Here is a 72,089-nt window from a genome sequence, read left to right as displayed (position 1 = left end):
AGCTCTCCATCTTCTCCTCTCTTCTTCTCTTCTCTTCTCTTTTCTTATCTTGCTCGAGGCAATGGAGCTTGGAGCGTGGAGCTTGAGGATGGAGCTTGCTTGAAGCTTGCACTTGGATCGTGGAGCTATCGGAATGCGCGGGAGAGGAGGTAACTCGAATGGCATGGAGGTAAGCTCACTACACCCGTAGATATGGATGGCGCATCGACTATGTGAGAGGTAGCCATTAGTGCTCGGCTTGTAACTCTTGAAACAATAAGCGGTCCAGTGGTCTTGACGGTTGAGTGAAAGCTCCCACATTTTGGTTCCATTGTCGAGACCAACAGATTCAAGCCTTGAGCGCTTGCGTGCTTCGAATCGAGCATTGAAGTAGGGTTTTCCCCGAACCGGTGTTTGAGGTAGATAGGTAGGAAGCGAGGGAGTTTGAAGAGATATTCGATCTCCTTAGCAAGTAGGTTTTTGATTTATTGTTGAATATTAGAGTAGGACCATCCATCTCCATATCTGGTTTTAATTCTTGTTGCATTAGGTTAAGGTTAGGATAGGAAAAAAGAAGGAAAACAGTAGGGTTTTCTATTGCTGTATAACAGGCTGAAACAGGGAAATAGGGGCATAGATTCAGATTTCTGGTTGGAAGAGTATGAGGGACTAACCTCTCAGTTTACAACAGGCTGGGATGGGGCAATAAGAGGCCCAGGGAACCAGGAAAGGTCACATTTGACATCCTGCCCTCTGAGAAGAGAGTGTGCTTGAGAGCCATGGAGAGAGAGAAGAGAGAGAGAGCTGCGGGGAGATCGTCAACGTGCTGATCGATTCGAGTGCCACACCATTTTTAGGTATGCCATGCATTTCCCTCTATGGCTTTGCATCTAATTAGGCAGCACGGCACAATTCGGTGAAGTAGACGTCAGCCTAGAGGCATCACGTGTAACTCGCGAGCCGTCGACCACGCAATCAGACTAGTTCATCTGAGTCCCAGAATAGGATTGCCCTATCTCTGGAATCAGACCATTCGACTCCAAAAATCGGACCTCTCCGAAAATCGAACCACTTTTTCCATCCGATTTCCAAAATCGAACCAGTCCCAGAATTGGACCACTCCCAGAATCGGACCAGTCCAGAATCGGACCACCCTTGTCCGACTGATTGGACACTCGCCCGTCCGATTTTGAAAATTAGACACTCGGACCCTAGAAATCGAACATAAGGAATCAGACCACTCAGAATCGGACACCTATCAAAATCGAACGTGACCAAAATCGGACCACTGGGCCGATCAGACCAACCTAAAATTGGACGTTTGATTCTGATAATCGAACTCCTGAAAATCAGACATCTGAGAATTGGACAAAAAACTCAGACAAACATCTAGAACACAAATTTTGATGCATCTAAACCCCGAGATTGATCCCAAAGGCTATGTAGAGCTAAAGGCACATCACAGATCCATCACTGGGCTGAAATTTAGAGCAAGTATCAAAATTTGGCTATAAATGGTCCTCCAAATTGCACATGGTATTTATCGTAACGGCCCTGCGGGCCGGAGGGGACTGCCCCCCGAACCCCCGTAGAGGGGGGTTCTACCCCCTCCACACCTCCCCCAAGTAGGTTGGAGAGAAAATGCGTGCCGTGACAGGTCCTCCAAATTAGACCCTAGTGTAGTAATGGCTCTACACGAGCATGGATTCTCACTTGCAAAAGAGCAACCAAAAGCCCATACCCGAATAGAGATAAACAGAGACCCTAGAACCTCAATGGGCCAATCTAGCAAACAAGGGCAAAAAGGCCACACTGCAAAAACACATACGTGTTGCATTCAGACTGCATCTAGTCAAAGTGAAAAGCAACAACATCAAGCTACAACAGCTATAATGACTAGATATGATAGTCATGATGATAGATGCTCCTTGAATAGCACTGCACTGACGATCCAAGACATCAGTGGAGAATCCACATCCGGTCGTGCAGTTGGAGACTCAAGGGCATTTGTCAGAAGGCTTAAATTTACAAGCCAAGGCCCAGAAGACGAAGACATAGTACCACCTGCTTATCTTAGGGTCAAACTTACCGCGAAAAGAGAGCATACTATCGATGCTCTGATTGATAAAGGAGCAGATTTTAATATCTTGACCTATGAAGCATGGACCCTATTAGGCCAACCAGAGCTCACACCGACTAATGCAACTCTTAGCCCTTACGGGGGACGCCCACAAGCACTCATAGGGAAGTGCAAAATCCTTGCGACAATTGAAACGGAAAGCTTGCCTATCCTATTTCATGTTCCTTTAAATAGTGCTAGTTGCGGGAAAGAAACCCTCCTAGGAAAACCCTTCAAAAGGATGACTAAGTGTGAGGTCGACTATGTAGCACGGAGGATACACCTGACACTACTGGGTGTGAGGATAGTCACAACCTTTAGCAAGGGTGACCTCATCAAACCTCGAGGGAAAGGCAAGGAGGGTGCTAACATAACAGTCAAGCCTGCTAACGAGAGCAAGGACTTGGTGGAAGAGTTGATACAAGCACAGGTCAAACAACGAGAACCAATGAGTGACACCATGCCTGAAACAAGAAGGTCAAGAGACGATGCCAAGGACGGGCTTTGGACTTACAAATATCATAGAAGACCCCAAAAGAAGCCCAAGCCTTATAGACGAAGGCACCGATGAAGGGTTAGCACAATGCCGCGATGGATATCCAAAGCCTTACTACGTGTTCAAGGGTATTACGCAGGTATTCAATGGATTTGGATACCAAAACCCCCTGCTAAACCACCTCTATCAGCTGAAGGCCAAATTGCACCAAAAGCAATGAGGCACAAGAGGAAACCTAAGAGAAACTCCAGGTCTCGAGACAAGAAAGCAAACATGAGTGTTCGAAAGAAAGAGCCTTAGCCTAGCATGCTTAATAAGCAGATGTCATATGTAACCATTGAGCATGCACAAAAGCCATTAGTGCCCAAAGAGCCTTTAATTTCCCAAGAGGATAACAGGCATCATAGGCACAACATTGCTCATGGTAAGGCTGATCGCTCAACAAAGAAAATGGCACAATCGTCTAACAACCTCGAGCAAATCATTCAGCCAATGCCAGGTCCACCTAAGAGTCCTAGATCTCCTACACCCTCTTTTTCCAAACGGATACAGGAAGCATAACAGCGGTCGTCAATGGCGGCTGCTCACTCCCAATCTCTATCTCCATCAAAGCTTCCAAATGTCCAAGAGGTGGGACATGACACTAGCCGTAGCTCTCGGCCCAAGGATATGCCTATGCAACTTAATGCGACTAGATCAACTCATGCTCGATCTACACAAATGAATGCTCAAAGGGCAACAAAAGACATGACCACTTCCGATCACCCTAGGGACCTGACACCGCAATTCACCAAGAGTAGCCAACCCACTGGGCTAGCCGCTACTACTTCCAATCAAGGATCACAGCAGTCACAGCCCTTGGCGGTGACAATGCCCCTTGCGGAACGTGTTCTTAGTAGTTTACCTATAGAGGAGGTGTTGTAACCAACTTCCTTGACAACTCCAGCACTTCCAAAGTGCCTAAAGCCTAGGCTGGAGAAGTTAAACACAAGGGATTTGGCTGAAGAGATAGACTCTCCAAAAAGGGAGGCAGTTGTATCCCCACAACCTAGCGAGGCTATTCAGTAGGCCTTGGCTATGTCCCATGAGGACACACTAGAGAAAGAGAATGCTGAGGCCCAACCAAGCACATCAACGGTTGACCTAGTCCAGGGTCCTGAGTCGTTGAGAGATGTACCTTCACTGACCAAGAAAAAGAGGAGAAAACAACGAAGACAACAGCAGTCACAGGTGGTTGGGGATCCCAAGAACATTAACACCAAGAGCGCTGGAGAGCTCAGGAATAAAGTATCGAGCCCATCCACCAATGACCCCATTGATGCCTCTCCTAATAGCGGTGAAACCTCAGACACATCCGTGTGCTCTGAAAAATCAAAGCAGTCATTACCATCAACGACTGCTTGCAACACTCAATCCACCGACAATAGAACTCGCATTGACCAATCAAGAGTGGATACAATGTTGTCACAACAGGGTGACAAATTTATACCAGTCACATCCAAGGAGAACCATGATGCAATAATGAAGCCTCAGGAGAAGCATGGAAACCCCAAGAGCATAAGAAATCCTAGCGTTGGCCAAACTTGCTCATCTAGGCCTGAGCCCCCAGCAATGCTGAAGCCCAGGTAAACTCCTAGAACCTTGCATGAGATAGCAACCGAACAAGCCCTCGTTGAACATAGAAGTGTCATAGAATGCTTAACCGGGTTGGATGCTAAGCTCAAAGTGTTCGCACGTGTCTACATCCTGGCAGACATGGGCGCATTCCCTAAAGAGTAGCTTGAATACTTGCCATTTCCCTTATCTTGGGAAGAGCAAGAACATCTTGACGAGCACTATAACAGGCTCCTGTATGAACGCATGCGACTCATCTCTGACGAGGAAGCCGACGAACTACGCTTAACTGTAACATTCAATGATGTGCTCTGCCAACCAAATCTCTTAGAGATAGAGCAGCTAAAGCGACTATCAGAGGGTCAAAGTCAATTTGAACAACATTGGTGTGAAAACCGCATTGCAATGACCGAACTAGGAACCCAGATCATGACAATCTCAGAGGAGCGATTGGCCAAATGGCGGTCTCAAAGAGACCCAACCTATGTGGCACCAACTTCCTTTCGAGTGCTGACTGCCATTCAAGGTACGGACTTAGCTAAAACTAGACAAGAGAACTCTCTATCTGATAAGGTTCTCACTGAGGAGGAGTTACATGTTGCCAGTAGACTCGGACAAGGTTCCATGCTACTCGATGTTGCAAAATATCTATCAGTATTGAGTAAGCTGCCACAAGTACTAGATGCGTGTGCCACGCTCCAATACAATCCGGAGTTCTACAATTGGCTTTTATCCTCGTGAAGTGACATGGATTCATGGATATGTATATAAATAAACAATGACTTTTGTGACCTTGTATAGGCACTATCAACACACATAAGCAATAATAGTCAAGCGCAGGGAGAAGAGTCGGGTTCAACAGGCTAAGCTCCTCAGGTTCTCCTCTCACCACACATTTAGAAGTTGTGTGACCATTCCCACCTCTAGGTGGAGGGCATGCAACCCTCATTACCACCATAGAAAGCCCTAACCAACATCTCTGATGGTGTAGACAAGGTACCATCCCTTTCTATACACCTTTCTCCCTTTCCGGTCTATCCTTCCGAGGATGATCCCTGCCCCACTCCATGACAACCAATCCACGTAACTTAACACGAGCCAAGATCTGCTAATGGCTGGAGGCCAAATGAACATAATCATGGGGGCCATCCCTCTACAACAAACACTGCATGCCTCACCCCTCCCCTTCTCATCATATGCGCTTGATAACCCACACTGTAATCCCTTTCATGCGAATGGTTTTATCATGTATCAAGGCCTAATCCTTGGTTCGCATTTCGCAGGTCCCCCTACATGGAAGTCATGGAGCACCCAGGGCAACTGGCTTGCAAAGACGCTCTCTGTCGTCGAAGGGAACATGCAGCACAAGCTCCTCCACCGGTGCGCTACGTGCCTAGCCTCAAAAGGTATGCAAAGAAACGAGGTCCCAAGCGACACCGCCCCGGACATAGATCGAAAAATCCCCAGGCCGGAGCACACAGGGCATGGCAACACCGGATGTGTGGGTCCCCAACAAACGCTCGGGCACCATGTGCTCGAAAGCGGAGAGGGTAGCTCGAGACAAGGAAGAATTCGATGCATTGTTCAAAAGCATTTTGGAAACGGTTGCAGCCAGAGACTATACCATTCAGGTCCCGGTCGACATCTTCCCTGCCCAACCTCAAAGGAGCCCCTCACTAGCAGAGCCTCAATTGCCTGACCACCCAGACTCACTCCGCTTGTGCAAATAGAGTAGCTCCCAACTTAGCAAAGGCCATCCTGCCATAACTTTTTGTCTTTTGATGGTTAAAGGGGTAGGCTCCCCACTTGTACACACTTTCCTCACCTATTGCTAATATATGCCAAGTCTTTAACAAGCACCGGAATAGGCATCGCAGTCAACATCATAGGATTTTGATAAAGTAATATCTTGACATGATTGCATTTGTTCGTTGTACTTGACGCATGCGACTTGCATATACTCTCATGAAGTGACAAATAGATGCAGGATGACGCAGGTCTTTGTGCGAACATGTTCAATGCCCAAGTCACTGCAAGACCACCAACCTCACAAAGAACTACGACAAAACCACGCTGCCGAACGCGAAAAATCACCCTTACGAGTGCCCACATCGCATGACCCAAAGCATAGTCATGGGCTACACTCTTTTTCTAGGTCAAGCTCTACAGTTGGCTCATGACAATTGTTACCTCAATTATACCGACATCGCATGTCGCAAAGAGGTTTGTAATATCTCAAGTGTATCTCCCCATCTCAACAACTGCTTCTCTAACAACGAGGCTAGGACACAATCATCACTGTAGTATCCATTTCCTGAGCCTTCAAAGATTAACATTTCCCAATCCATTGAAAGGCTGATAGCCTCAACATATTGCAATGGTTGTACTCAAGCAAGTCCAAAAAAAAAGAAAAAAAAAGATAATAAAGAAAGAAAGAAAGAAAAGAAAAAAAAGAACAAGAAAAAGGAAAGAAAAAGAAAAAAAACAAAAAAAAGGAAAAGAAAAGAAAAGAAAAAAACATACGAAACACCCACGATCACAGCACAGCACCTAGGGGTCCTCAAATTAGGTACGACCAATGACCTTGGTCGGTTGTCTCCGTCCCTAGTCCCCTAGCCCTTTAGCATCACCCACAATTGTTCAGGGCACATCAAGGGTAGGACATACCTAGGGAGCTTGTCTCGCCTATGGTTAGACCTGTCACCCTAACCCATTTGCACAACTCCCTCTTGCACTCTACCTTAATACCATTGCAATCACTTGTGGTAAGCACTGCACGAATGGCCATGAAAAGTACACCATCCTCATCAAGCAAGTCCAATAGCTCCCAACTACCGAAAGTGCAGTGTCCTTGTGTTCAATTATGCTACGTCGTGCGGTCACAATGCAAATGATGTCTCATACACCTTCACGTGTACTTCTTCTCACCATGGACAACTTTGCTTCATCCACATATTGTTACGAGAAACCAGCCCGTGGTCTTCTAACTATGTAATATCTAAGTATGCACGAGCACTCACATAATATCTGCACCAAAATATATACACAGTTTGGGTCCTCAAGTGCAGGACAATACTCTCAGCTTGCTTAGAGTTTGACATGTCTCCCAAACTAATTGAACTATGTCTTGTGCACGATAGAGAAGGCTAGCACTACCCCTAGGGAGAGACCACCTATGAGAGGTTTTCAATTGCAGGTATTGAAGACTCCAACGAATGTGTCGTTCGCTCTTCATCGACACTCAACTCTGAATTCCTATCCTTTATCATCCTATAAGGCTTGCCAAAAATCGTCATGTGCAAAATCCCCAACAAACCGTCACTTGTACTCCATCAGTGCAATTCCCATAAAGAACGGCCCTACCACCAACTCCAATAGCCCTACCACCAGCCACCTAGGCCACCAACGTGCCCCAAATGACTTTCCTCCACATCACCACCAACACTCCTCTACGGCAACCACCGATGTCCCTTCACATCCACGTCTTTAGTGTAGGCCAAAGCCTGCTATCTACGATGGTGAGTGCCATGGGACTGGCACTCATTTAGGAGGGGGGTAATGTTAACCCTCAAACGAACAAAGATGGAAAATCCGAAAAAGCTAAAGCAGAAGACAAAGGCCAAGGCAAAGTGAAACGGAAGACAAAGACACACAAGGAGAAAAGTCCTAAATAAGGGAGAAAGGCGCACAAGGAAAAGCGCAAGTCAATACTTTTGTAAAAGAGCGCAAGTGCATCATGATTTAATTTAAGGAGCGCCGGGCTCTCACCCGTGCAATTTGTAAATGTAGATGGGCGGTGGAAAGGAAGCTAGGAAGATAGAAGGACAATGGGGAAAAGGGCCTAGGCCACGGCCGGCCATGTAAAAAAGGGGATAAGGGGATGACCGCCCAAAAGGGATTTAGGGTTTTGTATATAAAGTTGAAAAGTGAATGAGAAGCTCATTCTTGTGTGTGGCCAAAAGTGGCTCTCCTCTTCTTCTTCTTCTTCTTCTTCTTGTTCTTGCTTGCTTGAGCTTGTGCTTGAGAGAGGGAGTGTGAGAGTGTGAGGGAGTGAGTGTGTGACGGTGAGGGACCAGGGAGGAGAAGCTCTCCATCTTCTCCTCTCTTCTTCTCTTCTCTTCTCTTCTCTTCTCTTACTCGCGGTAATGGAGCTTGGAGCATGGAGCTTGAGGATGGAGCTTGCTTGAAGCTTGCACTTGGATCGTGGAGCTATCGAAATGCACAGGAGAGGAGGTAACTCGAATGGCATGGAGGTAAGCTCACTACACCCATAGATATGGATGGCGCATCGGCTATGTGAGAGATAGCCATTAGTGCTCGCCTTGGAACGCTTGAAACGATAAGCGGTCCGGGGGTCTTGGTGGTTGAGCGAAAGCTCCCACAATATCTACTTCATTACCTCCTAAGAGAGCAGTAGATCACCCCATTGACTTGGAGCCCAACTCAAAGATAATCAATAAGCCACCTTACAGATTATCAAAGTGTAAACGAGAAGAAGTAGCCAAGCAAATCAAGGAACTTCTTGAGATGGGATTCATTGAACCAAGTTCTTCACCTTATGCATCTCCAGTCCTGTTAGTCAAAAAGAAAGATGGATCTTTCAAAATGTGCATTAACTACAGGGATCTTAATAAGATCACAGTAAAGAACAAGTATCCAATACCCAGGATTGATAATCTGCTTGATGAGATTAAGGACACTCGATTTTTTACGAAGATTGACTTGAGGTCAGGGTATCATCAGATTCGCATGCGAGAGGGTGATGAAGTCAAGACTGCTTTCAGGACTGATCGTGGGCTCTATCATTTCTTAGTGATTCCATTTGGGCTTACAAATGCTCCAGCTACCTTCCAAAGCTTGATGAATAAGATTTTACAACCTTTCCTCTTTCAGTTTGTCTTAGTATTCTTTGATGACATTCTGATCTACAGCAAGACTTTACAGGATCATTTAGCACTATGAGGAGGGTTTTTTATGTATTGAGACATCATAGACTTTTTGCTAAGGAGAAGAAGTGTTCTTTCATGCAAACTGAAGTGGAATACTTGGGACATATTGTTAGTGAGAAAGGAATAGAGGCTGATCCTAAGAAGGTGCAATGTATAAAAGATTGGCCAACACCTACTACTACTACCTCCTCTTAGAGGATTTCTTGGTTTATCTTCATTCTATCACCGATTCATCAAGCATTATGCGGCCATTACAGCTCCTTTGACTGATAGGTTAAAGAATGAGGCTTTCTTTTGGGATGCTCTTGCAGATAGCAGCTTCAACCAGTTAAAGGAACTCCTCACCTCTGCTCCTATCTTAGTATGCCTGGACTTTTCCAAAGAATTTACTATACAGTGTGATGCTAGTGGCCATGGCATTGGGGCTGTTTTGCTACAGGAGCATGGAGTAATTGCATTTGAGAGCCGTAAGCTTACAGATAAAGAAATGGCCATGAATGTCTATGACCAGGAGATGTTGGCTATCTTGCATGCAATTAAGAAGTGACACCATTACTTATATGGCAGCCGATTCAGAGTACATAGTGATCACAGGGTACTTAAGTATTTCCTTACTCAGTCCAATCTTACTCCAAAGCAATGTCGTTGGGTAGCTACATTACAAAATTATGATTTTGACATCACTCATACAAGGGGCAAAGATAACATAGTGGCCGATTCTCTTTCTCGTATGTGGGCTTGCAAAGTTTCAGCTATGACAGAATTGCATAATGACCGGATTGAAGAATTACAGGAGGCTTATCTTCTAGATGAAGAATTCACCCATATTTTTCAAAAATTACAGCAAGGTCTTATGGAAGAAAACTTGCATTACCAGCTTAAAAATGGCCTTATTTGGTTGAAAGGCAAGATTGTTATTCCTTCTACTTCTTCTTTTACGCAGAAAATTATGGAGGAACTACATTCTTCGCCTCTAGCTGGAACATTTAGGAGTTTTCAAGACCTATGATAGGATCAATAAAAGTTTCTATTGAAAAGGACTGTGGAAAGATGTCAAGGACTTTGTTATGAAGTGTATGCCTTGTCAGCAGAATAAGGACAGCACCCATAAGCCAGGAGGTTTGTTACAGCCATTACCTATTCCTACAAGTAAATGGACTCATATTACTATGGATTTCATTATTGGCTTACCTACTACCAAGAAGGGATGGAATAGTATATATGTGGTGGTAGACAAACTCACCAAGGCAACCCATTTTATTCCAACCAAGATTTAACAAGTGGCCAGTCAGTTTATGGAGCAGATTCTTAGACTACATGGATTACCGCAGGTGATTGTCCATGATAGAGACTCAAAGTTTATGAGTAACTTTTGGCAGGCGGTAATTACATCTATGGGCACTAAATTGGCTCCATCTACGGCTTATCATCCTCAAACTGATGGGCAGACAGAAAGAGTCAATAAATGATTGGAGACTTATCTTCGCCATTTTTGCTATGATGTCCAAACTTCATGGGATTCTTGGTTACATTTGGCTGAGTTTGCTTATAACAATTCTACTCATGCTAGTATAGGAGTTTCACCCTTTGAGGCTTTGTATGGTTACAAGGTGCCCTTACCCACAGTCATCTTTAATAAAAAGATCAATCCTCATGGGAAGGAAGAGTTAGAAAGAATGCAGACCCTTCTTCAGCAATTTAAGGTGAATTTAAGGAAGGCTCAAGATCAAATGAAGATGTATGCTGATGAGAAGAGGAGGCCTTTAGAGTTTCAAGAAGGAGAGTTAGTTTTATTAAAGGTGCCCAAGTCCAAGTACTCTACATTAAAAGATGGATCTAGTAATAAGCTTGCCCACAGGATTTATGGCCCTTACCAGATCCTTAAGCGAATTGTAGATTTGGCATATAGACTAGAGCTTCCCTCTTCCACAAAGATTCATAATGTCTTCCATGTTAGTTAGCTCAAACCTTTTTATGGTGATCCAATGGATATAGTTGATGAGCTGCTACCTATTGATGAAGACGGTCTTATTTAGTATGTCCCAGAGGCTGTTATAGGTCAGCGTGAGAAGAAGCTTCGATCTCGTTCTATTGTGGAATATTTGATCAAATGGAGAGCTTTACCACCTGAAGAAGCTTCTTCGAGACTTGATTCTATATTGGATGAGTTTCCTTTCTTAAGGGATACATTGGTGGCTGAAGCCTATTGCTTATGGAGCTAGTGATGATGCAGACAAGTTCAAGACAGCACACTATTTTAGAATAATTTTTATCGTGCCTAATTTTTAGAATTAAGCTATCTACATGCCTTAAAGTACTCTTCAAGAGCTTCGTTTTGATATATGGTACGTCTCATTTGGACACTTCTACTAGAAGCTATGGCAGATTTGGTCCAGAAGGGTCTGTTTACACAGCAAGCCATCTACTTTGTTTTGAGATTATTTGTTGAAGACTTTATGGCTCTATATACTTTTGAAGTACTCCAGATTATGTATATAGCTGAGGCTTACTTCCGTTCTTCAATCTTAGTCCATATAGTTGGTCATGCTTCATTCATTTCCCATTTGTAAAGCTGTAAAAAACAGAGTAGTACTCTGTTCTATCCATCTTTTTCTAGTTTTTCCAAGTTTGTTTTTTAGGACAAAAACTTTTAGGAAGGGATGGATTGTAAGAAGCTGGGAATAAGGATTTAGTGTACCCAAAGAAAGGAAAAATCAAAGAAAAACTCAGTCTTTCTCTCCCATCTTGCTCACAACTTCTATGGCTTCTCTCTCTTTCCTGTCTTTCTCTCTCCAAATCTAGTCTTTCTCTCTCCTCGTCACTCTTCTTTCTCTCTCTTCTGCAGTCTTCTCTCTCCCTAGTTCTCTCTCTCACAGTTATTAGCTCCTAGATTTTGTCTACTCAATTAATCCTTAGATTCATTTCTTGCATGCAATCCAAATCAATTGCTTTGTGTGTAGATTCATAGGATTTGAATGCATGTCAAGGTAAACTAACCATATCTACATACATCTTATCCTCCTTATTATCTTAATCTCATTTTATTGTAACATACCCGTCTTTATTATTCCAGTCGTCACCATCCGTACTCTAACCAAAATGATCTCTGATTTTGTCTCTTTATAACCCTAGGTCTACCCCGCAGGGGAAGCGTCCTGTCATTACCCACGGAGGACCAACCTCAAGGTTCCTAATTGACCTAATAGTCACCTATCAACAACTAGCTCACATACGGAAGTGTCCTTCAAGAGGCTTCTTGTTCGAAAGGAGTGACTACCATTACCCTTGGTTCATGGAGTATAATACTTTTTTCCAGTAGGCAGACTAAGGATTTATGAAATCCCTCGCAATGCTCTGGTGCACAGTTGTCGTACATTTCCCCTAAGATAATTTAGAGTTCGGGTTCTGAGACCAAACCCTAGGTAAGTCAGCAAATCGACCCTTGCTAGAATTTCTTCCTAGCATTTGTTTTTGGGGAAACCTCTTGGCTAACCGAGACCACCCTGCAATAGGACTAGATTTGTCGAGAATCCATCCACCTGCTTTCCTCTATGGAAGTTCTTACTTATCTAATTACCTACCACATTACGTAAAATATATAAAAACAACTTCATTAATTAAAAAGAATCCTTTTATGCACAGTTGTTTGTTTGCATAATTTACTCACGAACATACAATCGGAATAAAACAAATTCATTGATTATGTTCCATAATGTGTGTTCTCCCGCCCATATACGAGAAAATTTACAATTTCACGTGATGCCTCATCCGACGCATCTGCACATCACCAAGATCAAATCCACCTATAGCTAGCGTTTTTAGGTGTCCCAAAATTTTCATTTTTGAATTCTTTTTCCTCGGGGCCATGATGGAAATATGATTCTAGAAGAAGAAGAATACGGTAGTAATACCAATTAGCAAGGGTATAAGACTCTTGATGATGATGATGGTTATTGCGCGATTCAATGATGTAGGCCTCACAGATGGTTATTCTTGCCTCGTGGAGAGCAATACTTCTCTCTCTCTCTAGTAGACGGAATAGGGATGAGAGTAGAGATATGACTTCTAACCGGATTAATAGAATATGATAAAGCTCTTCAGTGCCTTCTCTTCTCAAATTAGAGTAGAAGAGGATGAGAGACCTTCTGCATATCCCCTTCCTTGGGTTGAATGAAATGATGTCTCTTCGTCTCATGGAATAGAGTCTCCTCCTTCTCGATCAATGTCTCGTCCTTGTCAAGATTGCTCTTATCCCCCTTCCTAGTCATCCCCAAGCCCTCAATTAATAGTTTTGCAAGGGGTAAAAGAGAGGATGCTCGCTTTTTAGCATTTTTCGATAACACCATCTATGACAAAGAGAGAATGCTTTCTTTTAGCGCTTTTGATGACATCATTGATGACATCTTAGGGGTAGCTGCATTTTTGTAGCGTGAAGATAAAAATTTACAAATCTATGGGCAAGCACCGCGTGTCATGTCATCGGGCGGTCGTCACTCCAAGGCTTACGACTAAGGCGATGACTAAGGCATAGACCTTGGCATACTTGGCAATGGGCTACGAAGGCTTCGTTGGTGCCGTTGGTTACGTGCGAGAAGCTCCCACTAGCTTGTAGGAAAATCTTCCCGAGAGGTCACCTATCCCGACAGTGTCGTCCCCCAAGTGCACTTAACTGCCAAGTGACTATCCACTAGGCTAGTTCTTTTTGTTGTTCTATACTACAAACATAGTTTTAATAAGCTAGTCTTGGGAGGGTCTCCCAAGTCTTTATTCCATGAACTGGCATATAATATCTCATTAATAATAATTATTATCTTCATAATAAGAGTCAATTTTATAATTAGAGCTAGTAAATCAAATTTCTTTGAAATGTATACGCACATTAAATTAAACTAAGTAATGGGGACATTACATTCTTCCCTCCTTAAAGAAATCGAGATGTCCTCATCTCAAGAGAAACTAAGGGTATTATTTCATAAGGGTTACCTCATCGACCCAAGTGGCATCCTCTTTAAGATAATCCTTCCATTGTACTAGGTGTTCTCTTAGGGTCCTATTCCTAAGGATTCTTTCTTCTACATCCAAGATTCTATCGTATTGAAGTTCAAGTATACCTTGGCTCAGCATTACAACTTGTTGATCATCAAGAATATGATCAGGATTATGTACATAGGGCTTCAAGAGACTTACATGGTATACATCATGAACTTTTAGGGTTTCACCAAGTTGCAACTTATAAGCATTAGGTCCAAGAGCCTTTATGACTTTGTAAGGTCCACAGTATCTTGTGCTTAGCTTCTTGAATTTTTCCCAAGGATAAAGAACTCTTTTTTGGGCATACACAGATAAAAACCTTGTCCCCTTCTTGGAAGATTCACTCTTTTCTCCCTAGGTCAGTATAGGCTTTCTGTCGATCCTTGGCACCTTGTATATCTTGCTTGATGGTTTTGAATTGTTTGTCCATCTCTTCAAGCATCTTCTTAGAAGCTTCAACTTTCAAGGTAGGGTCGGAGAAGTTTAGCGAAGTTAGGTATTATTGCCCCTATAGAGCTTGAAATGGGATCATCTAAATGCTCTAATGATAGGATGCATTGTAAGAAAATTCCACCAAAGGTAGATATTATATCCATTGTCTAGGTTCTTTGCAACAATATGCCCTAAGTATGCCTTTAATGACCTGATTTACATGCTATGTCTGCCCATCAGTTTGAGGGTGATAAGGTGTACAAAAACAAAGATGTGTACCGAGAGCTTCAAATAGTCCCTTCCAAAATTACGAAGAGACGTGCTAACTCTTTGGCATACTATATAGCATATTTTTTCATTTCATTTAGTTTTTTAAGTATTGTTAATGTTTTTTTCTTTTTCATGTTTATTGATTTTATTTATTTATTAGAACTACTATTGAGCAAAAAAAATTTCTTACATGTAAAAGAGATAAACTAGCCTTTTTATTACTTTTGAAATATAAAATTATGAAGTATAGCATGTTGTTTTCATGAACAGTTGTGATGTAGTTGAATGATAAAAATGTATTGTTCTCATCAGTATCAATGGGCGTTACACAAAAATAAAGTCACAAGGCATCCTTCCCGACTTGTAGAAACAGGAAAAATATGGCTTATAGACTCTTTTGTTGCAACTTGGTATGACATAGACAAATTTGAATCATCTTCGGCAACAGAATGTGAAAGCATCATTGGAAGACTAACAATGTGCCCATCATGTGGTATAGTCACAAAATGCAACATCATGTTGTCATCTCGCAAAAGAACGATCCATCTACAAAAGAAATACAAATATTTATAGCTTTGTCAAGCACTATTCTCATACTTACATGCCAACAATACAGAGTCAACATGATGATAATGAAATGCTGGCCATGTCTTGCAAACAAACACATAAACAAATACATGGTCTCATTGTTACCAGACTACACAAAATGAATTCTCAATGCAAAACTATTATAGCTTCAACTATTGAGCATCACTTATACATCCATCTTGGTCTCCAAACCGACAAGAGCAATTGCGAACAGAATCCTAGACCATCGATCTATTCTTAACAACCCTCTAGTCTCTCTTGGAATGACGGATCACTTTCACATCCATTTATTAGAATTGACTTCACTACATCTAATATTGCATATGTGTTCACTTTCGACATCCTACATAATCCATTGATCCTAAAGTATATGGCTATAGTAGCAGAACATCCACATCCAAGGACAAGGCTTTGCATCCTCAATAGGCAATCCATCGAAAGGAATAGAGCTCAATCGTGAAAGCTCTCCATTGGACCCAATGCTCCAAGCAGAACATGAGAATGAAAGAGGTTACAGTTTGCTTCACAATATAGTGGAGCCAAGCCGACAACATGCATTTCAAAGAGCCTATCAACACGAGTTCACGTGCATCATATTAAACATCTCATAAAAAGAACAACAACGTTTAGGATGAACGGTTTGCCTGCAAGAAGCTCACTTGCCTCAATATCACCTTGGAAAATGCAGTGTTTCCATTCTCATCCCACTTGGCCATGGTGGCTATCATGGCAACATCTATCTTAGTGAATACATCAAGGTGCAGGCATCAACCCCATTCTCTATGTAGACCTTGCACAAGTCTTACATCCTGATTCTATACCAACTAAAATAGGAGATCTTGATCATGAACAACACAAGCACAAATTGCTTACATAAAGGGATATCGACAACCACAGGTGCATAAACAAGCATAGTTCCAATGAGGAGGTCATTAGGCACATCCTCCGCTATAGTATTCCCACTTCAATATTGAGTTTCCCATCTTGGCAGAGGCATTACTTGAAGGGCCTTACCATAATGGTCTACATATGGGACATGCCTCATTTCTTTCTTACATTCACTACATACAAGGTCACTACTACAAGGTTGGAGATCAACAAGTTGGAATGCATTGCAAAGGAGTTCAATCCTGAATTCTCATGGATTGACTGCTCTCGTCGAATGCACAAGCCTCTTTCACAACCTGTTCTACATTTTCTTCAACCAATACATTCTTGGCAAAGCTATGTGCATTAGGCACATCCAGTACCATGTCTTTAGGTATGAGATCCAATATAGGGGCTCCTTACATACATGTGTCATCCTATGGTTGCATGAGATAGATGTTGCTCATACTACAAATGAAATATGCACATACATTCCATCCAATGATGATTGCTGGAGTTTGACAAGAAAACCAAGAGCCCTCATCATGGCAAAATAAATTCATGGGTATCATCATGCCTGCTACATAAGCAAAAGTAACAGCCATGGTAAATGCAAGTATGGATTTCTGTATGCCTCAAAGATGATCCAAAATCAATAATAGACCCTAAAACTCAATGCTACATCTACTAATGTCTTGGAGATAAGCATTGAAATGTTGTGCCATATCACTCAACACTATTGCTCCTCTCGGGAGCTCACATAAATATTCAACAAGTAACAAAATCTTCCATCTCTTACTACCTGCTCAAGTATGCAATGAAGTTGGAGTTGATCAGAAAGTTGAACATCTAAATAGAAGATGCCAATACATTGGGACTGCAAGACTTGGACTCAAACAAGCAAAAAGTAATTTTCGTTGCAATAATGTGAAAGCTAGTGTCACCCATTGAAGCGGCATTAAATTACATGTAGATCTTGATAGTCACACGAAGCAAGTCAATCGAGTACATTGACAGCTCCCCTGCACAAATACAATATGAAAGCTCACAAGGACAAGGAATATCATCATGCACCCTGTAGACCTTTACTATGTGTGGCCATCAAGCTTAGAGCATTTAGCATTCTATCACCACCAGAAAAACTACAACATCACCAAAACCACCAATATATCTAATCACAAACCCACTCTCCGTTGTTGCACAGGATTCGCGCATGTGGGGGGGGGGGGGTCGTGAAAGTCACTCGCCATAGGGACACTTGCGAGATGGAAGCAAAGGATGGTGAAGTTTAATCAACTCAAGGGAAATTCATGAAATTCAAAAGGGAATATTTAGCTCTCATCATATCACTTAATAGCTCTTCAAAGAAATACTAGACCAAAATCTCAAAGGGTGATGAGAGATTGTACTTAGAAGACTTCAACAATCCCTTTGTATGGCACTACTAACAGAAACTCCAGCTCGCTTTCAACATCCATATGTCACATGTGGAAGACAAGTGAAATGATACTTGTGATACTATCAATCACCCACAAGAAACCAAGTGAACTTTCAAAGATTTTTATTTCCAAGGCTTAGATAAAAGTAAGGAGTATGAGCTTTAGACAAGCACAGCTGATTTCAATAATATCGTCATAAATTTCACAACCAAGTTGGCAAAACCAATAGTGTAAGGTCACTGGAAATTTGTTGTATGAGGAGAAGTCACGAAACCTTGCTGTCTGCCTCCTGGAAAAAGCTTCAGAGAAAAAGATTGTACGTCTGCTTCTTGCACATCTGGACCTTCCTTGGTACATAGTTCTTGACATGCAACTGCCTATGCAGTGATAGCAAGAATTGCTAGAGGCTTTTATGCAATTGTGGCTTGATAATAATATTACGGTTATGTGGTGACAGTGGCAGGAATCATCAGAGGCACCTCAGTGACAGTGGTACGGCTAGTCTTATTGCAAGGGAGAAAACAACTGATGGCAGCCCTGTCCTTTGATAAGGCTACCGCTCTCTCTCTGCTGAAAAGATTAAGCACCTCTTGGCAAGAGAGAATTGCAACAACTAGCCTCTCCACAGAGATAGGATCGAAGCCTGAACTCAGCAATTCGATCTCACAATCGCTGCGGCCACAAAATTTATATAGTATGTTCACGCAGAGCATCGACAAGAAGGATTACTTGAGCTGAAGTCTAAGGCATATGAGATCATATTCATAGGTTGGTAGTTTTTCTCCCTGCTGATGAGATGGTGCTCACGATCCGATAGCTCAATCAATGGCGTTCCTCCCCCCTTAAGTTGCAGGTTGCCATCAACTCCCTCCTCAATGAAGTCTCCTCTTCAATTCCGCTACATGCTGGTGATGAATGATAACTTGACCACAGTAGCATCGTGTTTCCTCCCTTCGACTTCATCATGGCTTTGCCACGCCTTCGTCATCCCATTCCCAACTGTTGTTTCAAGAGAGTTCACCAATTTCCTTGTCGTCGAAGCTACATCGCCTCTGTCAGCTCTCCCATTAGCTTCGTCGTGGTCTCAGATTCTTGTCTTCTATAGCAACTTAGTCCTCACCTTCATTCGTGATTGACTAGCCGCCATCTTCAGCAGGTCTTCGCCTCATCGTCTGCTGTCTGAGCCCCCGTCACCTTCTTTGTCCGATTCTTCGGCTGTATCATGGCCTCCTTGTCTTCTACGTCTCCTTCTGCTACCGCTTCGTCTACCACCTTGTCCTCCTTATATACTCAGTGCTGTAACACATGGCTCCTTTAAGCTTTCAAAAAAGCTAAAAGCTTCATATACGTCTCTTCTATTTGAGATGCGAAAAAAAAAACACACCATTGATGTCACTGATTACATCATTATTCTGCCATAACTTTATGCCCAATCGAGTCCCAAGCATTGTGGGAACTTGGTTTATAACTTTGTATTGTGACCTCTCACCCTTAGTAGATGTAGCTACTCTATCTTCATGCATGTTGCTGAGTGGTTTTAGGTGCTGCTGATCTATACAAGTAAGTTGAACTTGTTCAATTAAACGAGTCCTGGAATGCTCCAAGAGAGAAGCAACGAATCCGCATCCTTAATCTCTTCTGTCAAGTCCTTTGAGTCCCAAGAGAGAGATGTAAATCTTGTAAGAAGTTTCTTTATATTAGCGTGCCTTTACATTTGCCAGTCCTTATGTTAATGCTATTTGGTATTTCCCATGACTTCTAAGTACTTGTTTACTTCAATTCCTTCAGGTATTGATCCTTCCTTTAGTTTTGCTACATCATATCTCTTAGGGCAAAGATATGTGGATGCATAAAGGTAAAGGAACAATGGTCAAAACTAAAGTTTCCTCCTTCTCCTCAAAGAGTGCTAGTGTTATTTTGTAGCATAATTCCACTAATATGAACGGATATCCATGGACTGCTAAATATTGTTCCAATCTTCATGCCCAATCACTCACGCTTTAAGGAAATACAAAATTTTCGATTCATGATATGCAAACAATCAAGCGTTACTCCACAAAAAGAATTATGAATGCATTGAGGAATTTGTGCCTATCCTATCTACATATGCTCGTGCGTCATGCAAACACACATAATAGAAATTAAACTTATAATGATGTTGACTTGAGAGTCCAAAATTTTGGCAAAAAATTCCACCCTCAGGTTTGCAATGGTAGAAACGTAGCGTCATGACATCCACCCCCTCCAAACGTGCACATCCTCCGAATGGGCCAAACTACCCATCCTCATCGCCGCCAAGCTCGACGGTCAATGCAATCTCTTCATCTTCTGCAAAAGCATCTTCAATGTCCATATCTTCATCTTCATCATCTCTTAGCTCAAGTCCATCGTAATTCGCATCATCCAACTCCTCGACTGAATAAGCTGTAGCATCTCTTCTCTTTAAGAGTTTTATTCTCTTCCCTGCAATCGAAATCCGCAAAGCCGTACCATCAAGTTCTGCTAAGGAATATGTAGCATTGTCATGGACATGTTGCACTAGATAGGGGCCAAACCATCGTCTAGAAACCTTGTGGATAGCACTATATTAGTTGTCTAGACTACTGTCATAAACTAACACCCAATCTCCTTCTTTTATCTCTTTAGGCCTCAATCTGTGTCTGCTATCAAAATGGTATTTGTTACGAATTCTAGCCTCTTTGAGCCTTTGAATTGCTCTTTCAATATCTTCGGGTCTTCTCTCTAACTGATGAATACGAAGAGCCAAAGGATCTTCTCTAGTCATCTCTTCTTGTTGCCACGATAAAGTACTCCACGTAACTGTACAAGTCTCTGTATGCATGACTGGCTTCTTGTCATACATCAACTCACCCGTCCTCCGCATGCTTTGGCCAAGGCCTTCATAATCGACGGATGGCCTCTTTCGCTCTTTCCATTGCCTTATGGATTATATGCTGAAGTCAAAGCAAGTTTAATGCCAAGGCGGGATAAAAACTCTCTAGCCTCATCAACATCCTACTCACCTCTATCTGTAGTAACTTTCACAATATATCCATACCTGCAAAAACATCCTCCAATAGGAACTTACAAACCACTAAAGTAGACTTTTTTTGTAATGCTCTTCCTTCCACTTGATTTGTGAGATCTTCTTGTGCCAAAACAATATAGCGCATCTGCCATAAACCAACAGGCATAATAATCAAATCAAGAGCCCACTTGTAATGAATACATAGCTGGTAGGTAGGATGAAGCTCATCTCTATGCCTCACTGAAGAGAACAATTGACAATCAGGGCATGTCTCTCTAAATTATGAGATATCTCTATACATGCCTTTCCACCAATAACGCTCTTTGATCTTTTCATAGGTTTCCCAAACAGCTCGATGCCCAACCCAAAAACTTTCATGGAATTCTTTCATGATACGCACCTGTGAAGCTCTATCACAAACAACTCTCAATGGCCGTCCTCCTTGCTTTCGTGGATGCTTCCAAAGTAGCCCACTTTGCAAGAAGAAACCATAAGATTTTCTTATAATCTTCTTGAAGTCTGCATCAGTCCATCCATCCTGTCTAGACATAGTACTCAAATAACGACCAATCTGCAAATACTCTCCTGTATACAAAGAATCATCAAAGCTTTCCGAAGCAGTCACATAACAAACATGATCAGCATGAATGGCTGCAAGATCAGCCCCATCATTAGCATCATCAATACAAGAAAAATCCATATCATCATACCTTGCTCGTGAAAGCATATCAACTACTGGGTTGTCTTTACTTGCTATGTGCCTGAACTCAGGATTCATGGATTTTATGTACCCAATCCACCTAAGCATGGCAATATCTAGAGTAGAACAACTCGTGATCATACCTAGAAGAGGCAAACAATCAGTCTCGACCACCACAGCAGCTCCAATGAAGTACTCTCTGTCATTCTTGAGAACCGTGACAACTCCCAAGAGCTCTCTTTTAATTTGTGGATACCTTTGTTGTCGCTCATTTAGGACTTTCGCCCCGAATAGCATACCTATTCCCATCTACATCATCTTGGCCAACATCCCATCCAATGCCAATAGGACTAGTATTAACAGTAAGCACAATAGGTCTTCCACACTCATAATTTGCCTTTCGAATAGTCGGAGTAGTCCCAAGAAAAACGTTGCCCTTTTCTCAAGATCTGATAAAGATCATCTGCAATATGAGCAAAGTGAGGAATCCAAATAATATAAAACACACAAGCTCTAAGAAACCTGCAAACCTCCGAAGTAGAGGAGCAAGTCTCCACAATCTTTTCTATGGCATCAACCTTCGTAGGAGAAGGCTTTCTACCATAATATCCACACATATGACCAACAATCAAAACTTCTTTGGCACTAAAAATGGACTTCAACCCTGACAAGTTCAAATTCACTTCTTCCAGTCTGCAAAGAATCCTCTCAACATCTCTAATATGTGAAGCCACAAAGAATCTACATCCATGATCATCTAAAGAATCATCTTTACCTTCTTCCAAACATCCCTTGATAGGTAAGTCATCAATGAACGGCACAGTAAGCTCAGGAATAAAATCTCATAGAACCTTGTTCATCCCATTCATCATATGAGCAACCGAATTAGTAGCTCCTTGTGGAAGCGTACACATTCGGACAAGGCCTAGAGGTGTCTTCATTGTAGTCAAATCTCTGCTTTCAAGGGCAAGCTGGAACTGATCATATCCGGAATAAAGGTCACCAAGAGAATAAATAGCACGACCAGCAAAAGCTTCAGCGAACTCATCCACAATAGGTCCTGCACCAACATTTTGAATAGTGACCTTGTTTACTGGCTGTATGTCCTGTATGAATCTGAGTGTCCCATTCTTTTTAGGAACTCTGAACCACTTGTTGGAATATGGAGTTGAAGATGGCTCTAGAATTCCCATCTTGATCCGCTCATTCAAGAGCTCTACCAGTTTTGGCAAGTGAGCCCTCGGCACAGGAATAGGCCATAGATTCCAAGGGACACGTGGAATGGTAAAAATAACCATAGGCCTCACAACCCTACGATCAACGCATCCAATCTCATGTGGAAAGAAAGCAAAAGCTTTTTCATGTCTGCATAACATCTCTTCAAAACATCTTACCTCTTTAGGAAGTAGAAAATATTTGGTCTCAATCTTCATCTCTTTCAATGTCTCAGCTGAAAAATTATGTCCAATACCTGCAGGATCTCGCAAAGGAGGTTGCATAGCAGCTCTTCTAATCATCTCATCACTTTCCAAAGGTAGCGGCCCTACAACTAGTCAAACATTCTTGTCAATTGTCTTATATTTTGTCTGAACTCTGGCTTCATTGCTACAACCTACAGATTTTATTTCTTGATGAAAATACCCTGGTAAGCACATATTTTGCTATGTATAAACAGCAACACCCAAATCTTTTTGCTGAAATATATCAGCAAGGAATACTTTTTGCTAAGAATCCTCAGCACCCAAATTCTTTTGAAGCATGAAATCAGCAATCTCACAATACATCACCAAAGAATGAACCTGTAAGACATATGCATCTCTTGATTGTTAGCATTTAGCAAAACCAAAAGTTCTTCCATGGTATCTGAGCATGAAAGGCCATCATAGAGACCATCTATTCGGTCTTCTTCCTACAAAACACCTGCAATCACTAATTCTTTTTCTTTTCTTTTTACATACTACATGGCAGCTCTAGGCATATCAGAAATATGCTGAAAACACAAAGTACTTTCAGTGGATACACCATAAACACATGAGGAAAAACTATCGCTGCCAGGAGGCGAGATCTTTCCCTGACTCGTACCACCATCATCTCGTAAGACAGTGGTACCTAGCAAAAATTTGGCTCTCCTACTGGAAGAGGGGAATACCTCAACGAATCTTTATTTCGCTGATGATTTATACAAACAGTCATGAACTGAACAGCTCTCTTTCCATCCTTGCTTCGAATCCGTGCATAGGCAGATCGATCATCCAGAACCTTAGTCTCCATCTGAGACTCAGCAATAAATGGCTGCCCCAAAATAATAGGATAAGAACAATAGTTTTGTACAAAGAAATGATAGGACACCCACATTTCCAATAGAAATCTTTAGATTTGGACAAGCAGCATATAAATCCCCTGTAGTGTTGTTATCCGCACGCATGCGCCAACCATGATCAACATCAACTGACCATCTACCAATATCATATAAACCTCACACAATTACATTAATCTCGGAACCGTGATCCAAAAGTGCAATGCAAGGAGTCTCAGTCTCACCAAGCTTGACGACAATTTCTGTAGTCGCACGAGCCCAGTGACTTCAAGAAAAATGGCTTCGAGGCACCAATCTAGGTGCATCTTCGCTCTCATCATACTGCACAGCTGAAGTAAAGGATGAAGAGACTTCTTAGTCTCCATACATAGAGCTCCATCTATAGATTCCTCGATGATCTCTCTTTCGGAATCAACCTCCTCAATCAGTAGTCCATAGAGAATAGCCTCGAAGTCTCTCGATGGATCATATCTTGCGATGGTTCTTTAATAATTTTGCGCTTTCTTTTTATGATGTCAATAATAACATCATGGAACTCTCTCTTGGCAATCCCCAAAACTTCTCCAAGTGTAAATTCAATATTGCAATTAAGAATTCGATCTTCAAGTACATTTTTCAAGTCCGTGGAAGTCTCGATGTCAGATGCAGCTTGAATCCAGGTTGCTTCTTCGGCTTCGAATCCTTTAACTTTGGGGCCTTTTGGTCTTCTTGCACTTTTAACTTTTGCACGTCAGCCATACTCTGCTCCGGTCCTGAAGAAGAAGGCTGAATAACTGGCTCACTCCTCCTAGTTGCCTTCTTTGATCCTTCAAGTTGATCATTATCTCTTTTGCGCTTTTCTTCAACAAGTGCTTCAAATCCTTGAGATTTTGCAATATAAGCATAAATAGAGAAGACATCTACACGATCATTCCATCCAGTTCCTTTTCTAATTGCATCTCCTATGAATGAAAGTTTAGAGGATGAAGCTTTACCTTTCTTTTCTACGTGCAGTGCATAAGACCATAAAGAAGACTTATCTTTAGGTAACTACTCCAATTGAAGACCATACGCAGCAGCCTCTCTTGCCGCCTCTTGCTTTACATAAGAAGAACATAAAGAGTTTCCTCCAATAATTTCTTCATACCTCCTTTGCTGAAATTCGTTTTGAGTGGTCGCTCTGAGTCTCTAAAACATATCATCATTTCCTTCCACACCACCAACTTCAATCTTTTCGCCTCTTCAAAGTCTTGACAATCCTTGCGCTCATGGTCTGAACCATCGCACCACATGCAACGATGACACGATCATTTCTGGAAGAATTCATAGCAGTAGAAGAAGAGGGAACAGAAATTGGAGCTGGGTTAAGTGGTTGTTGATCCCTTCTAGCCATCTTTATCCGATGCACCAACATTTTGAATAGTGACCTTGTTTACTGGCTGTATGTCCTGTATGAATCTGAGTGTCCCATTCTTTTTGGGAACTTTGAACCACCTGTTGGAATATGGAGTTGAAGATGGCTCTAGAATTCCCATCTTGATCCACTCATTCAAGAGCTCTACCAGTTTCGGCAAGTGAGCCCTCGGCACAGGAATAGGCCATAGATTCCAAGGGACACGCGGAATGGTAAAAATAACCATAGGCCTCACAACCCTACGATCAACGCATCCAATCTCATGTGGAAAGAAAGCAAAAGCTTTTTCATGTCTGCATAACATCTCTTCAAAACATCTTACCTCTTTAGGAAGTAGAAAATATTTGGTCTCAATCTTCATCTCTTTCAATGTCTCAGCTGAAAAATTATGTCCAATACCTGCAGGATCTCGCAAAGGAGGTTGCATAGCAACTCTTCTAATCATCTCATCACTTTCCAAAGGTAGCGATCCTGCGACTAGTCAAACATTCTTGTCAATTGTCTTATATTTTGTCTGAACTCTGGCTTCATTGCTACAACCTACAGATTTTATTTCTTGATGAAAATACCCTGGTAAGCACATACTTTGCTATGTATAAACAGCAACACCCAAATCTTTTTGCTGAAATATATCAGCAAGGAATACTTTTTGCTAAGAATCCTCAGCACCCAAATTCTTTTGAAGCATGAAATCAGCAATCTCACAATACATCACCAAAGAATGAACCTGTAAGACATATGCATCTCTTGATTGTTAGCATTTAGCAAAACCAAAAGTTCTTCCATGGTATCTGAGCATGAAAGGCCATCATAGAGACCATCTATCCGGTCTTCTTCCTACAAAACACCTGCAATCACTAATTCTTTTTCTTTTCTTTTTACATACTACGTGGCAGCTCTAGGCATATCAGAAATATGCTGAAAACACAAAGTACTTTCAGTGGATACACCATAAACACATGAGGAAAAACTATCGCTGCCAGGAGGCGAGATCTTTCCCTGACTCGTACCACCATCATCTCGTAAGACAGTGGTACCTAGCAAAAATTTGGCTCTCCTACTAGAAGAGGGGAATCCCTCAACGAATCTTTATTTCGCTGATGATTTATACAAACAGTCATGAACTGAACAGCTCTCTTCCCATTCTTGCTTCGGATCCGTGCATAGGCAGATCGATCATCCAGAACCTTAGTCTCCATCTGAGACTCAGCAATAAATGGCTGCCCCAAAATAATAGGATAAGAACAAGAGTTTTGTACAAAGAGATGATAGGACACCCACATCTCCAATAGAAATCTTTAGATTTGGACAAGCAGCATATAAATCCCCTGTAGTGTTGTTATCCGCACGCATGTGCCAACCATGATCAACATCAACTGACCATCTACCAATATCATATAAACCTCACACAATTACATTAATCTCGGAACCGTGATCCAAAAGTGCAATGCAAGGAGTCTCAGTCTCACCAAGCTTGACGACAATTTCTGTAGTCACACGAGCCCAGTGACTTCAAGAAAAATGGCTTCGAGGCACCAATCTAGGTGCATCTTCGCTCTCATCATACTGCACAGCTGAAGTAAAGGATGAAGAGACTTCTTAGTGTGCATACATAGAGCTCCATCTATAGATTCCTCGATGATCTCTTTTTCGGAATCAACCTCCTCAATCTGTAGTCCATAGAGAATATCCTCGAAGTCTCTCGATGGATCATATCTTGCAATGGTTCTTTAATAATTTTGCGCTTTCTTTTTATGATGTCAATAATAACATTATGGAACTCTCTCTTAGCAATCCCCAAAACTTCTCCAAGTGTAAATTCAATATTGCAATTAAGAATTCGATCTTCAAGTACATTTTTCAAGTCCGTGGAAGTCTCGATGTCAGATTGCAGCTTGAATCCAGGTTGCTTCTTCGGCTTCGAATCCTTTAACTTTGGGGCCTTTTGGTCTTCTTGCACTTTTAACTTTTGCACGTCAGCCATACTCTGCTCCGGTCCTTTAAATCGTGTACCTATGCACATACAAAATAATAAATATATATCAAGCGCTTCAATAAATAAGCGTGTCAAAATAAATATTGGCGCCACGCCTAAGACGTGCGTCCATCAAAAATAATAATTTCTTCTAAATAACTTGAATACACGGTATTGCCCAGTGCTTCCCAACGCCACCGCCGCTTGCTCTACACATCAACTGAAGCATTCACAATTGTTAGAAAATAATAAAATTAAATCGACAAAAGTGAATACCTAGTAGTCTTCAACTAAAAAATAAATAAATAGGTTGCATAACTGGCTCACTCCTCCTAGTTGCCTTCTTTGATCCTTCAAGTTGATCATTATCTCTTTTGCACTTTTCTTCAACAAGTGCTTCAAATCCTTGAGATTTTGCGATATAAGCATAAATAGAGAAGACATCTACACGATCATTCCATCCAGTTCCTTTTCTAATTGCATCTCCTATGAATGAAAGTTCAAAGGATGAAGCTTTACCTTTCTTTTCTATGTGCAGTGCATAAGACCATAAAGAAGACTTATCTTTAGGTAACTACTCCAATTGAAGACCATAGACAGCAGCTTCTCTTGCCGCCTCTTGCTTTACATAAGAAGAACGTAAAGACTTTCCTCCAATAATTTCTTCATACCTCCTTTGCCGAAATTCATTTTGAGTGGTCACTCTGAGTCTCTGAAACATATCATCATTTCCTTCCACACCACCAACTTCAATCTTTTCGCCTCTTCAAAGTCTTGACAGTCCTTGCGCTCATGGTCTGAACCATCGCACCACATGCAACGGCGACACGATCATTTCTGGAAGAATTCATAGGAGTAGAAGAAGAGGGAACAGAAATTGGAGCTGGGTTAAGTGGTTGTTGATCCCTTCTAGCCATCTTTATCCGCCATGTCTTCGATAGTTGGTTTGCCAGATGGCCTGACAACTGTCGCAGGAATAGGCCTTTAAGTAGGCATAGACTTGGGTTGAGGGGTGGAAGAAGTGGAAGGAGCAGTAGGAGAAGTGGAGGTAGAAGTAGACATCGTTAGGGGAGTCTGCATACCATTTTGTAGGCGAGCCTTCCATCTTTGCCTCTTCGTTAATGTGGAGAGCATCAACAGCATCTTGCCAATCCGTCTTCAATTCCATAGGCTGCGTACGGTCTTCAAGAAGCTCTCCCAAGTGCATGATCAACTGCTTGCAAGAATAACTCCACTTTCTCCGAATTTAGGGTTCTTTGTTCAAGTGTATCCAACTAGTTGTAACGTTCTTCAAACTCGCATAATAACTTGAAAGCAACAAGTCCTTTGTTGGGCTGATAGACCCACTCTCTGAACGTCTTCTGAGTTGCACTACCATAATCCTCCAAGAAATATTCATCTTTGAGCACCTTCTTGAAGACATTCCAATTTGAATCTTGCACAAATAAATCAGCCACTCTAACTCGCAAAGTAGGCGTGACAAGCCGTAAGAAATAATTGCTCCAGTTGGTAGGAATTCCAAAGAAGTGCATCTAGCTTTCAAATGTTTTAAGATAAGCTGAAACATTCCGACCATCAAATAATTTGCGTTCACTTATCATAGCCTCAATCACTTTGGTTGCTCCATGTGTATGCTCTTGTTCTTGATGTAGCATTCGTTGTTGATCCAATTGTTGTTGATGTAGCTGTTGTTGCTGCTGCATAGATAACTGCATCTGCTGATTTTTCATCATAATACCCGAAGATAGAGTTTGCAATAAATTCTTCATCTCATCAATCGAAAAGAAAGTAGCACTCGATGATGAATTGGGTGGAGTATTTGAAGAATCTCCCATCTTGGCAATCAGAAGCGACGTTTCATGTTAGGTTCACCAGGTGTCGCACGGGATTCGCACCCCCGAGGGGGGGGGGGTTTCGTGAAAGTCTCTCGCCATAGGGACGCTTGCGAGATGGAAGCAAAGGATAGTGGAGTTTAATGAACTCAAGGAAAATTCATGAAATTCGAAAGGGAATATTTAGCTCTCATCATATCACTTAACAACCCTTCAAAGGAATAGTAGACCGAAATCTCAAAGGGTGATGAGAGATTGTACTTAGAAGTCTTCAAACAATCCCTTTGTATGGCACTACTAACAGAAACTCTAGCTCGCTTTCAACATCCATATGTCACATGAGGAAGACAAGTGAAATGATACTTGTGATACTATCAATCACCCATAAGAAACCAAGTGAACTTTCAAAGATTTTTATTTCCAAGGCTTAGATAAAAGTAAGGAGTATGAGCTTTAGACAGGGCACATTTGATTTCAATAATATCGTCATAAATTTCATAACCAAGTCGGCAAAACCAATAGTGTAAGGTCACTGGAAATTTGTTGTATGAGGAGAAGCCGTGAAACCTTGTTGTCCGCCTTTTGGAAAAAGCTTCAGAGAAAAAGATTGTACATCTGCTTCTTGCACATCTGGACCTTCCTCGATACGTAGTTCCTGACATGCAACTGCCTATGCAGTGATAACAAGAATTGCCAGAGGCTTTTATGCAATGGTGGCTTGACAATAAGATTACAGTTATGTGGTGACACTGGCAAGAATCGTCGGAGGCGTCTCAGTGACAAAAGGTACAGCTAGTCTTATTGCGAGGGAGAAAACAACTGGTGGCAGGGCCGTCCTCTAATAAGACTACCGCTCTGTCTCCGCTAAAAAAATTAAGCACCTCTTTGCTCTTGGCAAGAGAGAATTGCAACAACTAGCCTCTCCACAAAGATAGGATCGGAGCCTGAACTCAGCAATTCGATCTCACTATCGCTACGACCACAAAATTCATATAGTATGTTCACGTAGAGCATCAACAGGGAGGCTTACTTGAGCTAAAGTCTAAGGCATATGAGATCATATTTGTAGGCTGGTAGTTTTTTCTCCCTGCTGATGAGATGGTTCTCACAATCCGATAGCTTAGTCAATGGCATTCCTCCCCCCTTAAGTTGCAGGTTGCCATCAACTCCCTCCTCAATGAAGTCTTCTCTTTAATTTCGCTACACGCTTGGTGATGAATGATAACTTAACCACAATAGCTTTGTGTTTCCTCCCTTCGACTTCATCATGGCTTTGCCACACCTTCGTCATCTCGTTCCTAACCATTGTGCCATCGTTAAAAGGAGAGTTCACCAGTTTCATTGTCGTTGAAGCTACATCACCTCTGTCGGCTGTCCCATTAGCTTTGTCATGGTCTTAGATTCTAGTCTTCTGTAGCAGCTTAGTCCTCACCTTCGTCCGCGATTGACTATCCGCCATCTTCAGTAGGTCTTCGCCTCATCGTCCACCATCTAAGCCCCCGTCACCTTCTTCGTTCGATTCTTCAGCTGCATCACGGCCTCCTTGTCTTCTGCGTCTCCTTCCACGATCTCTTCATCTGCCACGTTGTCCTCCTTATATACTCAGTGCCATAACACATGGCTCCTTTAAGCTTTTGGAAAAGCTAAAAGCTTCGTATATGTCTCTTCTATTTGAGATGCGAAAAAAAAAACACACCATTGATGTCACTGATTACGTCATTATTCTGCCATAACTTTATGCCCAGTCAAGTCCCAAGCATTGTGGGAACTTGGTTTATAACTTTGTATTGTGACCTCTCACCCTTAGTAGATATAGCTACTCTATCTTCATGCATGTTGCTGAGTGGTTTTATGTGCTGATGATTTGTACAAGTAAGTTGAACTTGTTTAATTAAACGAGTCCTGGAATGCTCCAAGAGAGAAGCAACGAATCCGCATCCTTAATCTCTTCCGTCAAGTCCTTTGAGTCCCAAGAGAGAGATATAAATCTTGTAAGAAGCTTCTTTATATTAGCGTGCCTTTACATTTGCCAGTCCTTATGTTAATGCTATTTGGTATTTCCCATGACTTTTAATACTTGTTTAGTTCGACTCCTTTAGGTATTGATCCTTCCTTTAGTTTTGCTGCATCATATCACTTAGAGCAAAGATACATGGATGCATAAAGGTAAAGGAACAATGGTCAGAACTAAAGTTTCCTCCTTCTCCTCAAAGAGTGCTAGTGTTATTTTGTAGCATAATTCCACTAATATGAATGGATATCCATGGATTGCTAAATATTGTTCCAATCTTCATGCCCAATCACTCACGCTTTAAGGAAATACAAAATTTTCGATTCATGATATGCAAACAATCAAGCGTTACTCCACAAAAAAATTATGAATTCATTGAGGAGTTCCTACCTATCCTATCTACATATGCTCGTGCGTCATGCAAACATACATAACGGAAATTAAACCTATAAGAATGCTGACTTAAGAGTCCAAAATTTTGGCAGAAATTTCCGCCCTCAGGTTTGCAGTGGTAGACGCGCAACGTCATGACACCATGACGCTAACGGCAATACCATAAAGCAACATACGAGACCAGTACAATTCATTGACTTTCACCCAGGTCACCAAACTGAAGGTTTCGTCTTTAACACATTCCTAGAACAAACAAGCTTTAAGTCAGAGAGCGAACTAATAAGTGTCAAGAACTCGACACAATCATACTACATTGAGTGCTAACTTCGTGGTCTCATGGCCAATGAGGAAGACCTTGAAATGTTCATCACAAACTACACACAAAGAAACTTGATTGGCTCGGATCGATCCCACCAACTGATGAACATGATCATTCAAAAGATCCCTTTCATCAAAGACAATCCATTGACATTCACAATACCTCTAGTAGCTTTTGACTGTGAAAGTAGCATTGTATTAATAAGGGTAAAGATGTTATAGCTCATGAAAGAGTTTTAAACAATTATTGTTGACAATACACTAACAACATAACAATAAGTTGCATATAACCATCTCATCAATGTGAGATATTGCCTACACATCATCAACGGTACACCAGGTAGTGGATAAGAGAGCTTTCTCATACGGTACTATAGTTACAATCTCACTACTAGGAATTAGAGCATACTTTTTACAACAAGCACATGAGTAGCTACAACTAGACAATGCAACCTATCCACCACAATCCACTACAAATTCAAGATACCAGTATATGCACAATAATATCCAATAAAATTACAAGAGACAGATGAATGCTACATTGTAATAAGAGAAGTTGATGGAATCGTCATCGATGAGATGCCAATGTTAACAAGAACAATGTTTGATATAATAGTGCATTAGATAGTGAGCGTCTGCCAAGGCTTGTTACTCAATCCATTCAACAAGAAGCTCATGATACTATTTGGCAAACTTGCATAGTTATCGCCTATCTGCAACCATCAAATCGATAGTTTTCACAAGTGATCAGGCATAGTTGTCTAACAAAGCGAGAGATACATGAATGCTTATATTAATGCATGATCAACAAGAAGGACATCCTAGATTTTATTGATTAAAAAACAACAATCATATGCTCACACAAGGAAGATGTTCACAACTACAACAAGCAGATTCTACACAAATACTACACAACTGAACAAATCCAAACCATCAAAGTTTAGATGAATGCAAATGATGAGCTAGCATTATGACCTGACTACATGATAAAAACTTCCACGAGATAGCAGTTGGCACAACATCAATGATAACTGAGAACATTGACCTCACCATAGGTGTAACAAACAGTGTGATATGTGAGATCAACCATATCGACACATCAAATGACAAAATGATATCACAAATCTAGGTCGTCATGGTCTAGTGAATGAACCAACAGCTCGCCCTTCAACACAACAAGCACCAACGCAAGGCACTGAATAGCAAGTAATACTATAAATCCATGTTCTCTTTGACACTCACATACGCGATCATCGGTCACAAATCACAAGGAGCCATAGCAAACCAAAAAACACTTTTACACATTAGAAGCGTGTTCATGCCCAGAGTAGTCTACGTAATGCTCTCCCACATAATCAAAAGAAGAAAATTGCATATAGTTGGCCTGCTAGATCCATCTGTCTTCACTCTGACACCTTTCTTGACACCATGACTCAGATAACAAAAACAACACAACTCTATGAAAAAAAAAGAGATTAAACACAACACATTCTATCACACAACAATCTCATATGCAAAATCAGTCTTCTAAACCTTCTTTCAAATGTTATTTGTTAATATACTAATGTGTTTCCCTAATTTTCTTATCCAACTAATAGATTAACATACTAATGTGCTTTCCTCATTTTCTCCTTTACAAATAGACAATAATCATCATGGCAAAGATGACTCCAGCTGAGGTATGCACAATCTGAATGATACTTAGGATGTATAATATATATACTTCACCTAACCACATTGACCTATGCATAAAGATTTTCTAGCTATACATTCAAAACCATAGGAATACCTAGCGCCATATTGAGAATCGTCCTACAAATACATAAAATCGTAGGTATGTAACAACAAACCAAATGAGAATGGCAAATGTCATCAAGCAAAAGCCATCAACATACGTCAATGGCTTCGCAACATACAATGACTTCCAAAAACTAATGGCCATATCCACTCAAATTCTTGACAACGAATGTCATCTTGCATCAGATGACAAGCTCACAATAGGTACACAAACTCTTACAAAGTTTACAACCTTCATTTTTACTTGAAACAACACAACTAACTCATATGCACTTAACATGTAAGATTCCTCAAATACATACTCAATAGACTCGAATTTGAGTATGAAGACTCGGTTGAAAATCCACTACGAACAAGTATGGCCCAAGCACTACTGGACATAAGAACAAATGGCATCGGAACATATACCCAATTGAGCTTCTGCACTATGGATTTAACATCTTACTTAACCAGTTGATAGAAGTCATGAAAAAAGAAAGCAAGGACATACTAGAAGATTACATGAAAAACAACCATTACAATCATAATTGTGACAATCCTACAATAATGATTGAGAATGTTACATACCTACTGAGTAGAGAAGTCTACATCTAGAAACATGGTTCCAATTGTGATCCATTTAGAAACATAATCTATGTAACAAGCAAGTTCTCAACCACAACTTCTTCTCAAACATTTAAATTAAAAAAAAACCAACAATATAAATTTTTTTCGCAGAAATACAAATAGAAGCAAACCAAGAAGAAACGAAACTTCTGCCAACACCAAACTTGCAGCCTCAACCATTGGGAGTCTTGCCACCAGCTCAAGTACTTCCATATCATCTGGCGCCGTTTGCAACCAAGACCCACGAGCCAGTCTAGAAGTGCCAATGCAGAGATACCAACGCAAGTACTTCATCTATAGCATAAGATGTAAGAAAAATGATAAGGAGTATGTAAGATAGACAAAGAACGTCGATAAAAGGTTCCAATAACATTAAATAGATCCTGCCAAGAAAATGGAGAAATACATAGAAACATTCTAGCTGTTTGAGGATAACTTCGAGGTTAACATAGAAGCAATAGTTGATAGCATAGACAAGGCTAGGAATTTTAAGCAAGCCACCATCTGTAAGAAAAATGCAACTATGATAGGGTACAGCAACATATACACACACCCAGCAAGATATAAAAAGTATTATTTTTTAAAGAGAAAAAACCTCATTTAGCATACAAAAAAAAATGCGAATGCTCAAAATTACAATTATGGACTCAAGCTATATAAGTATACATATTCTCCTTTCGAGATTCTCCATGCATTTAAACAACACTAAAACTTATCTACAAACGTAAACGCTTTAAGATAAGATATATTTCTAAACACTATCAATAGAACTGCTACATAACAAACATGCAAGAATTACATATAGAACTTCGTACTCCTTTACTTAGGTGTATGTGTTAACCTAGTTATTCTCCATCACCTTGTTTGAAGTTCTTATACTTGTGGGTACACATAAAACCCATGATGAAACAGTCCGGATTCCCCTTAACGCCAAGCTCTCTGTCCGTCCGGGGAAATGTGTAACCGGCCTCATATCAAGGCGGCCCTTGTCACACTTCATTTCTATCTCCTTGCTTTGAAGCTCCTTTGCTTCTAGGTAGTGACAAAAGCCATGGCGGAGCAGTCGCCGGTAATGCCAAGCTCTCCTTCTCGTCTTCATCAAGGAGAGGCCAAGACGAGCTTCAAGAATCTGCACACGCGTGAATATGTCGGGCACAAGAAGAAGGTAGCTAGCTAGTTCTCATTTTTCGATCTTCAATAGTCGCAAGTTTTTTTCCGTGATGCCATGTCGTCCCTCTGCAGGTTCATTCTGTGGCATGGAACTGCACAGGGAAGAAGCTTGCTTCTGGCTCTGTCGATCAAACTGCGAGGATATGGCATATTGAGCCTCATGGCCATGTGAGCACGCTAAAGCACTGCCTCCTTTTGGTTTTTCAGTTGCACACAAAATGGTAGTTTTGCTTCCCCTTGCATTGTTTCTGGTTGTATCAAACGATGTTTTTGGCTGACGGCTTACAAAGCGATGAATACTCAGTTGTGCAAAGGTATCTATGGCCCAATCATACATATCCCTCTTCTAACTCGAGGAGAAATTTCAAAATTCAAACTGGTTTTTTTATGGTCGAATCATGCGCATCCGTCTAAATCGAGGAGAAATTTCAAAACTTCAAACTGGTATTTTAATCCATGGCCCCCTGCGAAATTATAACCAAACATGTGCATTTTTGAAGAGACGCCTTTGCCTTTGCAGACCAGTTTTCAACATTCAGACTGAAGAAATCCTGTCCCTAGATACAAAAAGGAATGGTTTCGGATGTTGAAGATGTAGACGACAAGCTGAAACCTGAATGTACAAAGTGGGAAAAACACCCACCTTTCAAACCATTGATGCTAATATCGAAGGAAGAGGAGCTGAATGTATATAGTGGGAAAAGCACCCACCTTTTAAACCATCAATGCTAATTGTTAGTAGATATGTTAGTTCATGGCTGGGTTTGTGCATGTGATCTAGGAGGCTGGGCACCTTGATATTTTAGGCATTTTATTTAGCCTTTTCTTATGTATTTTATGGTTGACTAGCCCATATTTATGGCTTGTATTTGGCCTATGTATTGTCAATCTCTCCTCCTCCTCATTCATTCATCATTTGATAAGTTCTTGTGGAGGGGAGCTGATGCAAGTGTCTTCCCAGCTAGTGACTCACATTGGTTTTGTACTGTCCCATGTCTTGGTATATGGATTTCATTTCCTGAGTATTCTGAGTTGTCTTCTTCCATTCTCTTTTGTCTTATGTTTTGTAGTTTATTTCAGCATATGTATATGCTTGCATTTTTGTATCCACTTCTGACATGGTATCAAATTGCAAGGTCTAGGTTCTCATTGTTGTTTTTTTTTGTTGATTATAGGTCCAATTTACCTCTTTTGATTAGGCAACTTGTTGCTGCTTGATTCCAGCTTGTCTTTCATTCACTGTAGCTTGTGTTTTGTGCTTAGCACTCTACATTTTCATACTATGAGAGCGGTCAGCCCTGCAATCATTAATATGATGTATTAATTGCTCAAATAGCTTGCGTTTTTGGTTTTTTGATACTAATTTGGCTGGGTGATTGTTTGTACATGCCGTTTTTAGTGTTTTTAGTAGTTTTTGACTGAGTTTTCATCATTTTGTAGCAATCATCCTTTTTTTTTGATCAAATTTTTGGTTACATTGCACATGAACTGTCATTTTGTGAAGTTTTTGTTGTTAGTTTGAATGTATTCTCTCTTTGTATACCTTCTATTCTCTATCTTCTCTTTCTTTTCTCTCCAGATGGCTCCTCTGTGCACTTCTATTGAGGATAAGTTACATGGACTTGGCTATATAACATGGAGTGCTGTCATGAAAGCATGGTTTGTGTAGAAGCGGTTATGGTACATTGTTTGTGGAGCTATTCCACGTAGTCATTTCAATATTCTTTTTCACTTATTGAAGATTTTGATGAGAACAACCATGAGGAAGCTATGCTTACATGGGATACGGATGATGTGCATCCGTTTTGCTATTCTTTGATGTATTTCTAAAGAAGTTCTACTGGCAGTCACATGTTGCAGGACATCTCACAAAGTATAGTCGAAGCTTCATATGTTGTACGAAACACCTTCCACCATGCGTGTAGTGAGACTTTATGGACAACTCCAATAGATAAAGTTTGAGCCTAAGAATACTATTTAGCCATTTTTGCTTTGTGTTACACAGGTACATGATCAGCTTTGCCACATGCAATTTAGCCTTCCCAATACACATCTCGTGGGAATAGTACCTCGCAAGTTGCTCTCGGAGTTTGATGGGGTGGCAAATGCTTTGAGGATACGGACATCATCTACACTTGTGAGCTTCACATATATATCCTTGATGCTGCTTGAGCATGAGGCATCATTGCATCTCTAGGACAGGCTTCCATCTCATTATGGAGGATCAAGTGAGGCTTTTGTAGCTTCTACGAGAGGTGATGGGAAGAAGAAGTTGAAGGCCTAGTGTTATCATTGTGGTAAGAATGGATACTTGTAGAAGGACTATAAATAGTTAGTGGCTTTCAGGGAAAAGAAGAAGAAGAAGAAGCAAGATGTGGACTTCTCCGTTGAGTCATCCTTCTCCTCAGACTCTAACTTAGATTCTTCGGCCATAGCGAAGGCAAGGCATTGAAGAGATCCTTGTCTTTCGATCGAGAAACTTGATAGCCTCTTTCTCTGCTACTTTCTAGTACATGTGATGTGGTCATCCCTCATGATTCTCTTGTGCTAGAGGGAGTGTGAGAGGGTGGTGAGGTGGGGTTGGTGAGCCTCATCTATATAGGTATAAATGTGCATAGGTTCCAGAGAGGGACGTTCGATTGATACTGGGTAAAAGCAAGACCTCGACCTAACACCTCATACCATATTAGAATTTTATTCAACCATGGGAGCATAGAAAATTGTTGTAATACAAGAAAGAAGAGAACAAAGAAACATTGCAAAGGAAAGAAGAACATTGAAAAGAGAACTTAGAATAAAAGAGATTCTTAGTGGGCTGCGCATCATAACAAGGCTAGGGCGAGTGTGGATGTGCAAGAAAAGAGAAGATTTGTTGAAGTTGCTGTTGTTTTTTTGCTGTTAGAGAAGAAAGAAGGCTGTGTTTTGGGCCTTCAAGTGCAGATTTTATATTTTCATCACCTTCGGTGGGTGAAGGAGCAGAACGAGCAAACCATAGCCCTAGCAGGTTGTATTTCACAGTCAGAGGGGGTTGCTCTTTGTGTTTTGTGCAGGCATTGTAGGTGAAGATGTCTTTTGAGGCTGAGATAGAGTTTTAGGCAATCATGGACTTGAAGATGTCCGTCCTACCGGCTCTTCCTTCAGAAAGCTCGATGGTGAGAATTGCTACATTTGGTGGGTCATGATGCTTGCCATATTGGAGTCCTATGATTTGGCAGAGCTTGTTACAGAGGCTATTAATCGTCCTTCTTCGTGTGACGACTCCCGATTCTCTTCCAGTGAGAAGGTGGAGTTGGCAAAGGCTCAGGCACATTGGGATAAATTCAATGCTCATATTTGCTTATTTTTATTTCTCTCATGTACTACAACTGTTATCTCTCATATAGAGCATTTGACAGCGGCTAGGGAGATATGGCTAGAGTTGGATCGAATGTATAATGGGATGACCGCCATGAAGCAAGTCTCTTTGGAAGTGCAAATGCGGATCACGAGTGTTAACAAGTCATCATCCATGCGGGAGCATATCAACAAGCTAAGGAAGCTTTAGATGCAAGTTCAAAACGCAGGGAAGGTGAGCATATCAACAAGCTAAGGAAGCTTCAGATGCAAGTTCAAAACGCAGGAAAGGTGATCACTTCTAAAGACATGGTGATAACTCTCCTTTCATAGTTACCGTCTCACTTCAGTGGTTTTTATTTTGCCTTGATTGTTTCAAGGCAGTTTGAGACTCTTGGATGGGAAGAGTTGGTTCCTACGGTCTTGGACTAAGAGAAGCAATTGAAAGGAACCAATGCTTCAAAATCTGAGGCTTTGGTTGGTCAATCCTCTCAGAAGAAGGGGAAGGATCCAAAGGAGGAGGACAAATCTAAGAAGGACAAAGACAAGGAATCTACTTGTCACATTTGTGGCAAAACACGTCACTGGAAGAAGGATTGCCTTGACAAGGAGAAGAAGGAGAAGGAGAAGGAGAAGAATGAGAAATCTTCAAAGGATTCTGGAGCAGTGGCTGCTCCCTCATTAGCTGCTTTTCTCCATTTGGAGGTTGTTGAGGATTTGACCTTGATGGCTTCTGATACCGCGTCGACAGCCCGATTCACTCAAGAGTGGATTGTTGACAGTGGTGCCTTGGCACATGACTCTTTCTTCCATAGGTGTTACTCATTTGCGGCCTTCTCATGGTTAGATTCTCATCGGTGATAGTTTGTCTATTCCTATTCAGGGACAAGGCAACATGCATTTTATTCTAGATGGGCGTGGTGGTGCCCATGCATCCGAGGTACTTTATATGCTGGCTTTGGGATATCATCTTCTCTCGGTGCACAAGATTTGTGTCCTCGGCCTTTTGGTCAAATTTGATGTGGATTCTTTTCGGATTCTTGATTGAGGATCGAGACAGGTTCTTTCTTCAGGTTATGAGGAGGATGGAGTCTATAAGTTGTGGTCTTCTTCTGCCTTGACTTATCTTCTTCTTATCTCTCAAACTCAGTTCAAGCTTTGGCATGCTTGGTTTGGCCACCTCAATTATGATTACCTTTGAAAGGCGTCTAAGGACTGGTTTGTTCGAGGTTTGCCGGATATTGTGGTGAGCTAGCAGCCTTGTGTATCCTGCATCCGTTGGAAGCAGACTCATGATGTTGTTCCCAGCAAGGCTTCGAGGTGGTCTTCAACACCATTAGAGCTTGTTTCTACCGATCTTTGTGGAGCGATGAGGACGGAATTCCTTCAAGGGAGCTTGTATTTCATGCTCATTGTAGACAATTGCAGCAGGATGACATGGGCCTATTTCTTGAAGCTGAAGTTGAAGGATTTCTTCAACTTTAAGGATTAGTTGCTTTTTGAGGAGAACCGATCGGGCCGGAAGTTGAAGACCTTGTGATCAGATAAGGGTGGAGAATTTGTTTCTAATGAGTTTGCTCGTTTTTGTGTAGATCATGGTATTCATTAGGAATTTGCCAATACAAACACCCCTTAGGAGAATGGCATCTTGGAGTGGAAGAATCGCAGTGTGATCGAGATGGCTTGTATCATGATGGAGCATCGTTAGACACCTTAGTGTGTATGGGCTGAGGTTGTGGCTACTGCAATTCACATTCTTAATCATTCCCCTACTTCCGCTGTTGTTGGTATGACTCCTTATGAGGCGTACTTTGGGCCCAAGCCAGATGTTTCTTATTTCAAGGTTTTTGGGTGTGCTGCTTATGTTCACATTTCGAAGACACATCGTGACAAACTTGTAGTGGCTTCCAGAAGATAGGTGTTTATGAACTATAGCTCGCAATCTCAAGGCTACCGATTATATGAACTTGTTAAGCGCGATGTCTACACGAGCTGTGATGTTCGGTTCATGGAGGTTCCAGCTCCAGAGGGAGGTGAGGAGCACCTTGTTCTTGGAGATCTCGGTGATAGCTGGCCCCAACGATTGTTCCTTTGGAGTCTGTCTCTTAAGGACTCTTCTTTGGATGAGGAGCCTAGTTTCCAGCCATCGAATTCATCGATTGGTCCTTTGTTGTTGGTGGACCTTCCACAAACTCTTGCGGATGGAGAGCGCCGAGGTGAGATCCGACCTCCTTCTCGTTGGGCCCATGACACGCTTCGAGAATTAGGGATTGAGGGGATCCCTGAGGAGTGGCAACCGCAGGATGGACTGCGGAGGTTATGGAGGCACCAGGCACATTCTATGGAGCTTGTTTGCTCTAACTACTGTTTGATGTCCCATGTTATGCAGGATAGAGAGCCTACCTTCGTGAAGGAGGCTTTATAGTCTGCTGATCATTGGCAGAAAGCGATGGAAGCAGAGTTGGAGGCTATTGAGCGGAATGGCACTTGGTACCTTGTGCCTTGTTCCTCTCATAAGAAGGTGATTGGTGTCAAATAGGTCTTCAAGACCAAGTACCATAGTGATGGCTCTTTGGACAAGCACAAGGCTCGCCTTGTTACAAAAGGTTTTACTCAGTGCCCAAGTGTTGATTTCCATGATACTTTTGTTCTCATTGCTCGTATAGCGACTATCCGTGCTGTTCTTGCATTGGTTGGTCATAGGAGATGGCCCGTCTTTCAGTTGGATGTGAAGTCGGTCTTCTTGAATGGTGATTTGAATGAGGAGATCTATGTAGAGCAGCCTCCTAGCCTTGGTTCCTCAGATGGGAAAGTTTATAGGTTGAATAAGACCTTGTATGGCTTAAAGCAAGCTCCGCGTGCTTGGAATGAGAAGATTGATTGGTTTCTCCAGGCAAAGTTGGGATATCGGTGCTTTAGGGCCGATCCGAAGCTTTATGTGCACACTTTCGAGGGTGGTCGTGTGTTGTTTGTTTTGTATGTTGATGACTTGATTGTTACAGGTGACCATGCCGAGAAGGTTGAAGAGACGAAGGCAGCCTTACATCAGAAGTTTGAGATGACGGATTTAGGACTTCTCCATTTCTTTTTGGGCGGTCGTGTGTTGTTTGTTTTGTATGTTGATGACTTGATTGTTACAAGTGACCATACCGAGAAGGTTGAAGAGATGAAGGCAGCCTTACATTAGAAGTTCAAGATGATGGATTTAGGACTTCTCCATTTCTTTTTGGGCCACGAGATTTATTAGACTCAAAGGGGGATTTTTATCTCTCAGCAAAGATATGTGTAGAAGCTCTTGGTGACTTTTGAGATGTAGGATTGTCGGTCCATTCCTACTCCTATGGATCCGAACTGGAAGGCCACTTCACACTCAAATTCTTCTTTGGGGGATGCTACCCGCTATCGTTAGCTGATTGGATCATTGATTTGGCTCCTCAACACAGGGGTTGATCTATGTTTTGCTATAGGTCTCTTGGTTGGGTTCATGAGTGCACCTCAGCAGGCGGATTGGCAGGTTGCTTAGAGGATACTACAGTTTTTGAGGGGGACCTCTTACCTCAAGATTTTCTATCCACAGGTACAGGTGCTTCCGATCTTGTTCTCGCAGGTTGGAGTGATTTGGATTGGGTTGGCGATGTGGACCAAAGGTGGTCTACTACGGATTATTGTTTTACCTTGGGTGTTGGTGCTATCTCTTGGAGTAGCAAGAAGCAGTCCATAATAGCTTTATCTTCGACTGAGGCGGAGTATCGGGCCGCGTCTTCTACCACATGTGAGATTGTGTGGTTTCGGCGATTGTTGGAGGAGCTTGGCTGCCTCGAGACTTGTCCTACTATTTTGTAGTACGACAATAAGAGTTGCATTGCCTTGGCACAGAATCCCGTATTCCATGCCTGAATGAAGCACATAGAGATCTAGTACCACTTCATCAAGGAGAAGCTTTTGGATGTGACCATCGATGTGGAATACTACAAGATGGAAGACAATCTTGCTGACTTGTTGTTTACCAAGGCGCTTCCCAAGGCTTTACTTCGATAGCACTCCAGATCCCGTAGTCTTCTTCCGTGTCCAGGATTTGAGCGGGGGTGTTAGAGCTGGACATTTCCTGGACTGGCAGGGTGAGCAGGAGCAGTTGTGCAGCATGCGACAGAGGCAGGATGTGTGCCACGTGGCGGACTGCTCAGTCAGACAGCTGCTGTCCAGTCGGTTGCATGAATTGCAGCCGACCTGCATATTCTGGCCATCATTTTCAGCCTATAAATAGGCTTTTTATTCAGCAGCCTCAGTTGTTTCTCACAGATTTCAGGCTGCAGACCGTGGAGATTGCCCTTGGGGCTGACAGAGACCGAGATCTTCAAGGTGGAGACATACGCAGATATTCTTTCTGCACCCCTATATAATTTTGCATCCTTATACAACATTCTTCACTGCAGATTTTCTGCGTTTCACTGTCTCTTTCTCTCTCTGTTCACTCTTTGTCTCGGTCTTTCGCTTTGGCATTGCTTCATTCTGACATGTTTCTCTCCCTCTGCAATTGGCTGTCCCTTCCTTCTTCATTCGGCATTACCTTCTATTATACCCTTCTGCGCGAAGGACTGCACTTCGCTCACTCAACTGTGCAGATTCCCTACAGGTGCTGCCACTTGATCAGCTAGGATAATGCAGTCATCTTCAAGCTTCAGCTCCATTGTATCAGCTTGATTCAGCATGATTCGGTGATCCATCATTCATCTTTATCTTCTTCTTTGTTTTCTCTTAGTTTTTTCTTTTCTCAGTGTTTGCCGTACACAGTGTTTCTCCCCACAAACCCTACTCTTTGTGCATACCATCCCGCCACACTATTTTGACACCTCATGCAAAAAGAAATGCACATCCCACTCAAACATATATAGACTGCACATGGACTGACTAATTTGCTAACATTTACAGGCTTTTTGGGTGTAGTGTGGGCGAAAACAAGGTTGCAAAGGAAGGATGAAGGAAAAGAGGGAGCTAGAGGTAGAAGGAGAGAGGCTTGGGTAGGAGGGGTGGGAAAGGGCTTGAGAAAGGAGTGGGGAGGATGGATTAAGGGTAAAGGAGGAGGAGGAGAGATGCTGAAGTGCAAGATGTTGGAACCTTGGGGTATGCTAAAGAAGTAGAGGCTCATTGTGCCAAGATACTTGAAATGCTGCCACTAAGGATGATAGAAGAGGAAGGGATAGATCTCTTTGTTTTCTTTTGTTTTGGTTTTTTGGGCATAGAGGAGGATGGAAGGGAGTCTCTTTGATTATGTTTTCTTTGACTGCTGCAGAGCAAAGCAAAAGATCTAGAGTTGAAGGGACATGCAGATAGTGTTGATCAACTTTGTTGGGATCCTAAGCATGCAGATTTACTAGCAACAGCTTCAGGAGATAGAACTGTGCGTCTTTGGGATGCTCGTAGTGAGTAAGAAAGTCCTCTTTTCTTAATAGCATGTTTAGTTATAGTCTGGTCTTGAGTAATGTCATGTCCATATATTTACCCTTATAACATGTTTATTTGTAGTCTGTCTTGAGTGCATGCATTCTTTTTTGCTAGTGGTTAGAGCAGGAGTCATATGTTCAAATTTTCTAGATTGGTACTTTTCTCGATCTTGATCTGATCTTCATGGCAGTGCATGAAAATGTGTGCAATCAGTAGCAGTGTAATTGTGGGGTCATTAATAGTTGAAAACTCAAGAGCAGACTAGTTGCACTCTTTAATCACTTCAAACCTGTTCCTGTTGATGGTAATGGCATGAAACCTTTACAGGCTACTCAAGTGCTGTGCATTTGGCCTTCATATTCATTTATCATTTGTCGCTTTCCATAAATAAGAAGAATATGGTGCTTATTTGGAAATTTTAAGCATTGGATTTCACTGGATGATGCCTTTGTTTTTTCCTATAAGGAAGATTCTCAGTTTGCAGTGTACTCTCTTTTTCTTTCAAGACATGCTTTTTAGTCAATGTTCCACTTGGAATTACTCTAAAATGCACACATCCATGCCAAAGATTGGGCCACCTAGTTTAAACAAAACTTAAAATTTTAGATGGGTTTCTGCCTGCCTGGATCATTTAGTACTGTTTGTATGCTAAATCAGCATCAAAATCAGCCCAAACTAGTGTCAATTGTTTGAAAAATTTAAGCTTTGGATTTCACTGGATGATGCCTAGGTTCTTTCTATAAAAAGAAGATTCTCAGTTTGCAGTGTACTCTCTTTTTTCTTACAAGACATGCTTTTTTAGTCAATGTTGCACTTGGAATTGCTCTAAAATGCACGCAGCCATGACAAAAATCAGGTTCATTAAGTTTAGGAAAACTTTTGCAGATAAGTTTTTGCACGCCTGATCACTTCCTATTGTCTATATGTTCAATTGGAGCTATTTAGTACTGCTTGTATGCTAAGTCAGCCTCAAAATCAGAACTTGACTTTGCAAATGTGGTGCATGCTAAGTCAGCCTCAAAATCAAAATCAGACTGGATCTACAAAGCAATGTGGTGTATGGGATAACTAGAGTTTTGATTTTATCACTGATGTGGTGTTGCATTTTTTGGACAGCTGGTAAGTGCTCCCAACAAGTGGAGTTGAGTGGCGAGAACATAAATATCACTTTCAAGCCTGATGGGTCACATATTGCTGTTGGAAACAGAGTAAGCAACTTCATAATCAGCCAAGTTTTAAACAGTTCATGTGATATCACGATGCCTTAGTAAAAATACAGAATCAGATGATCTGGAACTTTGTTTGTAGGAAAGGAAAATTCTATTAAAAGCTCCTCAGTGATAATCGTCATTAAGAAATAATCTGGGTCCAATTGCTTTTGATTGAAGCTTTTAGGCAATGCAATGTACTTTTTTGTCTTAAAGTATCCAGCCTTTCTGAGATGCAAATTGATGTCATTGGGAGGACACGAGCTTAATGAATGATGGCATGCTTTAAAATTGCATCAGGCTACAGGCAAAAGCACCCATTTCACTGGACATATTTGGTTTATCCATGGGGTGTTATTGTTTATTCATGAGGAAAGCTCAATCTTGTGAAACAATATTTTTGGTAGCTTGGCCTCCTTATTCTGGACATGATATCTGGGTAGGCTAGCCTATTTTGAAGTGCGATGGGTCGTTGTGCTTTTCTTGTAATATTGCAGCTTATACCATAGGAAGATCTCAAACCTGAGTGGTCTAAGGATATGCATTTATGATAATATATGAAAATATAAAGTTAGAAATAGTGCCTTATAAAGGATAGAGAACTTTCAACTGGGGGAAGAATATACAACTAGGCACAACTCAAATGTGTGTTCTGCTCCCAAATACCTTTGGACTTCCATACGTCCACAATGTTCCTTTTGCTTGGGATGCCAACTTTGGCTATCTCGAGCTACTGAATGGGTTAAGTGATTAGTTGTGGTAATCCTCTTAAGACTTGTACGAGGAAACAATGATGAAGGGTGAGGTAGTTTGATGTAGGAGGTCTTTTATCTCTTTAGGTAAGTTGCAATGGGATCTTGTCTGTCTCAAGTTTAGCACAAAGTGTGTAAGCTTCTCCTTTGTGTTGAATTTGTGTTACAGTGTAGTAAAGTGATAGTTTTTCTGCAAATAGGGTTTATTCTCATCTTTTTGAGGATACAAAAATTGATGAGGCTGTTGTCTTTGATATGTGAGGGTTAATGCATTTAAATAGTGCCCCTTCGGCTGATCATTTATCTGTGATGATTGTTACAAGGATGATGAACTGACTATTATAGATGTTCGTAAGTTCAAGCCAATCAACAAGCGCAAGTTTCCTTATGAGGTATTTTTTAGTATTTGAGTGTTGCTGATACTCTGTGCAAAAACATTTTATTTGGGAAGTGAGTGTTTGATAAATACTGAGTTATGGAGTACCTGAAGGTGTAATCTAAAAAATATATTTCACCTGGGAAGTGAGTGCTTGACAAGTACTGAGTTATTGAGCACTTCACCTAAAGGTGCTCAATATGCAAATAATCTAGGAATTACTTTTCTTTCTTAAGAATAAGAAGGGAGCTTCATTGCCTTTTATTAGTGATATGTGGGTGGTTTGGAACGAAGTAGCTACTCCTTTTTTCTTTTTTTGGTTGGGTTGTTCAAAACTTGTTTTTTTGTGCTGTATTGACTTAGTCAAATTTAGCACTTGTGATGGCAAACAATAACCTAAAAGGGAGCAGGGGAAAATGAGAGAGTGGAGGAAACATAAAACCACAACAATCAAATTACATTACTTGTTCCATGGTCGACTATGAGAATAACTGTGCGCAACTTGACAGCCGTTTTGAATACCTTATTAATAGTGAATGATGCTGTTGAATGGCAAATGGCATGTGAAATCAAAGTTATGGGATGTCATGTGGTGAAAATTGTACATGCTCTTTATGTGTTCTTGGGTCTTTCATCTATACCTGTAGGATTGACATGGAAGGGAGTCTATGGCATGCAATTTTCACAAGGGCTTCTATCTGTCTCATTTGCACTACTTTTTGTTTTTGTGCATGTTGACATTTTGCAGGTGAATGAAATAGCGTGGAATACCACTGGAGAACTGTTCTTCCTCACAACTGGGAATGGTAAAATCTCTAGTGGAGATCTCATGGTTGGCTTGTAAGCTAGAAGTCACCATTAAATCTGCGAGACATACCTTGATAATGCAGGAACGGTGGATATCTTGTCCTACCCATCTCTTTCTACATTACACACACTTGATGCTCACACAGCAGGTTGTTATTGTATTGCAATTGATCCGACTGGGAGGTAAACTGGTCCTTGAAGCTTGGGGTTTCACAAATCTTCTGATGATTGTTTCTCAGCAGTTCTACTTTCTTCTGAATGTGAACGTGGATTGACATGATAATAGGTACTTTGCAGTGGGGAGTGCAGATGCTCTTGTGAGCCTCTGGGATCTTTCTGAGATGCTTTGTGTTCGTACTTTTACCAAGCTTGAGTAAGTTTCTGTTTTTTCTGTCACATGCACCCACACACCCATGCCTGTGTTTACACATGAAAACACAGACATGGATGCACATATTCTCATTTGGAATCTTTGCTTACCCAGCATGCTTAGTCCAATGATTGCAATCTTTTTAGAATGCTTAGTCCAATGATTGCAATCTTTTCTTAAAATCATTCAGTTGTCCTCTATCTAGGGAGCTCGCTTTACATTGTCAAGCCCTATATATATTTTTGCACATAAGGGTTTTGCTGGCTCAAAGCAGCTGCATTTTGTAGCTGGTTTTAATTCACCCATAGTTCTTTCTACCTGTCCAACCTTTTCACAAACACACAAATGCACATGTGCATGACCTACATCTGCACACATGCACATGTTCACACTTTTGCATGTATCCAAGAGATGCACCTGCATGCATGTATGCGTACACATCTCTTGAGAACCTGTTCTATTGAAATTCATGTTCAGAGCTAATTATCCTTGACCGAGGCTAATCAAAAAGCATTTCAGAAAAAATCATATTCCTCACAATCAATGGAATGTGAGACAAGATAGTCATACTTCAAGTACTGTAAAGATGTCCTGATCAAAGGGTAGATATCAAAAGATGGATCCTCTAAGCAAGCATGATTAGGAAATTTATAGATAGTCCAAATAGCCTTTAATCTTCTCCAAGTATGGAATTGCATGAATGCATCTAGCCTTATGAAAGCATCCAAAAAGTCAAAAGAGTCTCCCAAAGTGCGAAAGGGGAACCATGCTTGCAAGGTGCAAGAAGAGTGTCAAGAATGGATATGTCCGTAACATAGGACAGCTATGTCTATGAGGTGAGGAGATTGTGGACAAGGAGAATGACAAGTCTGTCCATTCGGTCTTGTTGCAGGCAGACTGACCCAAAAAAATGCAGTTCCAAAGTTGATTGTGAATAATTGAATATAAGCCATTGAACAACTACCATCCTTCACTTCTTCACAATTAAATATCTCAATTTTTCTTTTCTGTCATTGCTATTTTATAGGACAACAGTGCTGTAAATTCATTATAGCACTTTTATTTTTGAACCTTTTCTTTCACTTCAAGATGAAGAACATACTATGATTAACAATTAAAATATTTGCTTATTTTTGATACTTAAACATTTTAAGAAAATGGAAAGGATGAATATTTAGAGCTTAGTATGACAATTATTTAGAAAATTATGGCCATGGATACATAAAAGAATGAAAATAAGTTGAGTATTAACGTTGGGCATCCCCCCTGCCTCTCCCGAAAAAGTGTATTTTTGCTCAACCCAAGCGCCTTAGGATTTAAAATAAGTCTAGTCACAATCAACTTGAGAGTGAGAAGTATTTCTTATTCCCACAAGATCATGCAAAGGATATACACATGCACACATGGATTATATATATTTATTGACTATATGGCAAAACAATTGATCAATGTCAAAGCCTTTGTTTGAACACACTTGGCAGCCGACTCTTTGTGCATGACTTTGTCCAAGATAAACACACGAAGTAATATGGATAGTAAATGGTAGTGTATGCTTAAAACATTTGGTCTTCCTTGCCTATTAGGTGAGCAAAATCTTATTAGTCCTTTTTAGCCACTTTTTGTACTTCAGATAAATTCCACTGCCTTTGACGTAAAGGCATCTATGCCTATTGTAGTCCATATTATCCACGGCAAGAACAATTGAATATAAGCCATTGACATGAAGTGAACAGATTCAAATAAACACATTCACCCCTATTTTATTCAAAACCCATTAGATATTTGTACAAGTGTTAATTGCTATCCCAAGGGATATCTCATATGTCTATTATACAATAAGTGGGAATCTTGATGCATATCAAATCTTGCTCTACTAGTCTTTATAGTTTTGATTTTTGTAGGCTTGTTGCTAATGCAAACAACTCCTATTCTCAGCTGCATTTTTAAAATAATACACGTTCTACGTCATCTCTTGGTTGTGAGCCCTATCACTCAATGGGGGACATTGTGGTGCCCTGACATTTTTTGTCTGTTTGAGGTCAGTTTGGTCACTTCAGTCCATTGTGGATAGTTGTGTTGTGGCCGTGCACTTTTAGTTCAGTTGGATACTTTTGTTTGTAGTTAGGGTGTTCTATATATAGATCCTATTGCTTCCTCCCCCCTTACCTTTGTGCCTAGACACAATGTGCTAGGTCTATTCCCCTCTCTCATCAGCACCCTCACAATGGGTACACACAATAGTACATGTAGGGGCATCCCTTGTATCAGCAGCCAGCCTTGTTTCATCATCATTTTGAGTCTATCACCTTCATCTTTGCACTTCAAAGTTTTATGTTCTCATGTTCCCTTCTTCTGTTCCATTTTGACATGTACTAGAGCCATGGGGTCAACCTTAGACATGATATCATTGCGATACATCATGATGGACATAAGAGAGCAAATGTTGCCAACTTGTTTTGCAGCATTTTGATCCATCACCTGCTTGGAGTACCATTGCCAGTCCATCAACAGCACCAAAACCTATTGTGTACTGCTGTTTGTTGCATATAATGACATTGTTCACCTCTCCTTGAGTTTGTCATTGACTCATCAACTTGGTGACTCCCTAGCAACTGCATTTTACAATCATCTTGTTGCCACTACTCGTGATGTTATTATTTTTTACATCCTCCTTGGACATCATGGATGCCCGGGCAGCCATAACATTGTCCACTAAGGGTCACTAGGTGCGAATGCATCTGAAACAGTTAGGATAGCTAGAGGGTCTTGTAGTATGAGCACACTTAGGGCACTTTAGGGTTAACTTTTGTATTGGGTCTATGGCTAAGATGTAAGCATGATATCCGTTTTTGTATGCTTGCATATGTGCTTATATGGCTTGTAATGTGCAGTGTGTAGGGTGGATCCTAGTGGGGCATTGCATTACTTGCTGCACTTTTGGCTTGTTTTGCAGCTCCGTACCGCTGCATTTTGGCCTAATGGACATCCCTTGACCACAGGGTTTCGGATTCCACTTTTTCTAGTGGCATTGCTTCTGCATTTAGCTTTTGGAGACCTCAGATAATTGCATTTTCAAGTGCACATCTGCCACATGGACACGAATATTTAACTTATTTCTTGGGAACGATTAACTTGTGCACATGTGAATGTAAGGTAAATTATGGAACATAGTGACAGTGAAACCTTAGCTTGGCTAGTGGGGGGCATTGGTAGATGTAGAAGATATTAGGCATGGACAAGAGCATGAGAAAGAGATCTAAATTGGTGGAAAATAGAGTATTAGTAGGTGGAATGTGAGGTAGTTGATTTGCTACCTTACATGTAAGGAGACCTTGACTCTCACTTGATGTATTGTGCTTATATAAGAGGGCAGCTCATGAACAAAGTTTATGTTTTTGGTCTCTATCATTGTGCCACATCTCTCTTTAGGGTTTTGTGTGCTCCAAGGTGGGAAGGGGGGTATGCCATCCCACGGTGTGGGGGAGGGTGTTGTCTCGTGGTTGGGGGTGGATCATTGAGGGGGTTTTATGGTTGGAGATGCATTGCCGTTGTTGGTGAGAAGGGATGCCACATTGTGGTTAGAGTAACATGTTATGGTTGATGTGCATGCGTATGGGTGAAGGGGGGAGTGGATCAAGGTTCTTTAGGTTGCGGAAGTGACATGCGGTGGTTGGGTGGAGGGGGGTTTTTCAGGTTGGCAGATGTGTTGATGTGGTTGGAGTGGGGTGAGGACATTCTATCGTGGTGCAGGATGGGGGAGGGGACCTTGTGTTATGTTTTTTTTTAATTTGGGGAGGGGGGATCCATGCATGGTGCATGCCATGAATGTATTTTGGGAGGGGGGATATTGTGCCATTGGAGTAGAGGTAGGAGTGGATTGGGGTTTACTGGGCTGGAGGAAGATGTGCTATTGCTGTGGCTGGGTGGGGAGATTTTACTTCCCCTGTTTTTTTTTTTTTTTTTTGGGTGGGCATTGTGCCATGGTTGGGGGGGGTGGGGAAGGGGGTATATGCCATGGTGTGGGAGAGAGGGTGTCAGGTCATGGTGACAATCACCACCTGTGTTCATAGCTCTTGATATCTGTGCTTATAATTTGAATACCTTGGTGGATCTCTTTAAAGATGGTATCTCCAACTTTTGCTCCAGATCTGTCATGTTTAGTGCCCCATCTAGGATCTATGAGGGAATGTTAGCAATATATGTACCCATTCTCTTGGCTGTGAGCCCTAACAATGAGTCAATGGGAAACGTCATGACATTTTGTCACCAGGTGGTGATACTTTTTGCAGTTGCTTTTCTTGTTTACTTATATGAATATTTTATTTTTATTTTCTTTAGTTGCTGTTGCTTTTTACCCCTAGAGTTCTCTTCGATTAAGTCGGGATCTTTGCATGGCCAGAAGAGACAGCCATTGGGACAAATTGGACTAATGGTTTGTCTGAGCCTTAAGACCAGTTCCAAATTGAATGGGCACTGAAGAATAGAATGCTAGTGGTTTGGTACTGTGTGCTTAGCCATTGGAGATGGTGCAAGACAATGAGCTTGGCCAAGACAGAAAATGCACATGTGAGAATGCTCATGGAATAAAAGTCACTGTAACTGAGCCACATTACACTTTTTGATGTGGTTGCAATGATAAAAGTTGCTCAAAACAACTTGAGAAATGCAAGGGTCACCATCCCTAAAATTTAGGGAGTTACTATTTTTGGACCCGAGAATCTGTTCGTGTCATTATCTTCGTTTTTGCACGAGGATTAATTCTTTGGTCTGTGTCGAGGTCAAATTTTGCACGAATATGGAGAATTTTAGACCGGAATGTTTAAATGGGAAAATTGTTACACGTATGCCATGTGGCACAAATTCCCAAAAGAGAGAGAGAGAGCATTTAAAAAAAACGTAATAGGTATAAGGGGCAAATCTGAGAATGAAGTTTTGAGGAGTTGAGGGTAGATGGTTGCAAGAATATCAGCCATGGAGAGTATTTCTTCGACTTTGACTCATGTACAGAGGTAGAGCTTGCTTTGTCTGGTCAACTATCTCTCTATTCTCAGAGGAAATGCTTTGCATGATGGGCTGATTCCATCGAAGGGGTTTTCGGCTCTGATTTAGTGCTGTTTATGGGACTGTTTTAATGCTGGAATGATGCTTTCTTAAAAGGGATGTTGTTCTGGACATGTTGGGCAGTAAGAACAGTAAATTCAGAGATTTGCAAACTGCAATTCTACACATGAAACATTGAGTTTTGGTCACAGAAAATGCTTTCGTAAAAGGTATGTTGTTTTGGACATGCTGGACAGTAAGAATAGTGAATTCAGAGAATTCAGAGATTTGCAGACTGCAATTCTGCACATGAATCATTGAGTTTTGGTCACAGAAAATGCTTTCCTAAAAGGGATGTTGTTTTGGACATGCTGGACAGTAAGAACAGTGAATTCAGAGATCTGCACACTGCAATTTTGCATACGAATCATTGAGTTATGGTTATAGGAAATGCTTTCCTAAAAGGGATATTGATTTGGTCATGCTGAACTGTTCTTATATAGTTGGTATTTACTCAGAAAAGATGAAAACCAACTGTTCATAGACTATGTATTTTGGAACATTTCATTTTTGTACATTTTCATTTTTTAATTGATAAAGAAATACTGAGAGGGGCTTTGGTCTTTGGGGCTAATCTAGGGTTGAGCGAGGGAGTGAGGTCTCTGTTTGTGTGAGTGTGTGAGAAAAGACCAGGTATTAACTGAAGGAACTACTGCTTTACGTGAGTCATAGACCGGTCACATGGTTCCATCCTCGGGATTTGAATTCTTTTTTTGTAAGAATTGAAGCTTGGACAGTTTGGGTGAAAAAGGCTATACACACAGGTTTTACAGAGATTACAAGACTAGAGAGATGACAAACATAGATAAAGGCAAAGGAAAACTCCCTCGTGAAGAAGAGAGTTCTTCTTCTACTCATAGACACCGAAGAGAGAGCATTGGTGCACAGGTGTTAGCATCTTCTAGAACCGACATTGAACCACAGGATGAGGAGCAAGAACAGGAGGACTTGTTTATGGCACAACTCCTTAGGATGGTTGGCTCTTTCGAACAACTTGTAAAGAATCCTCGGATGAAAATTTTTGAAGTCACATAATGAGGATTCTCAGGCTGAGTCATCACATCATATCATTGAGTGCTCAAAAAGGCAAACCTCTAAAGTGCGTGAGCATGTGGAAAAGACGCTAAACATGGAGACAGGTCCAGTGCAACAAGAAGCTCAAACACATGATAAGGGAGTGAATGGTCAAGGCAGTTATGCATAAGTGGCACAACATACTATTCCTCCTTAGTTTGCTACTTATCATGGTTACTTTGGTGGTGGGTCAGTTTTTCAAGCAATGGCTAGATTACCCATTGGTTATCAAGGATATATGTCTAGAGGGCCACCAGGAATGATGCCTATTGAGGCAGTGAACCCACTTTATGCTAATATTGGTCTACAGCCTGGTTATCGACTTTGCAGAGTCCTTATTTGATGCCTGGAGTACAAAATGCTGCGACTGGTTTTTTTCAGCCTAATGGGCATATGGCAGCTAAGACAGGTGAAATGAATGCTGATAGTGCGCCTAAGGGACTTCCCTTTTTACAGCCACTTGTCTGTGACAACCTGACACCAAAAAGTGCAAAGCCTAAAGACTATAAAGAGGGTGGTCAGGCAATAAAGTTTGAAACCTTCAGTGGTATGCAAGACAAGTTGAAAGCTTTGACATTTATACAACAGTTTGATGCAGCTTACAGTGGAGGGAATTTTACTGAGACTTTTAAGGTGCAGAAGGTTGCAACTTTTTTGAAAGATAGTGCTTTGCAGTGGTGGAACATATTGTTGATGCAAGGATATGCACCTGCCACTTGGGTCCATTTTAAACAGTTGTTTGCAGCCTCATGGTTAACTAACACATTTGAAGTAGATGTTATGATTGCATGGCATAAATTGGACGCGGCAAATTATGCGGATTTAGAAGAGTACAATAAGAAATTTTGGGAAGCTTGCACGTGAGTTCTTACAGGACAGTGCCCCTGTCAGAACAAATTGAAAAGTACTGTTGCGGTTTGCCCGAAGCCATGAGGGATTATTGTACCAAGACCAGGGTTACAAATATGGTATAGTTAATTGAAAATGTTGGTGTGGCAAATGCATTGTTGAAAGGAAAAGCTGTCAGCTTTAAAGGCACTGAAAAGAAGGATTCTCAGCTTAAGCGGGATCTTGGCAATAAGAAGAAGCAATTTCTAGAAAGGACCAGCTTTACAAAGAAGTATTTTTGGAAGAAAAGATTTCAGCAGCAACCTCAGACTTCTTTTAAACAGGGTAAAGGACAGAAAATGCCACTTTTTGGCAAATCATTTGAAGGAAAAAAGGCTTTAATGATGGCTGGGAAATGCTTTATATGTGAACAAAAAGACCAAATTGCTTCTAAGTGCCCACGACAATCTTCTAAAGATGCGGAGGATAAAGATGCGCCAAGTAAAAAGAAGCCCAGCATTTGCTTAGTGTGTGATATGGTGGGAGATCAATCAGCTGTGATGCTACAGAATTATGCAGAGCTTGGGAAAAGATCAGAGATTCCACAGTGCTTATTTTCTTTGATCCTAGAGCTCGTGCAAATTTTATCTCACCGTCATTGGTAGCTAAGCTGGGTATACGTCCTGAGAAAATGGGACAAATTGGACAAGTTGATTTGGCATGCCCAGGACATATTGAACCTATCATCCCCATTCTTGGCAAACTCCGTATGCACATTCAGAGCTATGTGGACACAGAGGAGTTGCATATTATGCCTTTAGAGGGCTGTGATGTTCTGTTGGGTATTCCATGGTGCCACAAGAAGCATGCTATCTTGGATACTTACAATAGAACGATTACTCTTGTACATAGGAGCAAGACTTATGTGTTAGATGTGAAGCTTAAAGGAGAGTCTGTCCCAGTTGTTTCTGCTTTTGCAATTACTTCTGAAATGAAAAATCATATTTTTGCGTACTTGGTTTTGCAAAGCAAGTTAATGAAGTTGAAAGTAATGTGTCTGTACTAAATGAAAGTAGAAGGGCTTTCTTGGATAAATTCAGTGACTGTTTCTCAGATTCGTTACCAGGAGAGTTACCCCCTGAGAGGCTTGAAGATCATACCATAGATCTTATTCCGGGGACTAGTCCGCCCAATAGGCCACCATACAGGGTTAGTGTAGCGCAGCAGAAAGAGATTATGACACAGGTTAATGAGCTTTTAGAGAAGGGACTAATTCAACCCAGTAGTTCTCCGTTTTGTTCACTTGTGTTGCTAGTTCAGAAAAAGGACGGCTCTTGGCGAATGTGTATTGACTATAGAGCCTTGAACAAGAACACGATCAAGAATAGGTTTCCGATTCCGAGGATAGATGACATTCTTGATCGATTATAGGGAGCATGAATGTTTAGCAGGATAGATTTGAAAAGTAGATACCATCAGATCGGAATTAGGCCAGAGGATATCCATAAGACTGCTTTTAGAACGACATTTGGTCTTTATGAATTTCTAGTCATGTCATTTGGATTGACCAATGCTCCTGCTACGTTTAACAGGATGATGGGTAGAATTTTCCGCCCTTATCGAAGTTTCGTTGGCATATTCTTTGATGATATGATTATCTTTTCAAAGAATGAAGAGGAGTATAGAAAACACTTACTTATAGTCTTTAATGAGCTTAAGCGTAATAGATTGCTCATTAATGTCAAGAAGAGTGAATTCTTTTTGGAAGAGATTCACTTCCTTGGAGACATAGTTTCTAAAGATGGTGTGAAGATGGATCCTGCAAAGATAGAAGCAATTGTCTCTTTGCCAGTCTTGAAAACCGTTCATGATGTTCGCAGTTTCCTTGGCCGATGCTCTTACTATAGAAGATTTGTTTGACACTCTGCAAAGATTGCTTCTCCTTTACATGCGCTTGAAAAGAAGGATGTCAAATGGCAATTGACTGACAAAGAGAAATCAACATTTAGATGTTCGAAGGGGAAAATGACTACAGATCTAGTATTTATTTTGCTAGATCTGTCTAAGCCATTCGTAGTGCAGTGTGATGCATGTGGAAACAACATTGGTGCTGTATTAATGTAGAATGGCCGAGTTGTGGGATACAAGAGTAGAGTACTTTTTGTCATTGAAAGGACTTACCAAATTTATGAGAAAGAGTTATTGCCTGTGATCCATGCACTTTCTAGTTGGAAGCACTATTTGCTTGGTGCTGATTTTGTAGTGCAAACGAATCATCAAACACTTAGATACTTTCTCACACAGGCTAAATTGTCAGAAAAAGAGATGCGTTGGGCAAATTTCCTATCTATGTTTCATTTTCAGATAGTGCATGTGGAAGGTAAGAAGAATGTAGTTGCAGATGCTTTATCTTGCAAACCACAGGTGTCAACTGTTTCAATTTTTTATCACCATGAATTGGATGATATGAAAGAGCAGTATGTTGATGATGAAGATTTCTTTGAAATCTATGAATAGTTGATCAATGGCCAACATCATGATCATTATGTGTTCAAAGAAGGCTTTATCATGATGCATGGAAGACCATGCGTTACAAAACAGCTAAGGCCAAAAGTTTTATTAGAAAGTCATGCTCCATCGTATGTACGACATCGTGGTATTGATGCTATAGTCAAAGCTGTAGAGCCTTTCTTCTATTGGCCAACCTTGAGATCTAATGTTGATGCATATGTCAGATCTTGCCTTGTATGCCAAAAGGTCAAATTTGATAGACAAAAGGCACTAGGGTTATTGCAACCATTGTCTATTCCAGAAAGGCCATGGGAAAGTATTGCCATGGATTTCATTTTTGATCTTCCAAGAACTTCTTCAGGGAATGATGGAATCTAAACTATCATTTGCAGATTCAGCAAACAAGCACATTTCATTCCTATAAGGAAAAAGGTTAAGTTAGAACACATGGTAAAGATATTTATGCATAATATCTTCAAGTACCATGGAATGTCACGGTCAATTGTCAGTGATAGAGACCCAAGAATGACTAGCTTGTTTTGGAAAGTATTGTTTGAAAACATGGGCATTATGCTGAAATTTTCATCTTCTTTCCATCCACAAATTGATGGATAGTTTGAAGAAGCAAATTCGATTGTTTTAGATCTACTGAAGTGTTATGTTTTAGATCATAAGACTTCTTGGGAACACTACTTGCCATTGGTTGAGTATGCATACAATAATACAGTGCACTCATCTACTGGCAAAGTACCTTTTGAGATTGTGGAAAGAAATTGCCTCCCATTTTGCAGACAAAAGATGACTTTTTTGAAGCAGATCGTTATGTGAAAGATTGGGAAGAAGCATATAAAAAGGTCAAGTATGCATTAGAAAAGTCACAAGCTAAACAGAAAAGAGCTGCTGATAGTCATCGTCGGGAACTCTTGTTCAAAAAGGATGATTGGGTCTTATTGTGTTTTGAAAAGGCACGTTTGAGAAAACAGAAGGGCAAGGAACGTTTGTTTCCAAAGCTGAGTATGCTTCACTATGGCCCTTTTCAAGTCTCAGAGAAGATCAATGATGTGGCATATACGCTGAAATTGCTAGAGAATTGGAAAATTCATAATGCATTCCATGTGAGTCTATTGAGGCCTTTTATTGGTAAAGTTTTGGTCATTTCTGTTCATTGTGGCTAGCTGTGTTGTGGTTGGATGCTTTTAATCCACCTGGACACTTCAGTTTCTACTTACAGTTCTCTATGTAGACTGATTGCATGGTGGGTTTATTCCCCTATCTCATCAGTGCCTCACTATGGCTACACAGTAGCATGTATAGGGGCTTCCCTTGTCAGCCTTGTTTCATCATTAGTTTGAGCTCATTGCCGTCATCTTTGCTCTTCAGCATTTCTGTCTTCTATTCAAATGCCCCCTTCTTTTGTTGCCATTTTGATAAGATGGACATGAGATGGACAGCTTCCATTAGTATTCCTTCTTTTGTTCAAAATTCATACAGGTATTTGTTAGTGTTAAGTGACATCCCGAGGGCTATCTCATATGTCTAATGATATAATCAGCAGGAATCTTTGTGCATACCAATCTTGCTCTACTAGCCTTGATAGCTTTGATTTTTTAAGGCTCTTGCCAAGGCAAACAACTTCAATGCTTGCATCAATATTGTGACAATCATTTTTGGACATTGGTAATGAGTAATCAGGATAAGCTTGTACTACAAAATCAGACCCTTTGTGGTTATTGTGGATGGTGAAGTACAATGATGGTGTGAGATGATCCATATAAATCACCATCAAATGCATAGCAATAGGATACCACGTAGCACTTAGAGGACATCTGTATCTCACTGGTTGCTAGTGTCAAAGCATTTGAGTGTCTTGTACCATTTGCATTAAGGCAATTAAATCATATTGTGCTTTTGATGCCAAAGCCCATAGGATTTATGCTATGAATCTCTTTGTATTGAATTAAAAGGCCTGCACATATCCACCAGCAATAGTAGCACATTTGATTTGTGTATTTCACATATTCCAAGGCCATTGGTGTATTGGTTATATTCCACCTGCAATAGTAGCACATTTGATTTGCGTATTTCACATATTCCAAGGCCATCCATGCATTGGCTATATTCTTGATATTGTGCAGGGTATATTCCTTGATGCAACAGGTGCATGTGTGTATGTGAGTGTTTGAGATGGTGGAAAAATACATCAATGAATGTTCTCTTGTGACAGCATCATACACATGTACATAAATAAAAGATGCATGATGCTTGTCCTAAAAATACTGGGCTATCTGCATGTTCTCTAGCTGATGGTTTGTGTGGGGAAATGTATGTTAAGGTACTCTATCTGCATGCTTGTCTGCCTAATGGTTATTACAAGCATTTGATATTCTGTAGCTTTTCCAGGTGGCCAGTGCGAACCATCAGCTTCAATTATGAAGGAAAATACATAGCTTCTGCAAGCGAGGATTTATTTATTGACATAGTAAGCTACTCTATTATATGAAGTCAGCACATTAGCAACAGTGTGATGAGTGTGGTGGAAGATTCCGAGTGTGCCAGTCCCAAAAAATTTCACTAACACTCTTTTGATACTTACAGGCTGAGGTAGAGAGTGGTCGATCGGTTTATCAAATACCATGCAGAGCAGCCATGAATAGTGTAGAATGGAATCCAAAATACAACCTTCTAGCCTTTGCAGGAGATGATAAGAACAAGTATCAAGCAGACGAGGGTAAGCATGGTCCTCGATGTTGTGATTGTGCTCACTTTGCTTGGGTTTTGCTGATGTTAAAGATTGTTTGGTGCAGGTGTTTTCCGTGTCTTTGGATTCGAGACACCGTAAGCTAGTGGAGATTAGCTGTGTGAAGTTTTGGCTTGACCTACAAGAGCAAGTATGCAAAGGTGGTCTGTTGCTCAAGCATTGTCATAGGCTTGTTCTGCAAGAACTCTCCGAAAAGAAATATGGGCAAATGCGTAGAGGCTACCATAAGATACAAATCAAAATTTTGCTGGCAGCCACCTCATTGGAATGTCATCATTCCCATATCTTTATGCTGAAGGATAGTGTTTCCTTCAATGTTGTGCAAGTCCAAAGGTCCTACCTCCTGTTTCTTGAGTCACAGTTTTTTCCTTGAAAACAATTGAAGGTCATACAGTGCATCTGCAGGGTGGATCAAAAATTTATTTTGTGTAGGCTCTAAAACAAACAGTAAAAATACTTCTGCTATCTATGGAGTCTTTTAAGCGTCTGTTTCTCATCTGGACAATTGCTACTGTGGTAGAGAGGTAGAGGTCTCTCATATAGACTTTTGCAAACAGTTTGATTAAAGGGGGCATGGTCCAAGTTGTCTCTGATATTATGGAGTGGTAGTCTGCAAACTGCATACCAGAAATATTTGTGAGATTTGGTTCTCTGCAATTTGCTTATTCTTTTACCCTACACTGATCCGAATTCTTGTAATAATGTGACAGTTAGAGGAAGGGTACTATTCTGTGGAAGTTTGTTGGTTTACAACTGTGCTCGGACTAATAGTCAACTGCATGCTTTTACATCAAACGATCACAAATGCATTATTAATCGGAGTCTGACCATTATGCATTATGCACAATAATTATCACTATGTTTCAAGCTACTAATGATAATTGTCATATTGTTTCAAGCCACTAATGGTGGCATCTCAGACAATACAAGGGTACCTCTTGCATCTATTGCCAGAAAAGGAACTAATTTTCTTGTGATTTGCTGATTTCAACTCATGTACAAAACATTATGGGAAGAATGAGGCTGGCACCTCAGTTGACTGCAGTGTGCATTTGAAGTGAGACCTGGAGTGGTTTTTTACCCTTTTTAAGGTTATCTCTCAATATGAAGTGAGACTGCAGTGTGCATTTGAATTCAGACCTGGAGGGTTGTTTCTCCCTTTTTTAAGGTTATCCCTCCAAGTTTGCCAGCTGAATTGGTCGTATCTCTTGTTGAGCCATCAATGCGCCTCCAGGATAAGGGTTGGTTTTATGGCAGCTAGCGGGATCTCTGTTAGCAATCAACCATTCAAACTTCGTAAGATCCTATTGCTAGAGCTATGGGCTTGTGGCAAGGGCTGACAGGGTCGTTTTCTAAAAATGGAGGCCCTAGCCTACTTGACAAGAATTGTTACATACTTCGAGAAGACTTTGAATTGTGTAGTAAAGGCCAAAAAGTGGGCTTTGATATGTAGTTTGCTAGCTTGAATGCTAATTGTTAATTTAGTGTAGATACTTAGCAACTAGATCTAGTTAGTTGTTTTTCCATCCAACTAGGTTCTTACATTTTTCACGAGGTGGACGGGGGATTTGTTTTAATGTGTAAGGCTTATATGGCATTGTTTCAACAATATTCGAAGTCATCTTAGGCCAAGGGCTTTTCTACACTTGTCCTCTCTACTCCCCAAGAAGGTTTCTCTATGGAGTAGGCATTCTATGTTATGTAGTAGAGTTGCTTACTACATTACACTAGATCACAACTTCATGTGCATGTTAGAATTCTTGAAGACCTAAAGCATTTTGATTGCAACATGTCTAAGTTTTTTAACTTAAGAATGACCAATGTGACTGAGATGGCTTATGCATTTTAGCTTTTAGATATTATAAAGTCACTTGTTAATCCATAGGCTTTAAGTTTTGAGTATAGAATTGCAATGTCTTAAGTATGTGACGACTGCTAAGACTACTAAGTACAAGTTGTAACTTTACTTATATGATTGGAGTAAGGAGTCCTTTAGACTCACATGAGGTATACACAATAGATTTCCTTTCATCTTCATTGGGCTATGAGAAATGTAGAGTTGAGTACGAGCTCTATCGTCAAGATCTACGGACTTTCTTATTGTTCAAGCGTTTCAAGCGAGCACTAATGGCTACCTCTCACATAGTTGACGCGCCATTCATTTTTACGAGTGTAGTGAGCTTACCTTGATGCTCGATCGAGTTGCTTCCTCTCTCAAGTACTCCGGTAGCTTCACGATTCTTGATGTAAGCTTAAGCATCCTCAAACCTCTACCTCCAAGCTCCATCCTTCATAGTTGCAAGCGAGAGAAAAGAAGAGAAGGAAAGAAGAGAGAAGAAGAGGAGATGGTGGAGAGTTTCACCTCTTTGATCTCTCACCCTTATACACTCACTCTCTTACACTATCACACTCTTTCTCTTCAGCGTACACAAGTAAGCAAAGAGAAGAGAAGGAAAGAAGAAGATGATTTCACTTTGCCACACACCAAAGAATGAGCTCTCATTCATATTTTGAACTTTATATACAAAGCTTTAAATCCCATGTAGACGGTCATCTCATTTTTACATGGCTAATCATAGCCTACTAGACTATTTTTTTCATTGTCTTTTTATTTTTCTAGCTTCCTTCCTACTATCCATCTACCTTTACCATTTGCACGGGTGAGAGCTTAGCACTCTTAAAACAAATCATGGTATGCCTTGCGCTCTTTTACAAAAGTATTGACTTGTGTTTTTCTTTGTGCGCATTTTTCATTGCTTTAGGATTTTTTTGTATTTCTTGTGTTTTCATATTTTTCTTGGCGCGTCTTCGTCTTCAATTTCACTTTTGCCTTGGTCTTATCTTTTACCTTAGATTTTTTCGATTTTTCACCTTGTTTGTTTGAGGGTTAGTATTACCCCCTCCTAGATGAGTATCAGTCTCATGGCACTTGGTAGCGGTGAAAAAATTGGAAGGCCTTTGGGTTGGGTAGGGGTTTTGGTATTGGAGGGATTTTTGGAAGCGTTAAGAGGGATTTATGGAATTGAAAGGCCCTTGTGTTGGATATGATCCCTGGTGTTGGAGGGAGGTTGAGGGACGGGTTTATCTTTGAAATTGAAAATGATGTTAGATGGATCCATCATTTGACTCTCCATGGCTAAGTTCGCATGCGCTGTTTTGAATGAACTTCATTCACTTGTTGATGGAGCTGTTGCATTTACCCCTTGGTTGTGCTTTGTTTGATGGCACCTGGCGTAGGATGGGGAGGACATTGCATGGATGATGGGGTCTCTGAAGCTAGTGGTGGGGTCTTTGGTTGTACTTGGAAAGAAAAGAAAGGTGCATTACTTGTGGGTGTGCGCCATTGTTGTGTAGTGCGTGGTGCGCGTGCTAGTGGGATGGAGCTTAGGGTGACAGGTCTAACCACACAGGTGAGTGTTATCTCCCTGGGTGTGTTTAGCCCTTGATGTGCCTTAGGTATGAAGTGGGGGGTCAAAATGAGGCTAGGGGGTTAGGGTTGGAGCTGGCCGACCGAAGCTACTAGACGTACCTAGCTTGAGGACTCCTAGGTGCAGTGGATGTGATCGATGTGTAACTTGCAGTGGCTAGTGTGATATATTTTTCTATTCTTTTTTTTTCTTCGACCCCTTTAAAAAAAATACTAATATAAAGTTACATAGTCATGATAGGAGTTTAATCTTCGTCGTCAGAGTGAGATAGAGAAGGAGGCTTCATAGATTTACTAAGGAATTGGCGGCTTTGGAGATACCCCTTGAGGTTTAGGCAGACTTGAAGGGTGGTGGTGGAGAGGAATAGATGATTGTATCGGCTAAAGTGGCTATCATTCATGTCCTCTAGTAGAGCTAAGCAAAATGAAGGCAATAGGGTAGCTCGCATCATTAGTCGAGCCATAGCGCAACTATCTATAGCGTTAGGATCAAAATGGAGTACGGGAAGTCCGCACTTTTGTGGGGTGGGATCTTGCCTAAGGAGTATCCTAAGCAATCTAAGGTAATTACAAGTAGTAATGAAGGCGGGGTCAGGGCATGAGAAGAATGCATTAGTGAATTGGATTAGAGTATTGTATAGGTTTTCTGATGTGAAGACGAGGGCATCCTTATATGTAGTACAATGAGGGTTATAGATTACAAGGAAATCGTAGCGGCCGTGGACACTGGAGTTAAATTCCACTTCGACCCTTTGAGGGTAGGGCATAAAGGTTGGGTCGTTCCTCTCAAAAGGTTGAGTGTTGTAAAAAGCCATCAAAGTGTCTAGGTTAGTGTCATATATCCTTCTTCTCCATGTGGGTTGGCATTTGTAGTCGGGCATAGACCTTGGTATCTCGAAAACTTTATTTTGCCAAAATTTGGCATCTTCGGTGGCCCATAATGTGGGGTTATGCTCTCTTTCCTCCAACCATCTCTGTTTGAGCTTGCTGCGGATGTTAATCACCTCCTCCACCATATTGATGGGTAACACTCTTCGAAGGGTGGTGGGGAATTGGAAGTTCAGATCGAAGGGGCTCCTGGCCATTTCTTGCCTCTCCCAGATTATAAGATCAGCGTGGAAAGTTGCTGGGTTATCGTTCTCGCATAGTGAGATAGTTACATAGGGTGTCCTCACTCCCTTGGCATTCCATTTTCTCATTGTATCCTCCCCCATTTGTTTTCTTCTTGCCCTTAGTACCGCCTTTCTTTCTGCGGAAGTGTTTGCTTGTTGCTGCTTTTCAAGCTGCGGTGAAGTAGCGGTGGGTCAAGCTCTTCTTCGTGCGATCTCATTTCAAAGGTTGCATCCACCTCCCTCTCCATGCTTGGCTCTTGCCGCTCTTCTTCAAGGAATCCGAGAGCGTTCACTTCTTGCGGGATTAGGCCTACCAATAGGACATAGCGGCGTTCTTCTTCCAGGCGTGGGCTAACCCTGCTAGGTTGTGGCGGTATCTGTAGTCCTGCTTTCAGTGCTCTACGAGCCATTCCTAGTTTCTTCTTCACGGCCAACATGGGCTCTCCCTCCTCTACTTGGGTGATGTCTAGTAGGGTATTTAAGGTGCGTTGTGTTTGGAAGCTCATTTGGGCGGCCTTCGCTCTGCTTTGTGCTAGTGTTTTGTCTTTCTCTACTTGAGCCAGGCGGCATGCCAGGGTCCTTACCCTTCCTTCAGCGTGGATTGTCCACTCTTCGGCTCTCTTCGTCATCTTCGTGGAGCTCTCCCCCTGCCTGCGTGCTAGGGATGTTATGATAGACTCATGTTCCTTCCCCATGTGAGTGAGCTCCTCCTCCTCTTTTTCCAAGTGCTCAATCTCTCTCTCTAACCTCTCTTGCTCATCTATTTCTAGGAATACTCTGACTACGAGGTCTTCGACCTCTCGATGATGCTCTTCATGTTCTTGTTCCCTCTCTGCTTCCCGTTTAGCTAGCTCTTCCATGCCTGATTGAACCCTTTGCAATTGGGCTTCCAAGTCATGGTGTTGCAGTATCAAGATTTTATATTTGCGCTGTAGCGCCACTAGCTCCTAGTTTTCCTCAAGTTGTTGCATCCAAGTTTTTTCCTTTTCCTCCTTGGCCGCGCTGAGGTTGGCTTTTAGCTCACTTATCTCTTTTTGGTACATGGTGATTTGCCGAGTTTTTTCTAGTTGAAAGGCCACCACTGACTCCCCTTCCGCTTCCAACTCAGCCAATGCTATTCTTTTTTCCTCCTTGGCCTTCTCTAGTTGGGACAGGAGCTTCGGGACGTAGTCATTGTAGTTAGCGGGTGGCATCACAGTTGCAGGGATGGGAGTCGTGGAGACCCCAACTTTTGCCGCTTAGGATCCTGTCTTGACTCAGCGTCTGGTGGTGTTGTTGGTCTCTTTTGCCCTACAAATGGGGCTTCCGTGGTCCTTGACTGAGCTAGCTCTTTGTTGACAAAATATTGTACCCAAGCCATAAGGTTAGTGGTGTCTACCATGGCTGGGGTGCTCTGTGTAAGTGCTGTCATTGCGGGGATAGGCACTGTGAGGGGCCATGGGATCGATGGGAGCTTTGCTTTTGCCTTTCTGCATCGAAGTTGTGGTGCCTTCAAATACCTGAATGTTGGGGCTTGGGCCCTCCTCCCTCCTTGGGCTCAAGGTGTCCATCATGCCCTATTCGTTCTACTGTTCCATTGATCTTTGTGTGGCTAGCTCAATGTCTTCCTCTTCCTTCTTCCTAAACTCCTCTTGTTCTACAACTTTTCTCTTCCTTTCTTCCTCCGCTCTTCTTGACTCATTCCTGGATTTTCGCAGATTGACTTCCTCCTTTCTCTTCCCCTATTCCTCCTGCTTTTTCTGTGCCATCTTCTTTGTGGGTGTCCTTGCCTTCCTCTTGCTGGACTGAGGTTTTTGCTCGCCCTCTCCTTCACTGACCGTCCTCTCACTTGACTATTCTTTGTCTTGACAAGGAGGTGACCTATTTGGTGTTTCATTCGATCCCTCTTCTCCGTCTTGAGCCTCTTTTATTGCCTCTCGGATAAGGGAGGTAAAAAATTCTCCATACCCTATGAATGAGGCCTTGGATGAGGGCTTCTTCTTGTCGATTCCCTTCGATGCTGGGGATTCTCCACCTGCCGACGCTTAGCGTCTTGGTTGATTGATCTATGGTTTTCCTGACGTCGTCCACTTCATGCAGTGAATGAGCCGCCATGCTCTTCAACATGGGCACATTGATTCTATGCATGAGGAAATTGTACCTTAGGCTGGAGAAGAGGGTGTGGATCACCTTTGCTTGCAATCTGATTTTTGCGTCGAGAATGTCCCAGATACTTATGCCATCGTTTGTTAATACACTTTCCTTCTTCATCCCCAGCATGGCATAGACGTCTCTTTTGTGCCTTTTCTCCACCTTTGGTTCCAATCCTAGTGCCTTTTCCACCAAGGTCTTGCTGAGTGGGACCTGCACCTGCTTGGTTCCTTCCTTGCTTGCCAAGGACATTGTCCCACTCTCCTTATCAGGGTCATATGTCCTTAAGAATATCACACACCTAGTTTGGTCAGAACTTTTCGATATACATGGCAAGGTTGCACTGATCCACAATCTTTTTGACAGCTTCCTCACTGGTCACCACCCCTTCGACGTTGTGGATGCTCCTAAACCTGAGCTGGTTGTACGCCCGCTTTTCAAGGGTTAAGTCGTACTTCGCTTTTTTCTCTTTGGTGAAGGGTAGACGATGGGCTCGGTCTTGCTGCGACATCTTCAGCTCATGTCATAAGCCATGGTTTGCCATTAGTACTTTTCCACTTAGCTATTCACTGAAAGAAAAGACTTCATGCTTGGTAGATAAGCTTATTTTTAGTACATAATTAGAATTTTTTGTCCAAACACTCTAAGCACATTGCTTTTAAGTTTTATTGTCAATTCCTAAGTCACAAGTTGCTTTGTCCTACTATTGAGGTTTCTCATGTTTCTCATGTGTTATTTTCCTTTATGGTTCCTATTATGTGTTTGGTTTGTTTCACCATGCCTCCCCCTCTCTGAATTGAGAAGAATCGTTCCTAGGGTTAAAAGGTTACAGGATGACGGCCGTTTAGCACATAATGTGAGAGCTTTATCTTCACATGACCCATGCATAGAAATTCGGATTATACTCGAGATTAGCATAGCTATCCATGTTGAAAGGGCGAATGCCTACGTGCATAATATAAGTGAGGACATCAAGCAAGAAGTCACCAGAGTCCATTTGACTAGCAACATGCAGCTCCTCCTCTGTGATGATGCGATCTAAACACGGATGTCCCTCAATGTGCTCTTCTAGGGGTCGTTGACGAATAGAAGTCAACACCCTATAGGAAGTTGGAGTGACATAGGTTGGGTCATATTCAGATGCCTTGATTGCGCATCACTATTTAACATTAGTCATTATTTGGTATCCCGCTTGCTTGCATTGCAATCGTAGAGTGTACCATTTCTGCGCAAGGAGGCATGGTCGGTAAGCTGTTCCAACTCCGTGATTTCTTAATTTGTGGCTAGGGTTGTATTCTTATTATATGACATAATGAGATGTTGCTTGATGGCTTGCTCCTGGGACATCTTAGTTGCAATTAATTCCTGAGCTACTTCAGAAGCCTTGATGAATACAAATTCTGACTCTTTCCAAGAGCAAGGGAATCTTCGTACTTCCGTTGCTATAGGTTCTTCCAAGAGGTCTAAGTCTAGTCGTTCGTAGCTTTTAGCCAAGGTCATGAAAGTAGTGTCCAAGCGTCGGAGGCAAGCAACCAATTCGTCTCTCGTATTTTAAGCTAAGTCGGCGGCCAAAGTTAGAATCGATCGTCGCTCATAAGAGGGTCGAAGGCAGGGGGGGTGGTTGAGGCTTGACAAGACTAGATAATTTAGTTGTTAATGGTCGCAGCATGGTTTGCTTTGTAGGTTGGAGCTTGGTTTCCCGTGCGATGGTTTTGGTGGCAGTTGCGGTTGTTGTATTGCTAGCTTGAGGATGGTGCTTGCGTAGGGCCTTTTGGTCGCTTTGACTTTAGGCATCCAAATCTAGGTGTTACCATCATAGTAGCCTTGCGTGCACAATAAGGTCTTAGGGACCCATCATGGTTTGACTGTGCGTCGATGTTTATGGTTCAACAGCCTTGGCCTCCTAGGTTTTGGGTGCTGATGGTTAGCCTTGCGAGGCCGTGGGTTTCTATTCCTAGGGGGCGTTGCATGTTTAGGTACCCATTTGAATTAGGGTTCATGGGATTTAGTGGTGGTTCTAGTGGGTTGCTGGTCTCGAGGCTGGATAGGTTGTGACAAGTCATGACCCCCCCCCTTGAGACTTGGCAGTGGGTTTCTCTACCGGTGGCTTTGTGAACTTGGAAAGAGTCGCACCACCCTTGTTGAAAGCTGTAACTATGCGAATGTTACCCACGGCTAGGTGGATGCGCTGTGACTCATAGTCAACATTGCAACGAGCTTGCTTCTTGAAAGTTCGTCCTAACAGTGATTCTGTGCATGCATCCTTAGTGTTGGGAAACACATAGAAAATTATCGGCATGCTCTCAGACTCGATAGAAACTGCAACCTTGCACTTTTCTAGAAGTTTGTAGGGTTAATCTCCATAAGGGGTGAGACTAGCATTAGTAGGCTACAACGACGGTTCGGCAATTTTAGTCCAATGGTCATGGGTTAAGATATTAAAATCAGCTCCCTCATCAATTAGTACATTGATGGTACATGCGTGCTTAGCAGTGATCATCATGTTGAGGTAGGCTGGTTCCATTGCTTTCTTATCCTCACTATCCATCTCGGTGATGGTGGCTACTCGCACGTGGATAAGGGGTGCTAGCATTGGGGGCTCACACAACGGGTACGTGGGAGGGAAATATTTCTTTATATGATTGCCTTTGAAGAAGCCTATGCCTTCATCCTCTAGGGTTTCGAGTTCTACGTTGCTAATTCGACCGATGGTCCGAACCTTAGAAGGTCCTAGCCCCTGAAATTTCAACTTTTGCTTATGTCCTTTAACTGAGTATAGCAGCACTAAGTCACCCTGTTCGAAGCTGCGCTGCTTGACGTGCTTGTCAAACCATCTTTTTCGTCTTGCCTTCTCGCATACGAGCGCATAGATGGCTAGAAGCCGGGTTTTCGTTAAGCATTTGAGTTCAATCAAGCGTTTCGTTCATGCCCCCTTCCCATCCTATCTTTCTTGGAGGGCGATCTTGAGGCTTGGTATATAAAGAATTCCAAGGGGAGGATTGCCTCTGTGCCATATGTCAATCTAAAGGGGGACTGTCCTACAATTGTCTTGTAAGCCGTGAGATAGGCTCATAAGGTTGCCATCAACTTGTTATCCTAATCACTATGTGAAGCAGAGATGACCTTAGTCAAGATGTTTATTAGGATTTTATTTGTTGATTTGGCTTGACCATTTGCGTGTGGGTAATAAGGTGAGGATTTTCGATGGATGATTAAGAAGGAGGACAAGAGATGAGCTATCACTTCGTTGATGAAGTGGGTACCTTGGTCGCTAACTAGTTTGATGGGGTAGTTGAATCGTGAGATCACTTGCTCCCATAGGAACTTAGCAATAGTCCAACCATCATTCTTTCTTGTAGCTCGCACTTCTACCCATTTTTTCAGATAATCGGTAGCCACAATAATGTATTTGGCTTGTGAATATTGTGCTGCAGGACTAATGGGTCCAATGAAGTCAATTCCCCATTTCTCGAAGGGTTGTCATGTGATAATTGGAGTTAGCTCCATGTGAACCTTACGAATTGGGACTTTGGTCCTTTGTTATTCGTCACAGTGTTTCACGAAGCATGTAGCATCTTAGAAAAGGGTAGGCCACCACATCTGGGATTGCAGTACTTTGAGAGTTGTCGCTTCTCCACTGAAATGTCATTTGGCCATTCTGCCATGTGCCTTTGTTAGCACGTCATGCATTTCATATTCACATATGCATTTGTGTAATAACCTGTCTTGTCCTAGCCTATAGAGTTGGCCAGCTATTAACTGGTATGGTTGGATCTTTAGGATCAGCCGCCTAAGTTGTGCTTTATTTATTGGTCACTTCGACAGTCCGTGCTTAAGCAATTGAACTATGTCATCTTCCCAATATGGCGTCATGTTAGCTCTAAACAAATCTTTTTTGCTAGATAAGCGGAATAGGTGTGCGTATGGCAGTTCATCCACAATGCCTTGGCCAGTCACTTCTCCTGTGGGGATATGAGGTAGATGGTTAGCTATGTAGTGCTGCTTCCCTTTATGCACTACCATGGAGAAGTCAAATTTCAAAAGCAGAAGAAGCTATCTAGCAATGCATCCTTTAGCACATGGTTTATTAACCAGATACATCAAGGCTTGATGGTCAACAAAGTAAAAGGCATAGCCAAAAGGTAATGTCAGAATTTCTTCACGGCAAATACCATGGCCAGCCCTTTCTCTCTGTTGTCGAGTAATTCATTTCAGTCTTAGTGAGTTGTCTGCTAGCAAAGCTCACTACTAGATAATCCAATTCGTGTTCACCAGGTTGGTACAACACAGCTTCTATGACAAATTTCAAAGCATCGATGCGCACATGGAACGTGAGTGTCCAATCTGGGGCTCATAATATCGGAGCAGTGGTTAGAGCCTTTTTTAGTTCGTCATAAGCGCGTTGGCATTCTGCGGTCCATTTGAATACAATCAACAGCTTGTATAGAGGTCTAGCAATCAGTGCATAGTTTAACATAAACTGTCAATAGTAGCCAGTATGTCCTAAGAAGCACTGAACACTCTTGTACTCAGCTTTGGGAGTGGAAGATCGACAATGACCTTGATCTTCGAGAAATATGTGGCAATGCCATTCTTTAACACCATGTGTCCTAGGAAGCATCCATGCTTCACCCAGAACTGGCATTTCAAGGGGTTCAATGAGAGGCAGTATAGCCGACATTGTTCAAAGACCGCTTGGAGCTTGTCTAAGTGTTCTTGCCAAGAAGAGTGAACTCACAAGTCGTCCACGAAGACTTCTAACTCCTTCCTTAGCATGTCTTTGAATATTGTGCACATCAATTTTTGGAAAGTGGTTGGTGCGTTAGTCAATCCAAAAGGCATGACTATGTAGGCAAAGACTCCCCATTCAGTGGTGAATGCCGTCTTATGCCTATCATTAGCATGTACTTGCACCTGATTGTACCCAGAGAACCTGTCCAGAAAATTGTAGGCCTCTTTTCCAGCCACTCTCTCTAACATGTGCTCGATGTATGATAACGGGTACTTATCTCTCTTTGTAGCTGTGTTTACCTTCTTGTAATTGACACACACTCTAACTTCCCATTATTCTTTAGTATGATGACTATGGGCGAGACCCAGTCTGTGTGTTCAATGCGTCATGAGTATGTTGTGAGTCACCACACTCAAATCTACTCCTTTAAGTTCTTCTAGGGACCAAGCAAACACGTCTATATACTCTCGTAGGAGGAGAGTAACGAGACTTGCTTCATCTAGCTCAGCTAAGTCATTCGCTATAAAGACAGGTCGTGGGGTCTCCCCTTCCTTAGCTAAATTGACCTCCTTGACCTTGGTGGGTTCCTCGATTGGTTCCCTTGCTTGCCCCTGTTGTTTGGCTCCTAGCAAGATCACCACCTTATCTCCCTTTTTGAACTTTGTGAATCGTTTTGGCAGGTCTTGTGGTTTTTGTTGTTCTTCTATCCGCATTTCTCTGCTCAGCATTTGTCGTTCCTCCCTTAACCATTGGCGTTGTAAGTGAACGGGTAGGTCCTCCTTAGTGTATCTAGTCTTTGGTGACC

At 41.6% G+C, this 72,089-nt stretch overlaps 1 protein-coding gene and 1 pseudogene across 2 annotated transcripts; both read left to right on the top strand.

Annotated features, from left to right (window-relative positions):
• Positions 1-35,059: 35,059 nt before the first annotated feature.
• On the top strand, positions 35,060-60,672 carry TEX1 (Transducin/WD40 repeat-like superfamily protein). Of its 2 annotated transcripts, XM_087686434.1 has the most exons (11): positions 35,060-35,319; positions 35,397-35,492; positions 43,948-44,077; positions 45,216-45,307; positions 46,383-46,451; positions 47,184-47,241; positions 47,326-47,425; positions 47,529-47,615; positions 59,526-59,604; positions 59,721-59,853; positions 59,930-60,672. In XM_087686434.1, the coding sequence occupies exons 1-11, from the start codon at positions 35,206-35,208 to the stop codon at positions 59,962-59,964; spliced, it is 993 nt and encodes a 330-aa protein (XP_087542560.1). In that variant the 5' UTR covers positions 35,060-35,205; the 3' UTR covers positions 59,965-60,672. The 2 variants fall into 2 exon arrangements, with proteins under 2 accessions (XP_087542560.1, XP_087542561.1); XM_087686435.1 differs by lacking the exon at positions 46,383-46,451 and having other exon boundaries at positions 35,061-35,319; positions 59,930-60,671.
• LOC148030165 (uncharacterized) lies at positions 51,646-59,517 on the top strand (annotated as a pseudogene).
• Positions 60,673-72,089: the final 11,417 nt, after the last annotated feature.

Source organism: Lygodium microphyllum, chromosome 10 (assembly GCF_053477565.2).
Source record: "Lygodium microphyllum isolate KBCC chromosome 10, Lygodium_microphyllum_v1.1.10, whole genome shotgun sequence".
NCBI lineage: Eukaryota > Viridiplantae > Streptophyta > Polypodiopsida > Schizaeales > Lygodiaceae > Lygodium > Lygodium microphyllum.
Note: the sequence above shows the minus strand (reverse complement) of the source record. Positions and strands in the feature narration are given on the sequence as shown.

What these genes read in the sequence shown, in the direction of transcription:
- TEX1 (XM_087686434.1), top strand. Translation starts at nt 35,206, where the DNA reads ATGGCGGAGCAGTCGCCGGTAATGCCAAGCTCTCCTTCTCGTCTTCAT. An exon ending in AGGATTTATTTATTGACATA is followed by an intron (nt 59,605 to 59,720) that starts GTAAGCTACTCT and finishes TGATACTTACAG; the next exon opens with GCTGAGGTAGAGAGTGGTCG. An exon ending in CAAGTATCAAGCAGACGAGG is followed by an intron (nt 59,854 to 59,929) that starts GTAAGCATGGTC and finishes TGTTTGGTGCAG; the next exon opens with GTGTTTTCCGTGTCTTTGGA.